Source organism: Stylophora pistillata, chromosome 3 (assembly GCF_964205215.1).
Source record: "Stylophora pistillata chromosome 3, jaStyPist1.2, whole genome shotgun sequence".
NCBI classification, from domain to species: domain Eukaryota; kingdom Metazoa; phylum Cnidaria; class Anthozoa; order Scleractinia; family Pocilloporidae; genus Stylophora; species Stylophora pistillata.
The window spans coordinates 35,238,923-35,309,033 of record NC_142521.1 but is presented as its reverse complement, the minus strand read 5'-3'; the positions used below and the strand labels follow the sequence as shown (position 1 = coordinate 35,309,033).

General features: G+C 38.4%; 6 protein-coding genes, 2 long non-coding RNA genes and 2 pseudogenes across 15 annotated transcripts in view; 6 read left to right on the top strand and 4 right to left on the bottom strand.

The window, feature by feature from the left end:
* LOC111341651 (tRNA wybutosine-synthesizing protein 2 homolog) overlaps positions 1-128 on the bottom strand; it is a 2,660-nt gene extending 2,532 nt beyond the window's left edge. Inside the window, exon 1 of the mRNA XM_022948624.2 lies at positions 1-128. This exon is cut by the window's left edge and continues 22 nt beyond it. Within this exon, the coding sequence (XP_022804359.2) occupies positions 1-25 (25 nt within the window). The 5' untranslated portion in view covers positions 26-128.
* Positions 129-204: 76 nt separating this feature from the next.
* On the top strand, positions 205-14,147 carry LOC111341660 (2-hydroxyacyl-CoA lyase 2). Its single transcript, XM_088755653.1, has 19 exons — positions 205-338; positions 929-982; positions 1,865-1,969; positions 2,187-2,265; positions 2,447-2,538; positions 3,452-3,528; positions 4,655-4,716; positions 5,111-5,184; positions 5,829-5,866; positions 6,466-6,566; positions 7,121-7,230; positions 8,057-8,180; positions 9,061-9,155; positions 9,353-9,392; positions 10,139-10,253; positions 10,696-10,833; positions 11,420-11,594; positions 12,074-12,172; positions 12,890-14,147. The coding sequence occupies exons 1-19, from the start codon at positions 225-227 to the stop codon at positions 13,073-13,075; spliced, it is 1,878 nt and encodes a 625-aa protein (XP_088611779.1). The 5' UTR covers positions 205-224; the 3' UTR covers positions 13,076-14,147.
* LOC148735828 (40S small subunit processome assembly factor 1-like) lies at positions 13,925-19,716 on the bottom strand (annotated as a pseudogene). The gene is made up of 6 exons (XR_015999486.1): positions 19,565-19,716; positions 18,770-18,930; positions 18,249-18,319; positions 17,273-17,359; positions 15,905-15,963; positions 13,925-15,154 (listed from the first exon to the last, which is right to left on the bottom strand). The product of XR_015999486.1 is annotated as a 40S small subunit processome assembly factor 1-like (transcript).
* Positions 19,717-19,805: 89 nt separating this feature from the next.
* Positions 19,806-30,880, top strand: LOC111341650 (death domain-containing ATP nucleosidase). Of its 2 annotated transcripts, XM_088755659.1 has the most exons (5): positions 19,806-19,920; positions 25,180-25,922; positions 26,595-26,780; positions 27,809-27,910; positions 29,749-30,880. In XM_088755659.1, exons 2-5 carry the CDS (start codon positions 25,193-25,195, stop codon positions 29,781-29,783), a joined length of 1,053 nt encoding a protein of 350 aa, XP_088611785.1. In that variant the 5' UTR covers positions 19,806-19,920; positions 25,180-25,192; the 3' UTR covers positions 29,784-30,880. The 2 variants fall into 2 exon arrangements, with proteins under 2 accessions (XP_088611785.1, XP_022804358.2); XM_022948623.2 differs by lacking the exon at positions 27,809-27,910.
* A 3,463-nt stretch (positions 30,881-34,343) lies between these two features.
* LOC111341914 (40S small subunit processome assembly factor 1) lies at positions 34,344-46,164 on the bottom strand. Of its 3 annotated transcripts, none has more exons than XM_088755661.1 (10): positions 46,010-46,164; positions 44,097-44,167; positions 43,321-43,411; positions 42,589-42,686; positions 41,825-41,865; positions 41,617-41,672; positions 39,104-39,174; positions 38,725-38,811; positions 37,353-37,411; positions 34,344-36,538 (listed from the first exon to the last, which is right to left on the bottom strand). In XM_088755661.1, exons 2-10 carry the CDS (start codon positions 44,157-44,159, stop codon positions 36,409-36,411), a joined length of 696 nt encoding a protein of 231 aa, XP_088611787.1. In that variant the 5' UTR covers positions 44,160-44,167; positions 46,010-46,164; the 3' UTR covers positions 34,344-36,408. The 3 variants fall into 3 exon arrangements, with proteins under 3 accessions (XP_088611787.1, XP_088611788.1, XP_088611789.1); XM_088755662.1 differs by having other exon boundaries at positions 46,005-46,160; XM_088755663.1 differs by lacking the exon at positions 46,010-46,164 and adding an exon at positions 44,615-44,767.
* On the top strand, positions 44,823-62,620 carry LOC148735825 (death domain-containing ATP nucleosidase-like). 4 transcript variants are annotated; one of them, XM_088755656.1, is made up of 6 exons: positions 44,823-44,982; positions 45,257-45,323; positions 55,253-55,958; positions 56,902-57,087; positions 58,684-58,785; positions 61,283-62,620. In XM_088755656.1, exons 3-6 carry the CDS (start codon positions 55,259-55,261, stop codon positions 61,591-61,593), a joined length of 1,299 nt encoding a protein of 432 aa, XP_088611782.1. In that variant the 5' UTR covers positions 44,823-44,982; positions 45,257-45,323; positions 55,253-55,258; the 3' UTR covers positions 61,594-62,620. The 4 variants fall into 4 exon arrangements, with proteins under 4 accessions (XP_088611782.1, XP_088611781.1, XP_088611783.1 ...); XM_088755655.1 differs by having other exon boundaries at positions 55,247-55,958; XM_088755657.1 differs by lacking the exon at positions 45,257-45,323 and having other exon boundaries at positions 44,831-44,982; positions 55,247-55,958.
* LOC148735827 (uncharacterized) lies at positions 48,890-50,644 on the bottom strand. The gene is made up of 2 exons (XR_015999487.1): positions 49,847-50,644; positions 48,890-49,733 (listed from the first exon to the last, which is right to left on the bottom strand). It is a non-coding gene; the product is annotated as an uncharacterized LOC148735827 (long non-coding RNA).
* LOC148735826 (uncharacterized) lies at positions 51,079-54,414 on the top strand. The gene is made up of 2 exons (XM_088755654.1): positions 51,079-51,692; positions 51,760-54,414. Exon 2 carries the CDS (start codon positions 51,983-51,985, stop codon positions 53,336-53,338), a length of 1,356 nt encoding a protein of 451 aa, XP_088611780.1. The 5' UTR covers positions 51,079-51,692; positions 51,760-51,982; the 3' UTR covers positions 53,339-54,414.
* A 2,919-nt stretch (positions 62,621-65,539) lies between the features above and the next one.
* LOC148735824 (uncharacterized) lies at positions 65,540-67,843 on the top strand. The gene is made up of 3 exons (XR_015999366.1): positions 65,540-65,788; positions 66,252-66,349; positions 67,706-67,843. It is a non-coding gene; the product is annotated as an uncharacterized LOC148735824 (long non-coding RNA).
* Positions 67,844-68,902: 1,059 nt separating this feature from the next.
* LOC148735823 (uncharacterized) lies at positions 68,903-69,518 on the top strand (annotated as a pseudogene).
* The last annotated feature ends 593 nt before the right edge of the window (positions 69,519-70,111 follow it).

The window sequence follows — 70,111 nt, the reverse complement described above, 5'->3', positions numbered from 1 at the left end:
TAGACGTCACAAAAACCCAGGACATTTTCAAACTATTGCCGCTAAAAATCCTTAACAAACACCATAGAGCTCCACGAATATGTCGTGAAAACTCTATCCATCCCTTCGAAGTCTTAATGCCGCCATGTTGGCCGTATATGGACTGGACACTAGGAAGGTGCATTAGTATTCAGTCAGCGAGATACTCCATTAGTTTCAGTTCTACTCGTGCAGATATATTGAACATGGCGGAGTCGAACGTTTTTCTCGCGGGACTTTTCAGTGTTGTTGCAGTCGCTCTCGTCGGGATTATTTTCTTCGTGTATAAATTAAGAATCTTGCATAGATACATTTATAAGGTAAAACAATTTACTGTCTTTTATTGTGTAAATATAAAAATCATGCTTAAGATCCCCTACATGGACGTGTCACATGACTTCCAGAATTTTGCAAGTAGCTTTTTCTATACGTTCAAAAATTTGGGTTTATAAGCAAGAAATTCTTATACTGAGTTTTAAGAAGATCCTTCTCCCTCTGAGTCGGTAGGATTTCTGCACAGCACCGTTCTCCATTATGCATACAGCTTTTGGAAGAAAGAAAAAAATAGCGGAAACGATAGATTACCTTTGAGATTTCGCTTTTGTTTCAAAATAGTGTGAGGCTGAGTGGAAATCGTACCCCTGAGTCTCTTACCTGAGTCATCACACAAATCTGAGAATCGTGTTAATTAAAGAACTGGCTCTAGATAGTTAAGGGAACTTGATAAGAAAGAATGGTTCTGAAATCATTTATGAAATTTCCGCGTTTTTCTTCCCTCGCTCCAAATAATCCTGAAAATGAGAAATTTTGCACATTCTAATTTGTTTTATTTTTTTAAACAAGAAGCTGAGGTATTAAAAAGGCAATTAAAGGTATGAAATGCAGATCATTTTTGTTTTTATCCATGTAGCTGGATGAAAACAGCAACAGACATGGTGGAGAATTAGTCGGTGAAGTTTTAAAGGTTAGAGTTGATAAGTCTAGTGGGATATAATGATCACAAACCTTTGTGGTGTTGTACTTCACAATTATCAGGGTATATACATGATGATTTGTGGAAAAGTCAACTTTTAAGATACTTGGAAAGAAAAGGTAACAACATTGCTGACACTTTGGGCAAGGGTTATATATAGACTGTGAGTGGTCCCTCCTTTTTAGCCGAAAAAAAAAATCTGAAAAAAATCAGTGAAGATGTGACAGTTGTGGTTTGCCTGCTGAATGGAACTTGCTCTAACATCAATTTTTTTGGCTGAATTTTATTTACTTGAACATTGGACGAGATGTTACAAGTGTAGGGTTATTGTCTGAAGATCACCACCATGGTATCTTGTTTTGCATAATAAAGTTGTAGAAGTGTGTAATACCTAGGGGCATGTCATACCCAGGGGTATATAGTACCCAGGGGTAAATAATGCCCAGGGGTATATAAAATATACCTAGGGGCATGTAATACTCAGGATATGTAATACCAAGAGGAGTTGAATACCCAGAGGTGTTGAAAACCCAGGGGTGTGTAACACTCAGGGTAGTATGAAATAACCTAGAGTGATTTGCAGATAATAATCTATACTCTGAGACACTACTTTAATTTGATAGTCCATATCTGAGGTTGTGGGAAACAGGACTTAAGTATGTAACAACACAAGATTTTATTTAATTTGATAACTGTCAGAATAAATAACATTTTGGATATTTTTTGGAACCATCCACTACATCTTGTGTTACAGGTAGATAAGTTACTAAAATCCATGAGGTAGTTGATGATGTTCAGCTAATGAAAGCTGCTTTTTTATGTATTATTTAGGATTAATAATATTGTGTATTATTTTGCCTCTTTTTTTTACAGGCTCATGGTGTCAAATATGTTTTTACACTCTGTGGCGGCCACATATCCCCAATTTTAGTGTCATGTCAAAATCTAGGAATCAGAGTTATTGACACACGACATGAGGTAATGTGGTTCAAAGGTAATAATTATTTTCAGCTGAAGAAATATTTTTTCATTGAAAGCAAATACTAAGCTTAAAAAAAATTTTTGTGATATTCTTTAGATGATCATTACACCAGGAAACATGGCAGGTTTAACTTTAAATATGATGCTACGACAGCCTTCAAACTCATGCAATGAAAGATGACAAGTAATACTTTTGCTTTCTTTCTGTAATCAGGTGACAGCTGTATTTGCCGCAGACGCAGTTGCCAGGTTATCAGGAGTTGTTGGTGTGGCAGCTGTTACTGCTGGTCCAGGCAAGTAGATACTGAATGGAATGCCAGATGTCTCTCCCTTTTTTTATTTTGGATCCTTCTTTCTCTGTTTTGGATCATATGGTGTTTTCAATGGCTTTTGAGTTGAGGCCAAACTTGACCCATATTTCAGTCAAAATGTATATGTTTTAGCAAGTAGATTTATATTTCGTCTTCATTTCAGGTCTAACAAATACAGTGACAGCTGTGAAGAATGCACAAATGGCAGAGTCTCCTGTGCTGTTGTTAGGTGGAGCTGCTGCTACACTCCTGAAGGTCTGTACTTTGTTTGAATTGATAACTTTAGATTTCTGTCTTGTTCAAGAGAGCTCTGTATGCCAGAAGGCTAATCTTGTCAGAGTCTGTTTCAGCAGCCTGAAGTGACTAGGATTATTTGTTACCCCCTTTGCTGGATGGGATTGCAGTCATGTGGCTACCTCCATAAATTTTGTAAATGTGTATTTTGCTGTTACCCAATAGAGGCACTGTGAGAGTAAACTGTTGTGTATTCCGAATAAAAAGCCAGGAACACAGTAACCAGATCAAGATGGCGGAAGAACTGTTTTTAATCAAAGCAGAAAACCTCGTGTACAATACCAAATATGGAAAACAGGTCTCGTGACACTAGCTTCTACGTAGAACAAGGAAACCAAAAATTGGAAAAATCTTAACATAAACTGTCCTGTTAAAGAGCACTAGACAGTGACCTAATTAGAGTTTGAATCCAGACCTGTCAATCCACAGGCCAGGGACGGGTTGCTCAAAGATGGGTTAAGATAACCCAGGGTTAGTGTGACATCTTATTTTGCATCTGAAAGTTCTATGATCGGATGCTCTTAAAAAGAATGGAGAAAAATGGTCTAAAAAAGGCTTTAGAACAAGTGATTAAAAAAACCTGGCCAATGTAAATAAGAATAATAAACCAGCCCTCAAACAACTGGGCCCAGCTCATTAATCAATAAGGCACCTAGTCTCCTTAAGACTTCTCTGTTGGAGACAATATTGATCAGACATTAAAATAGTGATTGGAATCCTTTTCATGAGAACACCCTTCCTTGCAATACATGTCTCTTTTATCTAGAAATTAGATGCTTGGTTCTAATAAAGGGTTAAGTTAATTTGCTTCTGATTTAGTTCTTTGCAGTTACTAATTATTATTGGCTGTTATTATCTTGATGATTTCTTTTAGGGACGTGGAGCACTACAAGATATTGACCAGATGAGTTTGTTCAAGTCTTTGTGCAAGTACTGTGCTACAGTTACAAGGTAAGACTTCTACTTTTCAGCCCAGATAATTCAAAGAAGGGTAGACTGACGTGGAATCAATACAGAAACTGATCTTACATCTTGCTTTGACCAGATGAGTTGTTAGCCTCATAAATTTCTGTCAGTGCTTTTCATTTTTGATTACCACTGCCATTGAACAGTATTGTCTGTAATATTGAACAGTATTGTCTGTAGTATTGAACAGTATTGTCTGTAATATTGAACAGTATTGTCTGTAATATTGAACAGTATTGTCTGTAATATTGAACAGTATTGTCTGTAGTATTGAACAGTATTGTCTGTAGTACTGAACAGTATTGTCGGTAATATTGAACAGTATTGTCTGTAACATTGAACAGTATTGTCTGTAATATTGAACAGTATTGTCTGTAGTATTGAACAGTATTGTCGGTAATATTGAACAGTATTGTCTGTAATATTGAACAGTAATATTGAACAGTATTGTCTGTAATATTGAACAGTATTGTCTGTAATATTGAACAGTATTGTCTGTAATATTGAACAGTATTGTTGGTAATATTGAACAGTATTGTCTGTAATATTGAACAGTATTGTCTGTAATATTGAACAGTATTGTCGGTAATATTGAACAGTATTGTCGGTAATATTGAACAGTATTGTCTATAATATTGAACAGTATTGTCTGTAGTAATGAACAGTATTGTCTGTAGTACTGAACAGTATTGTCGGTAATATTGAACAGTATTGTCTGTAATATTGAACAGTATTGTCGGTAATATTGAACAGTATTGTCTGTAATATTGAACAGTATTGTCTATAATATTGAACAGTATTGTCTGTAGTATTGAACAGTATTGTCTGTAGTACTGAACAGTATTGTCGGTAATATTGAACAGTATTGTTGGTAATATTGAACAGTATTGTCTGTAATATTGAACAGTATTGTCGGTAATATTGAACAGTATTGTCTGTAATATTGAACAGTATTGTCGGTAATATTGAACAGTATTGTCGGTAATATTGAACAGTATTGTCGGTAATATTGAACAGTATTGTCGGTAATATTGAACAGTATTGTCTGTAATATTGAACGGTATTGTCTGTAATATTGAACAGTAGTGTCTGTAATATCATTTGCCAACAGGGTAGCGGACATTGTACCAATTCTACAAAAGGCCATTCAGATTGCACAGTCTGGAACTCCAGGTAAATGTTCTATTGAGAAAGACTGTTGACTATTATTATATAATAATAGTGAACAGCTGAAAAAGGTTTCTCTTAATAGCAGTGGTCTTCTATCACCTCTGACCTTGTATATCTCAAAATTCCAGTTTATATGAACTTGTGGCTGCAACCAAAGGTATGGAGAGATTCTATTTTGTATCCTTGGCATGGTTTTGCAAACCATTTTAAATTTAATTTCCAGCTGGTAGTCTGAAGTTTGGTCTTCAGTTGAACCTCATTTGTTCCTAATACCTCAAAAATTCCCACTGTTGTCATTTTGAAAGTAAGTTTCAATTCATAATTACCTGCCATTTGTATATTAATTACTTTTAAATTTATCACAAAATTTATGTGATACTATTCTCCTGGTTTGTAGGTCCTGTGTTTGTGGAGTTTCCCATCGACACCCTTTATCCCTATCCACTGGTCAAGAAAGAGTCTGGACTCAAGGTATTCTCTTCTAAACTTCAAATGACTTTCACCAATCAAAATTATGTTTCAGGGCTAAGTTGGTGCCATCCAACTGCTAAATGGCTATCCAGCAGACAAGTGTTCACCCTTTTACTCCCAAGATTGCATTAATTTTAATTAATAATTCTCCATACTGTCTGCTATACAGTCAATTCTTATGATGTTATAGGTTAGGAGAAGTTGGTATTGGATTAACTATTATTCTGCAATTGATCTTGAATCTCATAACTTGTCTGCTTGATATTGTACTGATATTGAAAGGAGAAATTCTATTTTCATCACTCATGGGAGTTAAAGGGTTTTTAACCAACACACTGCACCACTGACCAGATAGAGATTTGTCCAGTGGATAGACAAGTGTCATCCACCTTTCGAACAACCAGGTCCATGGCAATGAAATCAGTGGTGCTCAATAACTTGTTATTAATATCTATTAGCAGAGATTTTGAGATAGTGAAGTCATCTGTGAGCCCCCAGCAGTCATCTGTAATCAATTAATAGTATCTATCCACATGTCAATAAATTGCCAACTGAAGAGTATTTAACATGTGAAGTTAGTCTAAAATTTTTATTATTACTGTATGGTAACATGATAGCCAACCAAAATGTCTCACTACTTTCAGGATGATGCTCGTGGATTTTCTCAGCGATTAGTCAATTGGTGAGTTGCCTTCTAGTCACAAGGCCTGGGTCACACCCTCGGTCACACCCTCGGGTCACACCCTAGGGTGTCTCGGATATACTTTGTTCCCTGATCCTCCTGCAAGTTTACATGGCTTGGGGTGGTAACAAGAATTTTCCTCAGTCAGTAATCTAATACTGTAACAGTAACTGTGCCGAGGCTGTCAATAGATTTGAAGGTTTTTAAGAAACCATATATTAAATTTTATTAAAAACTGGATCATTGGATAATGCAATTCAAGACTTTTTATTGGCTTAGCCATTATGGTATAGAGCTAATATACCATAATCTACAAGTATGGTAAGCGTACATGTCAGCTTAAAATTAAAAGGGAGCTTAAAAAATTTAATAAAATTTACTAAATTAATTTAACGTTTTTAATAAAACAATTATTCCACTCGCGCTTGTTGGATATGAGATGATTATAGCCAACTCAGCGCTACGTGCCTCGTTGGCTATCTATCATCTCATATCCAACGTGCGCTCATTGAATAATTGTTAAATAGCAAGCTACCAGCATGTTGACAGTACTGTGTTGATGTCTAACTTTGTGTATGATTGTGTTCATTTTCCTACAGGTATATATCTAACCACCTTCATGGCTTGTTTGCGGGAGCCTGGGACCCACAACCAAAAGATCCATTGCCTGTTGATATACCAATGCCTATTCAGTCACAGGGTGAGTGCCTTTTTAGATTTTACTTGATTTTAGCCAGTGAATGTGTGACTGTCTCATAAGTAATGGTAATTGAACTGAGTGGAGTGCAGTTTGGGCTGAAATGATACGCGTGATTTCAAAATCGAATGAGCGCGCAGCGCGAGTTTGATTTGAAATCACAAGTATGATTTCAGACCAAAATTGCACGACACGAGGTTCAATTACCACTTTATTACATCCATTTTGAAATCGCCCAAATACAGGACTTGGTCAATTCAAATATTTTATTGATACAGTACTGAGCCAGTTTTCAAATAAAAAGTGGAACCGAAAATGCTTTTACACCTTATTTTGTATGTAAAACAGAAAGACTTTGACGTCATGTGTCAAAAACTCAGTCGAGCGCAAAATGATGCGATTAAGAGCAAAAAATGGTGCGATTCATGAATAAATCGCACCAATTAGAGCCAATCAGATTACAGGGACCACCAGTGATTTCAAAATGGATGTAATAAATCAGTAAATTAATACTGTACAATTCTTATCAAAAGATTCATGACTTTTCTTCTTTTTAGTTGATGAATGTGTCAGACTGGTTTCCAAGTCTACTAGGCCAGTGATTATCCTCGGAAGTCAGTCTACATTGCCTCCAGTGCCAGCCGACAAACTAAGGAAAGCTTTAGAGGTGAATCATAGATAAGGCCTGTGCTGTTTATTGCCTTTTCAATTTGTCAGCAGAGTATCATTAAATTCAGAGGAAGCAACCCAAATGGTAGCAATGAAATTTGACACTTGGTGACAAATTCCACATGGGGCCATCCCTTCAAAGTAATGATTCTCTGTAGGCTACAACCTAGGTTCGATTACCAGCCACTGTATGGGAACTGGAGCCTGTGCTCCTCAACACTGGACTAGAGAGAGCGGCAGAAATCAAGCCTAGCTACAACCTAAACTGTAGAAATGTTGCAGATGTAGGAAGCCTCTGTTTGCTTTTGGCCTTGAAGTTGTTTCCTCCCTTAAGAACCAACTTAAAGTTAAACCCTTTAGATTCAAAGAAACAATTAAAAGTCAAAAGGCTTACCAGTAACTCAAATGTAATTTCTGAGAACTTTTGGGCAAACCTCTTTTCTGCTCCAGGCTCCTACCAGTACATGTATTTTCTTGCAAATGAAAGTTTCCTCTGGGTAACTCTTACTTATCAGAAATACTCTAGACAAGAAGTTGAAATAAAAGCTTAACGTTTCTAATTAATTTTATTTTGCAAGAATTTTCACTTAGACCATAAATATAGTACGTAGCTCTCATGCAGTGTGTGAGAATTAATTGAAATCAATTCATAATTTGGCAGTAAAATAACAATGATGTGACAACTGATCCCAATTGCAAATTTATGATTTAGCCTCAGGCTAGTTAGCACAAATTGCCTTGCCTACATGTTTTCTGTTTTTGTCATTGTATTTGTAACAGTTGTTTGTTTATGTCTGTTGATATATTCTTATTTTTCCCAACAGGAATTAGGTATCCCATGTTTCTTGGGAGGCATGGCCCGTGGTCTGTTGGGAAGAAATAGCAATTTCCATATAAGGCAAAGGAGAAGAGATGCTCTAAAAGAGGCTGATCTTGTCATTTTAGCAGGTGAAGTAATTAAAACTGTATTCAATTGTATGGGGGAAAGATGCAAATATCTCATCAAAACCATCAGAATGTCCTTTGTGACATAAAACAAATAGTCTAATGTAGATAAAAGTTATTTACCGTATTGAAAAAATCAAGGCTAAAGATTGAAAGCAAGGTAAAGTGTGAATCTTTAATAGTCAGAGGAAGATTCTCTTCATCTTTTGTCACAAGTGTGGGACAAAGAAAAAAGTCCGAGTCCACATCAGGAGTTGAATGTTTACCTCAAACCTTCAGCTTTCATGCTCTGATGCTCTACCACTGAGCCACAGAGACTATATGGTGAGCAAGGCCCATTATAAAGTTCATAATTATATAACATGCACGCAGGACCTTCAGCTTTCATGCTCTGATGCTCTACCACTGAGCCAGAGACTCTATGGTGAGCAAGGCCCATTATAAAGTTCATAATTATATAACATGCACGCAGGACCTTCAGCTTTCATGCTCTGATGCTCTACCACTGAGCCAGAGACTCTATGGTGAGCAAGGCCCATTATAAAGTTCATAATTATATAACATGCACGCAGGACCTTCAGCTTTCATGCTCTGATGCTCTAACACTAAGCCACAGAGACTATAATTATGGTGAGCAAGGCTCATTATGAAGTTTATATAATTTATGACATGCACCCAGCATACTTCGAGGATTGGCAATGTGGATAGTTTCATGTTTTGTGAACAGTGTAAGAAAGATGGATTTGAGCTCAGTAAAGAAATAACAAAAAACATCTTTCTCTTAGACTAGTTCTTTACCAAGCTCGTTAAAAGTTAACATCTTTCTTAATCTTTTAATAGTCAGCTTTCAGAAACATGATGGTCCTCTTTCTTTTGACTACAGGAACAGTTTGTGACTTTAGGCTTTCATATGGGAGAGTTTTGAACAGGAAGTCCAAAATAATTGCGGTGAATAGGAACAAGAGTCAACTCTTCAAGGTGAGTCATTACCAAAATCCTAGTTTCATTTTTGTATTTGACTATATACTTTAGTTGAAACTTTTAAGAGGAACAATACAGTATATCTAAATGTTAACTGACTTTGGCTAAATTGCCTATTTATCATAATTATGATAATAATTAATGACAGGATGGTCTAAGTAATTAATTGACTTCAAATCTTTATCTACTTTTAGAATTCAGACATGTTTTGGAGGCCCTCAGTTGCTGTTCAAGGTGGGGATTCAGAACAATAAAAAAACTTACTAGACACTAACTTGTAATGGGATGTGAAGCTAGTTAAAAGCTGTCTTGAGTGGTATCAAAAAGGTTGTGATAACTATTCACAATTAACCTGCCTTATATTAAATAAAAAGTTACGTAACGGTTAAGTCTGCATACTCCCACTTTACAAGTGAGATTTAACATTTTTTGTGCGTTTATATATTTTTGTTTGTTTTGATTTGGTTGAGGTGCTGTGGCCTCATTGTTAGTGCCCTCAACTTTGGATCAAGTGGTCCGCGTTTGAGCCCTGGCTGGGGACATTGTGTTGTGTTCTTAGACAAGACACTTTACTCTCACAGTGCCTCTCTTCACCCAGGTGTATAAATGGGTACTGGCAAATTTAATGCTAGGGGTAACTTTGTGATGGATTAGCATTCCATCCAGGAGAGAGTAAAAAAAAAAAATACTCCCAGAAGCTTCATGCTACAGAAACCAGAGTTAAGTACTGGCTCAATGGGCCACTTGGCTCGTAAGCAGGCTTTACTCTCTACCTACCTTAATTTTGATTAGTCAGTAGACAATAAGTAATAATTATTATCTTAATAATCTTTCCCCACCCTACCCCACCTCAGAATGTACAAGAGAAGCATTCATAACAAGTTAGAAGACTATTTTTTTGTGACAAATGATAATTCATGGTTCCCATTAAGCTTCAAGGTATTGGCATCATAGCCTCATGATGATTCCCTTGGTTTCAGGTGATCCTGCTACCTTGATGATTGAACTTTCTAAGGGTCTCAAAGGCTACACCTGTCCAACTGACTGGGTGGACAAACTGAAAGAAAGAGATATTGATAAAGAGAAAGTAAACAGGTACCTCTCTGTTATACCAGAGTCTAAATTACAAAAAAGTTTTTTACAAGCATGCAATGTATGCTCTTAAGATATTTACAGAACACTGGAAATGTTTTCACAGCAACTGCTTTCCTTCAGCTCATGTTTTCAGACTCACCTTGTGTTTTTCCAATGGTAGACTTACAATTGATAGTATTCACTCTCATTGGTAAATCAAAAGAAAATTCAGTCTCTGAGTTCTTGTGCATAGAAACTTTGCACAACTAACAAGATTGCTGTTTTTTTTTTAGTTCCTTTTCACCTTCATCAAGTAAATTTTAATTGATGAAGAAGTTGATAAGGACCTCTGATTCAACTCTATATCACAATTTCATTCCTTTTTTTAGAGTCTTTACTGCGATGCTTTTTTTTTAATGTTTTTCTTGCCAAATCAAGTGTTTATCTTTTTCAACCTTAACAGTCTGAAGTCACAGGAATCTTTAAAACAGCATCTGAACCCACTGAAGCTTTTATTCAATCTGGAGAACATTATGTCCAATGACAGTATCATTGTAGCTGATGGAGGAGACTTTGTAGGCACTGCAGCATACATCCTGAGGTAAAATGTGATGAACTGTTTTGTTTAGGAATGTTTGTTTTATTTTACCTCATGTACAAGGGAAATGGCTTTCAGATAGTTAGCAGCTGACCATTTGAAAAAATATTGAATGGCTCCAGGGAAAAGCCTTCTTTACTCAATGTTTCACTCATGTTAAAGTGCTCCAGAGTTACCAAGGACATTTGCATATCCCTTTTGAGGTAGTGGACAAATATGCAGGTTTAAAAATTTTTCACTGGTTTGCACTAAATTTTAACAGCTCTCCATATTTCATGTTACAGTTTGTAGTGTTTCATCAAACTCATTTCATGCATCACAAGCAAAAGAGAAACCCTTTTTTTCTAAAAATTCTACTACAGGTCAGAATAATCAGTAACCCAATAGGGGAATGTATCTACTTTTTACAGTACAATAGGTTATTTACTGCAAATGATCGAATACAAGTTTACCCATAATTATATTGATCTCACAAACAGCTGTTTTTAGGACAGGTGATTTGGTAAAGTGAAGAAAAACAGATTTAAGCATCCCTCCTAGCTTTGAGTAATAACGCTAGTGAAACAGTAACCTTGCTTCCTTATTTCAGGCCACGAGGTCCATTGACATGGCTGGATCCAGGTGCATTTGGGACCCTTGGGGTGGGTGGTGGCTTTGCCCTGGGGGCCAAGCTCTGCCGCCCAGAATCAGAGGTCTGGATTATTTATGGAGATGGTTCCTTGGGTTACAGTGTAGCAGAGTTTGATACTTTTACAAGGCACAAGGTTAGTTTGTTTTGTTCATTTGTTTTGGTAGAATTTATCAGCTATACACCTGTATGCTGATGCAGACCTGGTGAAACACAAGTTACAACAGGTCCACAAAACTGATTGCTTTTATGTGTCACAGTTTCTCTGAGAAGTGCATGTTGGTTCTTTCACCTCTCGTGCTGACTAAGACAAATGCTTCAGGAGAATTCTAATGACACAATGTCCTTAGACAAGAAAATGTAACTATTTTCAAATGTGATTTCAGTAGCTCACAATCTCCTTTAAGATGAGTATTTTAAAGCTCTAAGTGAAGGCACAGGCAGTCTACTAAAGGAGCTAACCAGATGGTAGTGAATACATAATAAAAGCAGTTCCACCGTTAGTTAGTAGTCATTATAATCATACTTAAATTGTTTTGTTTCTTGTTTTTTTTTTTTTTTTCACATAATTAACCCTGGCTTATGATAAATGTTGATCTCATGTTGAATTCTCAGACTCCTGTCATTGCCCTGGTTGGTAATGATGCATGTTGGTCCCAGATTGCTCGGGAGCAAGTACCAATGTTCGGCTCAAGTATAGGATGTGACCTGGAGGTAGGAAAGAGCTTGAGTTCACTGTCAAAGTGTTGAGAAATACCATGATGTCAAGTCAAGAACAATAAAATGTTTATTAGTAGAAGCCAGGAGAGTACTATTTCCTGGAACAGTGGTATATATATCTTATTAACCAAGTGCAAGGGCCATACTGGGAGAATATCGGCCCGAGGTCTTGGCAGTACGGACCTCGCTGCGCTCAGTCCATACAAAAAAGACTGAGAGCCCATATTCTTCCAGTATGGTCCCGAGCAAGCTTGGTTAATTAATAAGAGATTTATTATACGACTGAAGTTCAAAGGGACACAAGTGCGGTATCATTTGGGACCATGCAGGACAGTGCCCGGTCCAATACTGAGAGAATAATGACCGGCAATAGAGCATTTTGATTGGTTGATTTTAGTTATTGGCCCGCTTACTGCCCGAGTCGTGTAATAAAATTGCTTAAAGTTCAAGGCCTAATCTTCCTTTTCTGTATTGTGTTAATCCTTTCATCCCCCTTGGAGTGACCAGCATTCCTTTCAGTTTCACGACTAAATCCGACGTCAAAGTCATGAGAGTAGGTAACAGATTGAAATGGTGCTCAACCAAAAAAGACTCTCAATTGTTCAGCAAATTCTCCTTGCCAGTACCAGGGGAAACTAAGTGAGAACAGTATGGAGAATATGCATATTGTCTATAAGCCAAGGTAAATGTTTTATTCTGATGCCTCAACAGTTCACAGACTATCACAAAGTGGCTGAGGGGTATGGAGGAAAAGGGTTTCTTCTCAGGGATTCATCCACTGGAGAGATTGACAAAACACTCTCACAAGCACAAGAAGTCGCCAGGGATGGCACTGCTGTGCTGATTAATGCTCTGATTGGGAAAACTGACTTCAGACAGGGATCCATTTCAGTATGACAAATTTCACTATGAATTCGGGACAATTTTACATCAAATTAACCAACTATGAGAAGTAATTAACATCTAATTAAAGTCAAGAAGTAAATGATTGTTGAGCCTTAGATTACACTTTCTAGTGTTTTTACAGGTTTCATAACACACGCGAGATTTTGGAAGGACAAGAGAATACAGTCAAACCTCCACTAATGGCAACCTCTCTATAATGGCAACTTCTCCATCGTGGCTATTTTTTTGGTCTTGGCAGGCTGTCCATACATTCATTTAAACCTCTCTACAAAGGCCACCTCTCCGCGACAACTACTTTCTTCTGTCCTCAAGGTGGCCATTGTGGAAAGGTTCAACTCTCCAAGTTCAACTTGCCAAAGACAAGTGATTTACAAAATATTCCAAAGTTTCACCAACATCTCAATTAGATTATTAGATGCATTAGCTGACAGAAAGTGTGATCTATTGCAACTCATAATATAGCTATTAATAATAGGTTTATTAGCACATTGAATGATAGTTTTCGACAATAAGAGCATGCATATTGTCTCATCCACTTTATAATGATAAATGACAGTGAAAGGTTGCAGAAACATTCACAAATAAATGCCTGAAATTTGGTTAGCATGGTGGTCACTTGCGGTAATTTCTTTACGATCAAGGTGATATTTTTTTCAGTTTGGCGGGTTTTATGTGTAATTTGAGTCATACTGTTTTCCAGACTCAACTGATTGAGAAATAATTTACAGTTCACAATTTTAATTACCTTCAGCTTGGGAAAAGGGAGCAATTTATTTTTATTTTATGAAAATAGGCTATTTTTCTCTATTTTAAAGAGAAAAAAGGCTCTGCTAGAGCACCCTGAGTAACTAGTTTCAGTTTAATTTTAAAATGGTAATACAATCACTACAGGAGGGGAAAATAGCAAATCTGTGCATTTATCCTAAATAAATATTAAGTTGATCAAAATATGGATGAAAAACATACAGTTACATAATTGAACATTGTGAATATACCTTTAAGAAATACCAGGTACCATTTAAAAGACAAACTATACAAATAAAGGAAACCTTTGAGTGTTTAACCCAAGTACATTTCCTACATGTTCTGTGAAGAAAACTCTGACTGTGGATTATGCTTGATTCTACTTGCAAAGTGATGCTGCACTCACATGTTATGCTAACAGGGAGATCTGGCATTGTTAGGGAAAATAAAAATATTGTGCTCAAAATGTGCTACTTGTGAAATAAAAAAAGGGGAATTAAAAGACAATTGTTTTTATTGCCATTTCCCGGTTATTGCTGCTGTGCCATCTTCAACTTCCTAAATACCTTGCACTATTCCCACTTAAAAATGTGCATACTGGTACTCTCAATTGTCTGAGTAATCAGCTTTCTGAGGTGAACATTACATGTTCTTTCCTTGATCCAATCAGTCTGAATCTGCTATAATTCTCAGCCTGTTACCACAAGTCCTCGTTAACTAATTGCAGTCAACAATGATGACTGTGTACTAAACATTAGCATCTTCCTGGAGAGAACTGTTCATTAAAGTAAAAGCTTCAGATTTCCATCAGGGCTTGACACTAACTTTTCAACTTACTAGCCAAGTGGCTGGTGACATCTTGGATGCTGCGACAATGTCAGCTTGTTTACTAGCCACACTGGCCAGTGGAACCAAAATCCACTAGCCAAAACTCAATTTATACTACTCTGTGGCTAGTGGGCTACCGTTAGTGTAGAGCCCTGTCCATGATTCTGACAAAACTGCAAAGTGATGTTGTCTTTTTCAACATTTTCCTTGCAGTTTTGTTTGGACTTGCCTATCACCTAGGGTTTTGAAGGTGTCTCACAGTCTTCCAACAAACTTGACCTTGCAAACATGGAATACTTAATCCACATTGTCCTACCAGACTGTACCTTGGGCTATCATTAAAGTTGCATTATCTAACTTCACTACTGCTATCTTTTCTTTTTGGAAGTAATTTTATGCAGATCAGCTTTAGACAGGCACTGGACACCAGCTTTGAACTTTCCAACTGAAGCCTGCAGGCCTTTAGAGGATTTATCCACCCACCAACCCATTGGAGCCCTGAGATACAAAACAAAAATAAATTTTAAAATGATATTACACATCAATTTTGTCTCCAGAATGGAATAAAGAAAAACCTAAGATCAGGTGACACCTAAACCTTTACCAGTTCAGATTTTACTATAAGTTGCCCTCTGCCAACTGAAAGAATTTTCCATTAGCTTATAATATAATAACCCTTTCACTCATAAGATCTCATTAGCAATTCTCCTTACTGTCTGCCACACAATTCTTATGATATTAGTTCAGAGAATTTGGTACTGGATCAGTTCATAATCCCCTATTGAGTAAGTGAAATTTGTCCTTTATTCTCACCACTTGTCAGTTTGATATTGTATTGAGATTGTAAGGAGAAATTCTGTCTTAGTCACTCATGATAGTCAAAGAGTTAAGGCCTCTGACTAGAATGAGATTCTGGTAGTAATTCATCAAGTCATTGCAAACATTGTAGGTAGCCTCTACGGAAAATTTCCCAGGAGACAGTTTTGATTATGGCCTTCAAGATTGGCATCACACTGGTTCTTTCACAATGACAACATACTTTTTTTCGTGCTAGGCAACAGTACTCCAAAGCACTTTCTAGAAGATTCAAAGTACCAGTAATTACTAAATATAACACATTCTAAACATCTACAATCAATATGGTGCCACATGTCTCCCCTACCTCCCACCCTCCTTTCCCAGCCCCCCCCCCCCCCACCTTGCTAAATTATGGTACATGTACAGGTAAATCATAGATTGTTAACAAACCTTGTAGAGGCACTTGACTTTTTATCTGGTTTCTTTTTGAAAATACCCATGGCATGTTCCTTGACAAGAAGAAAAACACAATAAGGACAGTCACTTCTTATTACTAATAATTGTGAAGCAACAGTTTGATTTTTCTCAAATCAGTGTCAAATGAAACCTTTCATGAACAAGAGAAAGAATATTTAAAGCAGTTAACTATTTACTTCAACATAAGTTACAAATGTACTGGTACACTTGTCAAACATGTACCTCCACACCTGTTTGTCTTAAATTTTGCAAAGTGATGAATAAATGCCCAGCACAAATTGCTGAGCCTAGCAGTATACACATGAATTTGAAGTTGATCTAACTCCCCAAAGAGTTGTCTGTGGTACAGTGGTAAAGCATTGGTACAGTGGAACCCCTCTAAACCGGATCCTCATTAAACCATAGACCTCTCTTTACCGGACCATTTTTTTAGTCCCAAAATCTGTCACACATTTTCTCTTTTTTAACCTCAGTAAACCAGAACCCCTCACTTCCGGAAACTGGACTCTTTTTTCAGTCTGTAATCACATACTGACAAAGAAATTGACCTTGTTAAACTGGACGTGAAAGTTTTAGGCTTGCTGCCAAAATCAAATCACACATTTTGAAACATGATTAAAATTAAAATTGTAATCATGCAGCTGTGAAATCCCAATCAGAAGCGAGAAATGTGTATCGGCTAATTACTCATTGTTCTATCGGTTCTGAAGCAAAAAATCCAAAGTTGACAATCGTGCCGCTGTTGTTGGGTTGAATGAATGACAAAAATAGGGGTCAGGTTAATTGTTTGTTCCTTTATTACTAATGTGCTTTATTGATGCTCGTGTATCATGTACTGGTAATTACAGTCAGACAATACAATATACAGCGTAAAATTGCCTTATGGGTAAAACCTCAGTATACTGGACACCCCTCTAAACTGGACATTTTTTCCGGTCCTAAGGGTGTCCAGTTTAAAGGGGTTTCACTGTACATGCAATTCTAAATTGTGGGGTTTGTAACCTCATGGGGAAATGAATCTTTTTGATATCCCACACTTGTGGCAAGAAGCATGAATATTTCTTTGTTGAACTTCCCTTACTAATAATTATTAATAATAGTTTTTATACTTGATTGTGACTGTCCATACTTGTGCAGTTGAAACTTTTGATTCTTAATTGATTGAAGGGGGGATCTCGTATTTCTTTGGATTTTTCCAAGCATGGTTGGAAAGAGCTAAAGATTTGCTGATGGATTATGGCAGCACTCCATGCATGCACAATTTGCACAGAAAGCTGCCATCTTGAACACATTTTATGTGCACTTAGGTGCTGCTATTCCTGTGGCTGGTACTGTACATACCCTTTCCCTTTGTTCCTGCTCTCGTTACTTTCTCCTTTTTATCTGGCGCATTAACATTGGATATGGCATTTTCTGACCCTTTGGTGCCTACAGATATTGTATACACTGATTTAAGTAAATCAGATAATCATACAGTTGTTCAATGCAAAGGCTTTTTTTTTTTTTTAACAGCAGGCAAACCTCCAACTGAGTGCTTCTGAGTATCCAATCAGGAATCTAATGTTCTCATATTATTATGATCATTTGTTTAGTGGAACATGCTCAAGGATAGGAAACTAGGATAGGAACGTACAGGCCTGAAATTCTTTTCAGGTCTGATTTTCACTATTGCTCAAATAGTGCTTTACTGCAAAGGATCATTCTCATATACGTCTCATAACCGCAGTTCACACATATGTTTCATATGTTTGTTGTTGTTTGATTTATCATCCACGGGTTTATATTGAATTAATTTGATGGCCTGCTCCCAGTTGGCTTGTTAGCTCAATTGGTAGAGCGCTGCACTAGTATCGCAGAGGTCAGTGGTTCGAATCCCGTACAGGCCTGAAATTTTTTTCAGGTCTGATTTTCACTATTGCTCAAATAGTGCTTTACTGTGAAGGATCATTCTCATATACGTCTCATAACCGCAGTTCACACATATGTTTCATATGTTTGTTGTTGTTTGATTTATCATCCACGGGTTTATATCGAATTAATTTGATGGCCTGCTCCCAGTTGGCTTGTTAGCTCAATTGGTAGAGCGCTGCACTAGTATCGCAGAGGTCAGTGGTTCGAATCCCGTACAGGCCTGAAATTTTTTTTCAGGTCTGATTTTCACTATTGCTCAAATAGTGCTTTACTGCGAAGGATCATTCTCATATACGATAGGAAACTATGTTGAACATTTCCTTGCAATTGACCTTAATGGGGCCTGCCACTAATGGAAAGAATTTTGTTGTTAAATGAAAATCATTAGAAAGATTTTTACACCTACTTTCCTACCAAGTGACTGAGCTTTCCAGTCTTCATATTTCCTTCTGTCTTTTCTACTAAGACCTGTCACACCTACAACAAACATTTTATGAAAGAGCACATTAAAAAGAGAAAACCTGCCCCAATGAAGATAATAAAAAAAGTATTTTTGAGGCCCACACAGCTTTCCATACTTGTCCTTTTCTCTTGTTGACATTTTTTTTTTTTTTGGCTGACAATTTTCAAAAAAATGAAATTTCTGTGATGCATTCAGGTTGAAAATGGGCCTCTGAGTGTCCCATGAAAGTACATGGTTCACACAATAAATTACCAATAAATCCCTAAGAGTGACTAGCATCTAATTTCTCCCAACAATATCACCCCTGAATCACATATTAAGATCAGAAGGAAATGATCACCAACTAATTCCAGATTGTGGAATTACACCACCCCAGTCCATGAAGTATAGGAAGAAGTTCCTAAAATAATTGCTCTGCAAGCAACAACATGTTCTCTGATGAAATTCATGACTCCATAGCTTACCACAAGCTGACCTCAAAATTCTATACGACCATGTGAACATGATCTAGGATTGCTGCTTGACCACTAAGTGTAGAGCTTTTGTTGAACCACCCTGTTCCATAATCCAGATATATCTTATTTCCTGAGCTTCCAATCTGGATCTTTGCCTAGCATTCGATTACCTGATAACAAAATCACAGTTAATAATTAATAGCCAAAGGACTTATTTTCATTAAATTGATTAACTACCAGGGCTCAACACCAACGGTAGCCAACTAGCCACAGACTAGTAGAAATTCAGTTTTGGCTAGTGGTTTTCAATTTCCACAGGCCAGTTTGGCAAGTAAACAAACTGAAATTGTTGTAACATCTAAAACCATCTAAGATGTCACTTGCCACTTGGTTCGTAAGTTGAAAAGTTAGTGTCGAGCCCTGACTACCACTAATTGTATCACTGGCTTCCCCCATGGGTAATATAAAGCAAATCCTATTTTCTGATTGGCAAAATGAGTGGGCAAGGTGGGCTTGTGATTTCCCAATTTGATCCTGAGCGAGAAATTGCACTTACAAACACTTACAAAGTTTGAAATTTTTGGACAATGACAAAAAAAAAAAGAAAACCAACCAATTTCATGCCTTCAATGTGCTACAAACACAGTAAACTGTTGGCTTCCTTTCTCAGCACTTAAGAAATATACAAGTTGTTTAAAGGAAACATCTATTTGCTGTAAGATAAATTTCTTATTGACCATGCTTGTTCAGTCATAATCGTCGGATATTAGCCTCATTCCTCTAGTGCGTTTTTGTGGACCTCACCTTTTCATTATTGATAAACTCTGTCTCCACCTAGAAGAGTGAAACCCTTTTCCTATAAAATAAATCCTTTATTGACCATTATTGACCATGCTTGGTTGGCCATCATAGCTAGATACAGCCTCATTCTTTTCAGAATTTCTATGGACCTTGAACTCAATATCCAGCTGTCTCAACACCTCGTCATGACAAACACGTGTTGATCACCCATGGTTACAGTATTTATTCATGTTTATAATTCATGTTTATTCATTTTTCCAATGTTCGGGAAGCATCATCGTGCCCATATAAATAGCAAGTTTGATGCCCTTGAAACTTGTTGATCTATTTGTAAGCTTTGGCACAAGCAAGACTGATAGGTAAGTTGCAATTCTTCTATCTTGTTAAGGTTTTTTTCTTTGATTTGACATAATCAAGGAGAAAATCAGGCTTCATGCTTACAGAGCAAATGTGACCTCTCACAGGAAAACGTTCCGAACGGTCAGCCATTTTAAACGGATAGCTGTTCACCAGCCGTTCATCGGCCGTTCGACTGGATTGGCATGCCGTTTGAACGCCTCAAACTATCTGTTCTTGAATATTCATCATCCGTTCGAGCTATCCGTTTAAGAAACTTCATCATCCATTCGAACACCTCTAGCTATCCATTCTTGAATATTCATAATCTGTTTGAATGCCTCCAGCTATCTGTTCTTCAATATTCATCATCCGTTCCAATGGTTCGACCTATCTGCTGGGGAAAATTCATCAGCCGTTCACTTGGCACTTTGCCAACAATGGTAGGAACATTTTTGGTTTGATTGCAATCCATATCTTCTGTCGTTGAATTCTCCATTTTGTGATTGTGTAAAATGAAAGTTGTTAGCAGTTACCAAGGCAAGACATTTTTGATGGAGTGACAAGGAAGCTGGGATTATGGAAATTTAAACCCGAATTGAAGTTGAGAAGTATTGAATTGTATGCTTTTCGCATGCAAGTTCCTTGGTTGTACCTTATATTAATTGGTCGAATTCAATAATAAAAATATTAATCATAATCCACTTGAATGCGCCGAAAGCGAAGTCAAGTTATTCAAACGATTGAGTTTCGACTCGTTTCAAGTGATCTTTTCACAGATTGTGTCAAATACCTCGTATAACTTAACACCGCGTCACCCACGCTTTCATGAAATAATCCTTTGCTTTAGCTCAAGACGAGAGCTTGGGATGCCTGAATACTGTGTCAGCATTCATTTTGACGAAAACATCTGTTCAAATAATTTCTACAGGCGATCACTTGTTCGACCGCTTAGCCGTTTATCCATTCGATCTCATGTGTGAGGCTCATTTCAGTGTTCGAAAAATTAGCCGTTCAACCATTCGATAATTTTCATTAGCCGTTCATCCATTCAACCCAATCCATTCGAAAATTTTAATTGGCCGTTCATCCCTTCAACCTCATCTGTTCGAAAATTTTAATTAGCCGTTCATCCATTCCACCTTGTCCAATCGAAAATTTTCACTAGCCGTTCATCCGTTTGACCTCATCCATTCGAAAATTTTAATTAGCCGTTCATCCGTTCACAGTATCCGTTTCCAACAGCTTTCCTAGCCGTTCGTCACCCGTTTGCTTGCCGTTCTGTTCACTGTTCCAACGGCTACAGTTAGGAATGTTTTCACATGAGAGGTCACAACTGTCCACCATTTACCTTTGAGAATGCTAGGACATTGATCTCTTTTAAATATCTATCTGTGCTCTTCATTGTTAGAGTGCATTATTGAATTGATATATGTTTGTTACACACTTTTTGATCGGAAATTACACAAGTGTTCGCCTAAATTGATAGAAATTTGTCGCATTGTCGTTTCAGATGACGGTCACATCTTAGCTTCGTCAAGTCTTTGTTGTATCTCTGTTAAATCTGGGTAGAATGTTAGTTTTAGATGTTCTCCAGTTCCCATTAATTGCCTCTCTGGTGTCGGTGATTTTGCGACCCCTAAACTATTCCAAACACCTTGTTAGTGGCTGTGATAGCACTACAGAGTTGAATCACAATTAAGGTATCTCCAATCAGCTTTCACTAATTCTCAAGAGCAAACCCAAAAACATATTTTCAAAGATCACAGCCAACAAGAATGTAATTGACACCATGAAGCAATAGACTTCAAACACCTAAAGTGCATTTTTAAGCATCTATAAAAGTAGGATTTATCTCAAGGTTTATCTAAAGCTTGTCAGTTGAGCCAATCATGTGCTTGCACAAATATCATTATTACCCAGATATTTTGATGTTTGCGCAAAAGTTTTGCCCCTGAGAAGTATTCATTTATCCTATCAAGCAGGAACCAAGTCTGAAATCTATTGTGCGATATCACAGACATCACAGTCCCCTGGTCGATCGTTGCGCAACGTGTATATCATTATAGTATTTTAACACAACTCGTTCCGCCGGTTTAAAAACAAACAAAACATACGAAGCCTTATGAGACGACGCGAACGTGCGTTTGCTATGGCCCTCCGAAAAATTAAAAAGCAACGAGGACGAGAGCAATTTGAGTTTGATCAGCCATGGCGATATCTAAATTTATGGAAAAGAAGAGTCAATTATAATGTACTTTGCGAAAGAAAAGCGATCATGTGCGTTGTGATGACGGCTCTGACATGACAGGCTTTCCTGTCTCCTTTTACAGCTTGCTAAATCGCGATTTTTAATAGCCCTACCTTAAATCATGATTAATCAAACTTAATCACGACTGCGATCTCCAGCGCGACCACAGCTAGTGACACGCGGAAAGCGACGACTCGCTTCAAATTGCTTTTCGTCGCTACAAGCGTTAATAATCGCCGGTCGAACTCGCTGAACACGCAAGGTTGAAAGAGGGTCTTCAAGTTACGCCATGAAGCGTGACTCGTAGTTTGATGATTAAAGTTTAACGACAGAGATTTTCATAATCCTAGATCGGAAAAATAAAAGGGACGAATAGAATTCTTCGTTTACACCAAATATGTTCTGTTGGTAGTTACCTTATCTCCAAACTCCTGTGAACGTACGACGCAACTTTAACGGCAGCCATATTGGACGGGAAGTAAGGAACGTTGCGCCAAAAGATCGTTTCCACTTCCCACGCGGTTAGACGATCTTAGACTTATGGCAAACCGAGTTACGAAAGCTCGAAGCGTAAATTCGCCACCGCAATCATGAAATAAGTGGTTACCCTTTTTTTGTACCCAGGAATTCAAAATAACCATCTTAACATGAATTAAATAGAAACTGGAAATCTGTCATATACGAAAAACAAACACTTACACGCACTTGAGACAAGAACAAAGAAGTGACCTTATCAACAATAGATCATTTCAAATATACCCAGTTGCTGCTTCCGTTATGTTTCCTTTCAGTGGTTTTGTGCCAAAGATAACAATTGAACAGTCTTGAAATTATTCTATTCACTATTGTTATTTTTCATCATAAGCATATTGTAGGCCAAAAAAAAAACGATGATATGTCTGCATTTCTAATATTTAGAGATTCAGACCGTGACAGCCTGGGGCTATTCACTCCTAATCAGCATAGTAGCTTATAGACTGTCTAAAGTGGGAAAGCAGTTTACAGAGTATATGGATCCTAAACTTAGCAATAGCCTGACAGCCTATCGAAAGAACGATGGATGTGAAACCACATTACTGAGACTAGTTGAGAAATGGAAGCTGGATCTAGATAGTAGAAAAGTTGTAGGAGTATTATCCTCTGACATGAGTTAGGCATTTGACTCTGTTAGTCCACCACTGCTCATTAAGAAAATGGAATCATACAAATTTTAAGGATCAGCCCTCAACCTTCTGCGTGCGTATTTCTCTCACAGACGGAACAGGGTGAAGTTGGGTCCTGTGACGAGTCAGTGGAAAGATACAATAAGAGTTTGTACTCAAGTGTCCTCCTTTGGTCCCCTCTTGTGGAACTCATTTCAAAATGATCGCACTTATATAACTGAGGAGGGAATCTCCATGTATGCAGACGATCATCAAATTTTTGCATCAGGCTCGTCTGTTAGTATTGTTGGAGAGAAACTGCTGAGTGAAGGTAGCAAAATTACTGAATGGTACAAAGAAAACCTGCTACAAGTGAATTCATGCTTATGGGTTCTGGAACTGAGGCCTGTCGAAAACGTGCAAAAGCTAGCGTACTCACGATTTATTTTCTTGGTTCGATTTTCCTATTACACTCCAATTAACTCCCTCTCACAACTCTCACGAAAACACACACCACGTCTCATTGTAAGCACGTGGAACAGCACCATATATGGGGCGATAAGACACGTGCTGCATACATGCGGTTTGGTAATGTAATAGATAAACGAAATCACTTATGTTTAAGATTAATAAATGTAACGTACAGTTTCCAACAGGCCAAAAATAGTATAAACCTGCATATAGATGGGGCTGACATTGAACAATCAAAATCTATCAAACTGTTGGGGGTACTCCTGGACTCTGAACTAAATTTTAGTGAGCATATTACTTTAGTCTGTAAAAAGGCAAGTCAACAGATAGGAGTTTTAAGTCGTCTAAGAAAACTAATACCCACTTACGCTAAACTACAACCCTATAAAGCCACCATTTTACCTCACTTGACCTACTGCAGTATCATCTGGCATTTCTGCAGAGCCTCAGACAAACGTAAAGCTGAAAGACTACAGGAAAGGGCCTTGAGAGTAGTTTTCAACGATAAATCACTCTCTTATGACGGCCTGCTGAAGTAAAGTCTGTTTACGAGCCTAGTGGCCCATTAGGCCGGTGCTTAACTCCGGTTTCTGTAGCATGAAGCGACTATGAGTATTTCTACTCCCTCCTGGATGGGATGCTAGTCCATCGCAGGGTTACCCCCAGCATTAAATTGCCGGTACCCATTTAAACACCTGGGTGAAGAGAGGCACTGTGAGAGCAAAGTGTCTTGCCTAAGAACACAACACGATGTCCCGGCCGGGGTTCGAGCCCGGACCACTCGATCCGGAGTCGAGCGCACCAACCATGAGGCCACCGCGCCTCCACATGACGGCCTGCTGAAGCTGGCTGAAATTCCATCACTGGTGAACAGAAGGCTCCAGGACATGGCAATCCTTATGTTCAAGGCAAAAAGGAACTTACTTCCTTGTCAAATACAGGAACTATTTATGTCAGAAGTTAACTGCGATAGAAGATATTCTCTAAGAAATGCAGATTTTAGAATCCCTCGCTTTAATACAGTAAAATATGGTAAACACTCTATAAGATACTATGGCCCTCTCCTCTGGTCGAAACTTACAAAAGAGTTACACAGTGAAGACAGCCTGCACGGATTTAAGAGCCAAATCAGGAGAACGGACATGACTGTCATGATTGATGATGAATGCAAAAAATGTGCGCTCTGTAATAGTTGATTTTTAACTCTAGGACATTGATAAATAATTTTAACTGCTAATAGGTTGGGTAAATAATTCTGTAAATAGGTTCCGGATTTCTTATTTTTAAAGCTTTTACCCTGTGTCCCCAATTAGTGCTATGCGCTAGGTTTTCACGACACATAAATAAAGTTCACTACTACTACTACTACTACTACTACTACTACTACTACTACTACTACTACTTCTATTTCCTCCTAGGAAAAGGTAAACTATGGCAGACACTAACACTAATGGAAATAGAAATCCCACAACAAGCAATCAAGTGAATCCACCAAAGTTAGATCCGGAACTTAAAGTTCTAAAAGATGAAGATCTCCCGACGGAGACAAAGCTTTGGAAAGACACCAAAAAAGACATCCTACCGGTCGATTTTCTTTTGTTGACGGTGAGGGACTTTGAATTCCTTGGCTGTCTGACTTTTCTTAAAGATCTTGAGAAGAGTTATCACATATCTCTTGGCTTTATATACTTCGGAGATATTGGCGACGGCGAGAAGAAAATGAAGGTCGCAGTGATGAAAAGCCAGATGGGCGCCAGCGGTGTAGGTGCTGCGGTGATTACCGTCCGGAACGCGGTCCCAATTTTAAGGCCCAGAGCAGTCTTTTATGTAGGTATCTGTGCCAGTTTGAAGAAGGAGAAACTAAAGTTAGGTGATGTGGTCGTATGCCGAAAATTAGCAACCTACTCCTCCATAAAAAGGACGGAAAAAGGGATCGAAAATCGAAACGTCGTGGTTCCTATTAGTAAGAATCTGTTGAACTTCATCAAAAATATTACAGATGGATGGAAACCACCTTTAGAGAACCCAGCCAGTCAGGATGTGAAGGTTTGCAAAGAAGGCGTGTTTCTGAGTGGGCCTGAGGTGGTAGATGACAAACATCGACGTGCTGAACTGATCGAACTTGTTAATGAAGCGATAGCTATCGAGTGTGAAGGGGAAGGTAATGAACAGTATAACTATTTTAGATTATTCAGATCTATACAGGGCCTTATTTGGCAGTCAGTCTGTCTGTATTGTCGGTATGTCTGTCTGTCTGTCAGTCTGTCTGCCTGTGGTGTCTGTCAGTCTCTATTTTCCATCTTTTACAAATGCTAGGATACGTTTGACAGCGAAATTAGGTTTAGATTCACCATTAATTCACGTTGATTTAGTAACTCGACTTTCATTCTGGATCATTCATGATCAATGTCTATCAGGAATATTTTCAATTGCACTGTGCTCAAAAATCGTTACTTTTTCACCCGCTTTCCGCTCACTTTTTTCCCTTGCTTGCTCCCCTTCCTCTTAAGCAGTTGTCTTATTCAATTCTTACCGTCTCTTAGTATATTTACCTTTCCGTGTATCTGGCTGTCTGTGTACGTGTGTCTGAATACGTGGCCGAGTCTCTTTCTGTCTCTTTCTGCCTCTCTAACTGTGTGCCTGCATGTCTCCCATTATAGGGTGATGTCCAATTTCAATTAATTTCTTTCTTTAAGTGTTGTTCAACTGCGAGGATAACTTCATTTCTTCGCCACTTGTACTTACTGATTTATTCATCAATTTGCTTATTTGAAGAGCACAATTGAAAACTATTTCTCTGGTGTTTCTTAAATACCAAATGCTTCTATTTTAGGTCTTTTTGCAGCCGCCTACGACCTCGACATTGAATGGTGTGTCATTAAGGGCGTTTCAGACTATGCAGATGGAAAAAAATCCGAAACTGACTCTTGGAGACAATTCGCCAGTATTATGGCAGCCTCTCTCGTCACGCACGCTGTGAAGGATGTCAATGTTTTTGAGTCCTGGCCTCACTTTGAAGGTAAGTGTACAGTGTGCAGCAATTGTATGACAGATATAGAAGGAAAAGGAAAGTCCTTGTCCACACTCTAAAATTGTTGGCATTCAGATTTTGATGATGTATATTGGTACACACCAATACAGTGGATAGCTTTGAAGCTGCGCTCTGCACTCGATTCAACTTTTTGTGGTCAATTTCAACTTTCGGCAGTGTTTAGGATTAATCGATGTGTTCACGGCCAATGAGCATGCTGAAATTTTTTGCACATATATCATGTTAGATCTGAAATCATACGCGCGATTTCAAAATTGAGCGGGCGCGCAGCGCAAGTTTGATTCGAAATCACAAGTATAATTTCCGACCAAAACTACACGAAAAGCAGTTCAATTACCACTTGATTCCATCCATTTTTAAACTGCAAAATTATGTCGCTCAAATATAGGAGTTTTTTAGTCTCTACAAATATCTTATTGATCCAGAACTGATTTGTTTGTTCAAAATTATAAAAGTTGTCTTTCATTTCCTTGCAATGTGATTGGTTACTTTAAACAAGCCTAGGCCTTGAAAGCTGATTGGTCGTTTTGCTTTGTAAAGGTTTCTCATTTGCTGGGAAAAAGATCCAATTAAGGCAGTCCGTTTGTGACTAAATTTCACCGATGAGCGCCAATCAGATTGCAAGGACCAAAATTGATCTAATAAATTGAGTAATCAATCAGACAAGTAATTAGTTAACCAAAGAAATGCTCGTAATTAAAAATTTGGTTTTATCAATTAAATTGATAATGTAAATTAGACGCCGTAGAGAGATTCTAAGACAGACAGAGTGACTGACAAATTAAGTAATATATGTAAAGTTACTCGAGGAAAACTGTTGCCGGGTACAAAGGGGATTTCTGTCATTTTTAATCCAAACCTAGGTGCCCTGTTAAATTATTTTATGTTCAAGGATAACTGAAAGCGTCAGTTGTAACCTCTCCGTTAGTAAATCATCCACTGAAATACGAATTACAATATGTTTTTCTGAAGTGATGATTTCTTGTCGATATCAGTGAAAGATGATTCGGATGATGAAGACAGTTCTCCCCGAAAGAGACGACGGTCCTCATCTCGTTCTTCCAGCTCAGACTCTAAGAGAAACAAAGGGACAGCAGGTGGTAATGTTTTTGAATGATTAGAACTTTAAACCTTTGAGATCTTTTGAGTACAATGCCGAAGAGTTAAAAATGTAAATTGATTGCTCGAGGGTTTTGTTGTGGAAATATTTCCCCTAGATTTTGATAAAATTCCTTAATTCCAATCATTGGGGCGATGGGGCAGGTGGGAAGGGGGAGGCAGGGAGACCGAGGGGAGCCGTAACCCCTCCAATAACAGATTTGGGGTAAATTTGGGGTATACCTCCTCCACCCTCCCCTCCCCCCCCCCCCCCCCCCACGTTGTAGTGCTGAAAATATTCAAAATATTCAATTTTCTCATCTTTACTTTTCACAAATCCTTTTAACAACATCGTGATTGGCGAAGTAATATGTTGTAAAAAAATTTTTTGAACGGTTCCGGCCTGTGTTCGAGGACTTTTTCAACTTCAGCAATTCTCCATTTACTAGACAGCGTGTCTAGGAAACAAGACATGATTTAATTTTGTCTCTGGAAACCCATTCGAATGCTAATTTGAAAGATTTTAGACTGTATCGGGAAAAATGAAAGGAAATCAGAAATCGATTACAGACACACTCGACACGAATCCTACAATGAGGAATCTTTAAAATTGGGAAACTTTAAAATGAGCAATCTTTAAAATAGCGAGTCTTTAAAATGAGGAATCTTTAAAATGGTAGTCCTTAAAATGGTAAATCTTTAAAATAAGGAATCTCTAAAATGGTGAATCTTTAAGATAGGGAATCTATAAAATAGGGAATCTTTAAAATAGGGAATCTTTAAAATAGGGAATCTTTGAAAGCGGGAATCTTTAAAACGTGGAATCTTTTACAGCGTACAATTGAATAGATTAAATGTATGAGCGGTCTGTGGAAAAGTTGCTCTTTTTTACGCGAGTGAATCCAGTGAAATTCACGACTGTTGACACTAGTAAAGTAGACGACAGTGGAAATTCCACCACCAGGTTATAGTTTGCCTCCCAGTTAGCTCAATGAATAGAGCGCTGGACTGTTGTGCGGGAGATCGAGGGTTCGAGCCCCGGCCGGACCAACACTCAGGGTCTTAAAATAATTGAGAAGAATTTGCTGCCTTTCTATAACATCAAGAAATGGTTAGATATTCTAGTCTTCTCGGATAGGGACGAATAAATGGAGGTCCCGTCTCCTGCAGGGTTGGGGGTAGGAGACGTTAATTTCCCACACACGAGATTACTGTGTGATGGATGTCCTCCACTGGGGTGGGATGGGTGGGATATTGGGCGCACTTAATTTGGAGCCTCGCTCTGTTGTGCGACCCTCACCATACTCTGGTGAAAGTGATTAAATGAAACAATTTTGTTTTTGGCTTATTGCAGTGGCACTTGACAATTATCATTTGTTTCTTATTAGTCTGGACGGTAATTAAGTCAATTATCTGCCCTTTTAGCAATTATGACTGAATACTCTGATCTACACCGTTTCCGATATTATCCTGCGGCGTTCTTTTTTTGGGCAACAAGTGGAAGGGAAAAGAACAACGCCTAATACAAATACTACGAGAGTCGTCTGTCCGTAGTCCAGAATTTGGCATTTTGTTGTAAACATTGACGGATTATACTGAAACATTTCCCCTTCCCTAAAAAGTAAACATGAGCATTGCCCATTTTAAAGATTCCCGGGTCATATATATGTTAAAACTTTTTTTTTTCACTTAACTGTGAAGATGTTACGTTTTCGTGCGAAAGCTCATCAGGTATTTCATTGGTTTTTATATAAGAAATCACCTTTCGCCATGGATGTTCGTTATTTGCCTTACAGCACCCCTTTTCTAATATTTTCTTCCCCATTATTATCCGCAGCTTTTTCGATTCAAGACTGGTGCACCATATTTTGACGAGTTAGACGCTCTGTCCCGGAAACTTAGCAAAAAATGGGAGAACCTATCAGAACGACTGGGATTCGACCCAAGCGGCGAAATAGATGCCTTTAAAAAACATAAAGGGCTGGCAAATAAGGCTTACGGTATGTTAAGGGCTCGGAAACAAAGGAAAGGCAAAGATGCCACTTACACAGAGTTGTACAATGCCTTGTCATCATTTGGTGGGATTGATGTAAACTTCAAGCAGAAGAGTTTTGTTGCAATTGGAGTGCAGGGAATGACTCTGTAGCCCTCTATTGCAAAAGATGGAGGCTTTTCAAAATTGCTTCCTCTGCCTTTTTAAGTTTATTTTCCATCAATCTAGTACTTTGTGGAGCAACTGTGTCAACAAATATTCGTGCTTAGAAAGTCATTAATTTTTCTTGCGCTCGAAGACAGGGAAAAACATTACCTCAAAGAATAGATAAGTATTCCTTTTTTTGATAGAAAAATCGTTGTTTTAACGAAAATAACATTGATGTTAGAAATCAGTCAGATGTGCTAAGAACAATCCAGGCCTGAAGCGTCTTTATACCTCACACCCCGACATTAGGGTGCGCTTTCTCTTAATTTTTTTCTACGCATTTCCTGCAGAACTGACAAAGAGAATACGTCTAACAATCAAGAGCTTTTTAAGTTGATGATCATTTCCTTTATTCTCGTGACCTTAATTTTTCATTCAGGAGTGATACTATATGGAGAAAATAAATTCTGGCACTGTTTGGGTTAAAGGATTAATCATTGTGGCGAGCGGAAAATAGTTTATGAAGGTTTCACCTCATTGCACATTCATCCCTTACAACTCTTGCGAGTTCGCCGCCAGAAATAAAACATTTTCGCTCACGCCTATGCCAGTTCGCCCCCACCGATACCTTTGATCATTTCACTCCAAATGTAGAACACATTCTTTTTCGGTCGAAATCATGACAGATTTCGATCAACGTGCAATTAATTTTACAGCAGTTTTACATAGAGAATAATACATGGGTCGGTGCACGTAGATGGGGAATTTCTCTTCAAGTGTTTCACTCGATATTCCACGAGTGTGCAAATAAAATCATGTTATAGTTCGATCGTGCAGCATTGTAACTCAAGTGTTAGCGGTTTTAATCAGTAAAGGAGTGAACAATTCAGTAAACAAAGTGTGTGTTCCCAAAGGAGATCCGTAACTTTTCAGTCAGATTGAAAAAAAGTTCATGCCCATTCGACCAGTAAGATACATAGCCACATTCATGTTTGCATCTATCGGGAGCCTTAATCGCTTAGTCACATTACTCCGTCATAAATGTGATCCTCCGATTGTTTACAAAAGAACAACAGAAGCTTAAAACTTACTTTTACTATTGCGTTTTGGTCTTTGTTCGCCATCCCTGCTGATTTCGGCAGAAGAGAGCTCAAATAAATGCATTTGAAACTGTCCTCGAAGGTTACCATTGCATTTCTCCTATTTTTCTATTTTTGTTTTATTTGTTTCCTTCGGTTTAGCAAAGTTTTATTTTCGGCAGAGTCACTTCATTGTCTCCGACTTATTTATCTCTCTATGTTTTGGAGCTGGACTTAGAACCGTTGCTTTCTTTCTGAGAGAAAATTCTTTTGTTGATTGACATGTTGACCAAAAAAAGTATGAATATGGAATTATAACTGGACAGTGCTCGGAGGTGGACCACAGCGCACAGATCCTCAATCTTGTCCTCAATCATGTCTCTGCGCGTGCGCAGCCTTGACACCGTGAGTAGAAAATGTCGTCTTCGCCTTTGCCTTGACGATTGCCTTTTGGATAAAATATATGCTTTTAGAGAGTCTCTTTAGGTGAAAGAAAGGTTCATTCAAATACGAATTATTCAGTCTCGGGAGGCGTATTATCTTAAAGACGAAAATTACGCATAAGTAATTAAACTTTATATTAACGGTTCACACAGCAACCAGGTGGACAATCAGACATGGTTTGATGCTATCCTGGTATAAAGATTTAATGAACGTAAACGAAATTACAAATCATCGACCTAACGTTTCGACACTCTTGTCTAGTGCCTTCATCGGGGGTGATCTGATCGTTGCAAAAAGAGGCTCTTTTTATATGCTCGCTTATTAGCTGTCATGTTTTCTGACGAGGCGTAAATAGGTGTCAAGTAGTAAGCCGCCATCATCACGATTTAAAGGAGCGTGGACGGAGTTGATGTACCCAGTTTCCAAACAAAAGTGGTGGTGGTAGCAGGAAGTAGTGGTGATAATTTTAGAATGATCCCATCCAATTGTATGGTTGGTTAGGCATTTGTGCTCCGACAAAGCTGAATTTTCTTTTCTGCAAAAAAAGAGACCGCTTTCTGATGCTCTCTCAAACGTGTACCAAACTGACGTTTGGTCTGTCCGATATACTCATCATCACAGTAATTACTTGGAATAGAATAATTAGCATCGGTTCGTTAGATAGATAGATAGATAGATAGATAGATAAATAGTTTATTAATAACCGATTTGTAACCAAAAGTTGAATTATACGATTATTTACAAGTTTCAAACATTGATAATTAGGTTAAATAGACTAAATGTATTAAAACAGGAATAAGGACACTAAATATATGTTCTAAAGAAAAAAGGCTGTATAAAACCGTTCAAGCCTTAAGGGCATTGAAGGTAATAAAACTATTACGAAACCTGTTCGTCTTAAAAACTGGCTTAAACTTCCGCATATTTCTTAGGTTAAAGGTACATGTGTTGCGAGTAGGAAGAAGTTCATGGAGCTTATTCTGTTCATTCTGTAAAACATTCTTAAATAGTTTATCAACTAGTTTCTGGCGGCGATCTGAAAGTTTAGTCAGACCTGTTTCAGCCAAGGCCTCATTATATGAGCAAAGAGGAAAAATAATGCGCGTAGCCCTCTTTTGTATCTCTTCAAGTTCGTTGGAAAGGTACACGGGGAGGCCGTCATGGAAGACAGGACATGCATACTCTGTAATCGGACGAATACAAGTGCAGAAAAACTGGACTAACTCACGGGTACCAAGACGGTGTAAGCTGAGATAAGCAATACAAGCGCCTTTTAGCTTTCTTAATAATGGAATTAATGTGACAATTCCATTTCAAATCATTAGGGATGTTAAGGCCTTGTATTTTGGCACTAGTAGTTAGGTCAATGGGCTTGCCATTAACAACAGCTGGATCGAAAGAAGTAGGGTTGTTAGTGTTGAAGTTTATGAGCAGTTCTTTGCATTTCGTCTCGTTTAGTTGAAACTTATCCTCGGTCGCACGGCTTGCTAGGGTGTCAACAGCAGCTTGAATGTAACTGTTTTGGTTCTTGCTTATCGTCTCCGAAATAGTGGTATCGTCAACATACTTCCAGAGATCGATGCCAGGAACATCCAGCTCGTTGATTATGATGGTAAACAGCCACGGCCCCAGTTTTGTACCTTGAGGGACCCCCGCTGGGACCGCGCCCCATTCTGAGAAGCAGTCGTGGCCGAGTTTAACACGCTGTTTGCGCGAGGCGTTCGTTGTTCTTTCATAACAGGATCCTTGGGTTTGAAAAAAATATGCCCCAAAGTCTGAAAAGGTTTTTGAGCAACTTTAACGATGAAGCTAAAAAGTTCTCTCGATGGGCTCCGTAACACCCCGGAAGTAAGGAATAACAGCAAAACCAGTCGCTGTTTCCTTCTCATCAGGAGTGTTACTAGTCGTAACTGGTTTCTGACAGTTACGCAGAAATGTTTTGGTAAAGCTATTTGCGTTTAAGACATCGGAAACATTTGTTCTCCTCAATCCTAGAATCAAGTGAAGATCAAGTGGAACCGTCTGTTCAACTCATCCTCGAACGTGAAAAGGATAGACACTTGCCATTTCTTGACTGAAATGTTTGTAAAGCGGAACAGGATAAATTAGAGACAACTGTTTATCATAAATCGACCCACACCGACAAATATCCCGCTTTTGACTCTCACCATCCGAATTGCCATGAAAAAATCCGTGGCCCAAACTTTATTCAGGATGGCTGTCTACCGACTTCACTTGATTCGAGTCAAAGAAACACTTGATTGTTAAGCAAATCCTCATCGTCAGTATCATAGGAAACCTACTGAGAACAGTATGGAGAATATGTACACTGATATAGGCCAAGGTATATGTGTTCATTGGGATGCCTCAACAGTTCACAGACTATCACAAAACGGCTGAGCCGGACATGGAGGGAAAGGGTTTCTTCTCAGGGATCTTGGAGTGATTAACTGGAGAGATTGACAAAACACTCTCACAAGCGCTAGCAGTCGCCAGGGATGGCACTCCTTTGCCGATTAGTGCTCTGATTGGGAAAACTGACTTCAGACAGGGATCCATTTCAGTATGACAAATTTCACTATGAATTCGGGGCAATTTTGTCGTCATTATGCATATTATGTTTGCCGTTGTTATTTTAAATTTGAAATATTTCACAGGAATAGTTAATTTGATCTATGATTGGTCCAGGTGTGTCTTTTCCTTTTGTTATTCAAACTTTCTTTTTTAGGAATTAGCATATATATAATAGTGTATTTTGTTTTCTCTCTCTGTTGTTGTAACCGTTTATTTGGACATGATCGGAAAAAAGAAGCAGAAGTTTGTTATAAACGTGCAAAATCGTTAAATTTTACATCATATTAACCTACTATGAGAAGAAATTAACATCTAATTAAAGTCAAGAAGTAATGATTGTTGAGCCTTAGATTACACTTTCTAGCATTTTTACAGGTTTCATAACACACGCAAGCTGTTGGAAGGACAAGAGAATACAGTCAAACCTCCACTACTGGCAACCTCTCTATAATGACAACTTCTCCACCGTAACTATTTTTTTGGTCTTGGCAGGCTGTCCATACGTTCATTTAAACCTCTCTACAATCGCCACCTCTCCACAAAAACTACTTTCTTCTGTCCTCAAGGTGGCCATTGTGGAAAGGTTCAACTCTCCAAGTTCAACTTGCCAAAGACAAGTGATTTACAAAATATTCCAAAGTTTCACCAACATCTCTATTAAATTATTAGATGCATTAACTGACAGAAAGTGTGATCTATTGCAACTCATAATATAGCTATTAATAATAGGTTTATTAGCACATTGAACGATAGTTTTTGACAATAAGAGCATGCATATTGTCTCACCACTTTATAATGATAAATGACAGTTAAAGGTAGCAGAAACATTCACAAATAAATGCTTGAAATTTTATTTGGCTGCAAAAAATGGACTGAAGTTACTGAATTTTAAGTTTATTCAGGGCATACACAACTGGTTTTGCTTGGTTAGCACGGTGGTCATCTGAGGTAATTCCTATACGATCAAGGTGAAATTTTTTCAGTTTAGTGGGTTTTATGTGTAATTTGAGTGATACTGTTTTCCAGACTCAACTGATTGAGAAATAATTCACAGTTCACAATTTTACCTTCGGCTTGGGAAAAGGGAGGAATTTATTTTTATTTTATGAAAATAGTAGGCTATTTTTCTCTATTTTAAAGAGCAAAAAGGCTCTGCTAGAGCACCCTGTGTAACTAGTTTCAGTTCAATTTTAAAATTGTAATACAATCACTACAGGAGGGGAAAATAGCAAATCTGTGCATTTATCCTAAATAAATAGTAAGTTGATTAAAATATGGATGAAAAACATACAGTGACATAATTGAACACTGTGAATATACTTTTAAGAAATACCAGGTACCATTTAAAAGACAAACTATACAATAAAAGGAAACCTTTGAGTGTTTAACCCAAGTACATTTCCTACACGTTCTGTGAAGAAAACGCTGACTGTGGATTAGGCTTGATTCTACTTGTAAAGTGATGCAGCACTCGCCTGTTATGCCAACAGGGAGATCTGGCATTGTTAGGGAAGATAAAAATATTGTGCTCAAAATGTGCTGCTTGAAAAATTAAAAAAGGGGAAATAAAAGACAATTGTTTTTATTGCCATTTCCCAGTTATTGCTGCTGTGCCATCCTCAACTTCCTAAATACCTTGCACTACTTCCCATTTAAAAATGTGCATACTCTCAATTGTCTGAGTAATCAGCTTTTTGAGGTGAACATTACGAGTTCTTGCCTTGATCCAACCAGTCTGAATCTGCCATAACTCTCAGCCTATTACCGCAAGTCCTCATTAACTAATTGCAGTCAACAATGATGACTGTGTACTAAACATTAGCATCCTCCTGGAGAGAACTGTTCATGAAAGTAAAAGCTTCAGATTTCCATCAGGGCTTGACACTAACTTTTCAACTTACTAGCCAAGTGGCTGGTGACATCTTGGATGCTGTGACAATGTCAGTTTGTTTACTAGCCACACTGGCCAGTGGAACCAAAATCCACTAGCCAAAACTCATTTTATACTACTCTGTAGCTAGTGGGCTACCGTTAGTGTAGAGCCCTGTCCATGATTCTGACAAAACTGCAAAGTGATGTTGTCTTTTTCAACATTTTCCTTGCAGTTTTGTTTGAACTTGCCTATCACCTAGGGTTTTGAAGGTGTCTCACAGTCTTCCAACAAACTTGACCTTGCAAACATGGAATACTTAATCCACATTGTCCTACCAGACTGTACCTTGGGCTATCATTAAAGTTGCATTATGTAACTTCACTACTGCTATCTTTTCTTTTTGGAAGTAATTTTATGCAGATCAGCTTTAGACAGGCACTGGACACCAGCTTTGAACTTTCCAACTGAAGCCTGCAGGCCTTTAGAGGAATTATCCACCCACCAACCCATTGGAGCCCTGAGAAACAAAACAAAAATAAATTTTAAAATGATATTACGCATCAATTTTGTCTCCAGAATGGAATAAAGAAAAACCTAAGATCAGGTGACACCTAAACCTTTACCAGTTCAGATTTTACTATAAGTCACCCTCTGCCAACTGAAAGAATTTTCCGTTAGGAGCTTATAATATAATAACCCTTTCACTGACAAGATCTCATTAGTAATTCTCCTTCCTGTCTGCCACACAATTCTTATGATATTAGTTCCGAGAATTTGGTACTGGATCAGTTCATAATCCCCTATTGAGTAAGTGATATTTGTTCTTTATTCTCACCACTTGTCAGCTTGATATTGTATTGAGATTGTAAGGAGAAATTCTGTCTTAGTCACTCATGATAGTCAAAGAGTTAAGGCCTCTGACTAGAATGAGATTCTGGTAGTAATTCATCAAGTCATTGCAAACATTGTAGGTAGCCTCTACAGAAAATTTCCCAGGAGGCAGTTTTGATTATGGCCTTCACGATTGGCATCACACTGGTTCTTTCACAATGACAACATACTTTTTTTCGTGCTAGGCAACAGTACTCCAAAGCACTTTTAAAACAAGTCCTATATTCAATAATTCCATTCTTAGTGCTTGGAAATAGGAAAATTGGAACATGTGCTAGAAGATTCAAAGTACCAGTAATTACTAAATATAACACAATCTAAACATCTACAATCAATATGGTGCCATATGTCTCCCCTACCTCCCACCCTCCTTTCCCAGCCCCCCCCCCCCTTGCCAAATTATGGTACATATACAGGTAAATCATAGATTGTTAACAAACCTTGTAGAAGCACTTGACTTTTTATCTGGTTTCTTTTTGAAAATACCCATGGCATGTTCCTTGACAAGAAGAAAAACACAATACTGACAGTCACTTCTTATTCATAATAATTGTGAAGCAACAGTTTGATTTTTCTCAAATCAGTGTCAAGTGAAACCTTTCATGAACAAGAGAAAGATTATTTAAAGCAGTTAACTATTTACTTCAACATAAGTTACAAATGTACTGGTACACTTGTCAAACATGTACCTCCACACCTGTTTGTCTTAAATTTTGCAAAGTGATCAATAAATGCCCAGCACAAATTGCTGAGCCTAGCAGTATACACATGAATTTGATCTTGATCTAACTCCCCAAAGAGCTCTCTGTGGTACAGTGGTAAAGCATTGGTACAGTGGAACCCCTCTAAACCGGACCCTCATTAAACCATAATCCTCTCTTTACCAGACCATTTTTTTAGTCCCAAAATCTGTCACACATTTTCTCTTTTTTTAACCTCAGTAAACCAGAACCCCTCACTTCTGGAAACTGGACTCTTTTTTCAGCCTGTAATCACATACTGACAAAGAAATTGACCTTTATGAAACCAGACGTGAAAGTTTTAGGCTTGACGCCAAAATCAAATCACACATTTTTTAACATGATTAAAATTAAAATTGCAATCATGCAGCTGTGAAATCCCAATCAGAAGCGAGAAATGTGTATCGGCTAATTACTCATTGTTCTATTGGTACTGAAGCAAAAAATCCAAAGTTGACAATCATGCCGCTGTTGTTGGGTTGAATGAATGACAAAAATAGGGGTCAGGTTAATTGTTTGTTCCTTTATTACTAATGTGCTTTATTGATGCTCGTGTATCATGTACTGGTAATTACAGTCAGACAATACATTATACAGCATAAAATTGCCTTATGGGTAAAACCTCAGTATACCCAACACCCCTCTAAACTGGACATTTTTTCCGGTCCTAAGGGTGTCCAGTTCAAAGGGGTTTCACTGTACATGCAATTCTAAATTGTAGGGTTTGTAACCTCATGGGGAAATGAATCTTTTTTGATATCCCACACTTGTGGCAAGAAGAATGAATATTTCTTTGTTGAACTTCCCTTACCTAATAATTATTAATAATAGTTTTTATACTTGATTGTGACTGTCTATACTTGTGCAGTTGAAACTTTTGATTCTTAATTGATTGAATGGGGGATCTCGTATTTCTTTGGATTTTTCCAAGCGTGGTTGGAAAGAGCAAAAGATTTGCTGATGGATTATGGCAGCACTCCATGCATGCACAATTTGCACAGAAAGCTGCCATCTTGAACACATTTTATGTGCACTTAGGTGCTGCTATTCCTGTGGCTGGTACTGTACATACCCTTTCCCTTTGTTCTTGCTCTCGTTCCTTTCTCCTTTTAATCTGGCGCATTAACATTGGATATGGCATTTTCTGACCCTTTGGTGCCTACAGATATTGTATACACTGATTTAAGTAAATCAGATAATCATACAGTTGTTCCATGCAAAGGTTTTTTTTTTTTTTTTAACAGCAGGCAAACCTCCAACTGAGTGCTTCTGAGTATACAATCAGGAATCTAATGTTCTCATAATTATTATGATCATTTGTTTAGTGGAACATGCTCAAGGATAGGAAACTGTGTTGAACATTTGCTTGTAATTGACCTTAATGGGGCCTGCCACTAATGGAAAGAATTATGTTGTTAAATGAAAATCATTAGAAAGATTTTTACACCTACTTTCCCGCCAAGTGACTGAGCTTTCCAGTCTTCATATTTCCTTCTGTCTTTTCTACTAAGACCTGTCACACCTACAACAAACATTTTATGAAAGAGCACATTAAAAAAGAAGAAAACCTGCCCCAATGAAGATAATAAAAAAAGTATTTTTGAGGCCAACACAGCTTTCCATACTTGTCCTTTACTCTTGTTGACATGTTTTTTTTTTTTTTTTTTTTTGGTTGACAATTTTCAAAAAAATGAAATTTCTGTGATGCATTTAGGTTGAAAATGGGCCTCTGAGTGTCCCATGAAAATACATAGTTGACACAATAAATTACCAATAAATCCCTAAGAGTGACTAACATCTAATTTCTCCCAACAATATCACCCCTGAATCACATATTAAGATCAGAAGAAGGAAATGATCACCAACTAAAGAAGCTCTTGACTGTTAAACAAATTCTCCTTGTCAGCACCAAAGGAAAATGTATAGAGAACAGTAAAGAGAATATGCATACTGATATTAGGGTGTAAAGGATTAACATATTAAGTTGTTTGACACCCAAATCACAAATGGAGGTCAGGTGCTCAAGGGGCCTAAGGGCTGCAACTGCAGTTGCACTCAAGGCACTAGAACACCTGGCTGGCCATAAACAAGCGTAGGTAAACCACCTGAAACCATCTGAAACCCCCAGGGAAACCATCTGAAATTACCTGAAAACATCTCGCAACAATTTGGAAACAACATGAAAGCACCTAAAAAATTATGGGTAACATCAGAAAATAAGTGTTAACAATCGAGTTTATCCACAGGGAGCCCAGCTTACGGATATCGTTTATAATGCCCTACAGTACAGAATAGGCACCACAAACAGGTCTTCAAAGAAACATTCCATTGTTCTTGTTGAAAACACACTCAGTTAGCTCTCCGAATGGCTGGGAGTTGCACAGGAATATGCGAATTCATTTCTTGACAAAGCACTTGCGTGACAATAACAACATGTGATCACGAATGCAAAGAAGAAACTCTTTTAAATCGAAAGAAATTCGTGAAGTTTTTTCAACGGGATCATGCAAATTATATATGAAAAAGCCCAGGAAGGCCTGAAGACTTTCAAACTTCCTAAGGAAATTTTGAACATTGTGTTTCTTTTTAATCAGAGACGAATTTATAGCGTAACCTAGAATTTCACTGACTTTGTTTTTGCAAAAGAGAAATATATGTGGATTTTTTGCAAGGTATTTTACTGCAAATGACAGAATATAGCTGATGAATGGTGGCTTTATTTTCCACTGCCTAAGTAAATTGACTAGATAGTTGAGATTTTGAGAAAAAAAAGCCTAAAGCCCAGTTTGTGGTGCCTATTCTGTACTGTAGGGCATTATATACGATATCCGTAAGCTGGGCTCCCTGTGGATAAATGCGATTGTTAACACTTATTTTCTGATGTTACCCTTACTTTTTTAGGTGCTTTCATGTTGTTTTAAATTGTTTCGAGATATTTTCAGGTAATTTCAGATGGTTTCCTTGGGGGTTTCAGATGGTTTCAGGTGGTTTCATCTGTGGTTTCAGATGGTTTCAGATGGTTTCAGATGGTTTCAGGTGGTTTCAGATGGTTTCAAGTGGTTTCAGGTGGTTTCAGGTGGTTTCAGGTGATTCCAACTTTTAGTACCTACGCCTGGCTGGCCTGCTCAACCTGCAACCCAACCACAAGCCCCCCACACTGAGCCCCAACAAGCACCCATCACACTAGAGCCAGAAGGCTTGGTGGAAGAGAAAATAGGGAGACAAATAACTAAATAGATAAATAAATATGTGAACAAATAGAACCCACTAAAACCCCTTTACTAAATCAAAATGGGAAGGGAGGGAGGGAACATTAAGAAGCTATCCTCATGGATGACAATGCTATGCCAACGTACAGCCAACACAATGCAAGTACATGGGCAAATCAACACATGCACAGATAAAGGTAACTGCTGGACACAGCCCACCCCAAGCCAGCAACAGCTACAAAGTAGCTACAATGCTACAGAACGCACACAAACGCCAGGCAAATGCTAACAGAGTGCTAATATGCTAACAGTACACCAGCAAAATGCAACAGACCAGATTTGCTCCTAGTCGTTAACTATGTTAAATTCCATCAATCAGTAACAATATTTTAAATAAATGCTAGTGGTAGGTACACTTAAGTACTAAACCAGCAAAGTGCAGCTTTGAAGTTGGACACAGTATTACTGAGATGCAAAATCCAATTATTTTCAATAAGTTGCAGAGTGAGGGAGTTAAGATTACAACCCTTTGATTTTAACTATTGGGCTGCTTCACTGAATGACCCTGCTTCAGCAACAAAGTCTGGAACACAATCGAGACACCTATAACCAAACATTTCCAAAGAAAGGACTCAGAAACAACTGGGGTAACTACAATTTTTTCTCAGTCTGAGAATAAAAAAATTCATGAAAATACAGTCCCGATATCATTGACAAGCTTGAAAGAATATGTTGATAGTAAAAAAGAGTCTCACCAAATTCTTTGACTTCCCTTGCAATGGATTTAAATTCAAGGTCACTGAGGTCTTCCCTAGATTCGAAAATGATCCAAAATAAAAATAATTTCACTTGAAGTCCTTATCAAAGACCTACCTGTATAAATTATTATGTAACTTGGCTGGTCTACCATAAAAATGCAACCACCAATTCTTTGCACAAAGAACTGTCACCATTCACATTTACCTTGTTGACCTTCTTTTAATTTCCACCTGTTTTCTTTTCCCCTACAAGAAAAAAAAAAAAAATTAGAGACTGAGCTTGCTAGGAATAATAACATAAAAAAAGACTTAAAACAAAAAAGGGAATTTTCATCCCAAGTAAAAAAGATACCAATGACAAATAAGAGCCTTTTTTTTTCTGCTTTCAGCATAATGCACCCTTTGGCTAGTAATTGCACATCAGAGATTGATCAAAGGATAATAGGATTTGTAAATTGAGCAGCTGGTGTGGGTGGGTAGGGGAAGATTTGTAGGTGTGTTACGTAATATACTGTCAGGGTGGGGAGGGGGAGTTTTGCAGCTATGTCATGCATTACAGTGTGAGGGTGGGAAAGGGGAGTTCTGTGTGGGTGTGTGTGTGTGTTGTGTTTAGTAATAAAGTGCAGGGGTGAGGGGGTAAGAGCTCTGTAAGTGTGTTATGTAATACAGTGTTGTTGTCACTAAGTAGCAACCTGGATGACTAATGAAATGATCTTTGCAGACATAAACACAGCAAAATTTAAACTGCAGAAAATGAAGCCAAAACCCGAATCTAGACTTTGAAAAGGCTTGAGGCCATTGAAGCCAATAAGCTATAAAGATGTGAACTAGGTACTGTAATGAAGGAGCCATTGACAAATCGAAAGAACCTAGTTAGAAAAAAATCATTTAGAATTTCCTCTGTCAGCTATACTAGCACCATTCCATGACACTTTTTAATTAGTAATTCATGATACTCTTAACACATACTGGTTGTAAAAGTTTCTTCTTTTTTAACTGCTTCCCTGGTTCAACAAACTCAATCTCTTTTGGAGGAGGACGATTGGCCTTCTTTTCAGCCAAGGAACCTTGCAAAGGAAAATATATTCACAAATTTACACTTGGAGCTTAGAGGAATTCCCCCTTAAAAGGGGCCAAGGACTAAATTCAAGCATGGAGACTTTGATCACAACTTTTTATAATCCCTATTAAAAACTGACTTGTGTACAATATAACATAGAAGTTATGGAGTTTCGAGTGAAAAGAGTAAACTGTTGCAGAGATTGTCAAAACTGAAGATGATTTGGGAGTTTTGAGGAATTACCTTCCCTAATTTTTTCTTAGTAGAAATTAACCCTTTTTTTCAGAAGTTTCTACAATAAACATATTTTTTATGATAGTCTTTTCATATGTGATATAGATTCAATTATTTTTCTTTCATCAATCTTTTATCATCATTGTTATGATCAGGCCAAAAGATCCCTTATTGGGGAGTCCTAAAAAGACATAAATTACATATTGTTACATGTGAAATTCTATATAAGCTCATACATTTTTAAAATTTATTTTAATAATTAACTCCTACACGAAGGACAAATATTTCCATTTTGGGAGGCTTGGATTTTGTAAGTTAGAGAGAAGTTTGCATCACTAACTTTAAGTCTTGTGGTGAATAACTGGTGAAAAATATTAAGTATTGTTAAATGAGACCTGAGATCCTACCTAGTGACGTGGAGTTGTATGATTTCTCATGTTTCTGGGTACCAATTCTTTTCCTTTTCAGGGATTTCTTTTGGGAACATTGCCCAGGAATCTATAATTATATCATTATTAATATCAAGTAAAACCAAAAATTGCATCGTTATGATATTTGTACGCTTAAATAGCACAAAGACTGACAATTTGAATTACAAGCAATGTTTTTTCTTTTGTAACAAAACTGTGCAAGTACAGGGCTGGATGGCTCTTTCTGGACAAGCTTACATCAACCCCAGCTGGTCCTACATGCTTTAGCTTTCGGCACGACAAAACAAGCCATATGATAAATGCATGATGCTTTCCCGACTTCAGTACTATTAACCACAAACATAAGAGATTTTGGGTAAGTTACTGACTGAGATGAACAAATTGAGATGCCTCAAGTTTTCAGTCTGGTTCCTGAGCTCAAGTTTTCATATGCCAAATTTGCCTGAGCAACAACTAACATTAAATAATCAAGCCAGCTCACTTTCCTCTATGTAAAACACCAAATCCAAAACTTGAGAAAATTAGTACAAAGAAATGAAAGCTTATGGTCTTCAGATTGTGGAATTACACCAGTCCATGAAGTATAGGAAGAAGCTCCTAAAAAAATTGCTCTGCGAGCAACAGCACATTCTCTGGTGAAATTGACGACTCCATAGCTTGCCACAAGCTGACCTCAAAATTCTATACGACCATGTGAACATGATCTAGGATTGCTGCTTAACCACTAAGTATAAAGCTTTTGTTGAACCAACCTGTTCCATAATCCAGATATATCCTATTTCCTTGAACTTCCAATCTGAATCTTTGCCAAGCATTCAATTACCTGATAAAAAAACCACTGTTAATAATTATTAGCCAACGGACTTATTTTGATTAAACTGATTGACTACCCCTAACTATATCACTGGCAGTGTCCACGGGTAAAATAAAGCAAATCCTACTTTCAGATTGGCAAAATGAGTAGGTAAGATGGGCTTGTGATTTCCCAATTTGATCCTGGCGAGAAATTGCACTTACAGACAATTACAAAGTTTGAAATTTTTGGACAATGACAAAACCAAGAAAACCAACCAATTTCATGCCTTCAATGTGCTAAGAACACAGTAACCTGTTCACTTTCTTTCTCAGCACTTAAGAAATAGACTTGTCAGTTGTTTTTATTAAAGCAAAATCTTTTCGCTATAAGGTAAATCCCTTATTGACCATGCTTGTTCAGTCATAATGGCCGGATGTTAGCCTTACTCTTCTTGTGCATTTTTATGGACCTCACTTTTTTGTAATTGATAAAGTCTGTCTCCATCCAGAAGAGTGAAACCCTTTTGCTGTAAAATAAATCCTTTATTGACCATTACTGATCGAGCTTGCTCAGCCATCGTAGCGAGATACAGCCTTCTTCTTTTCAGAATTTCTATGGACTTTGAACTCAATATCCAGCCGTCTCGACAAACACGTGTTGACCACCCATGGTTACAGAATTTATTCATGGTTACTCATTTTTCAAATGTTTGCAAAGCATCATCCTGCCCACAAAAATGGCAAATTTGATGCCCTTCTTTGTCAGAAGTTCTGGTTCTTCTGAGTGGTCTACTTGCAACTCACTGATCTGGTTATAAGCTTTGGCACAAGCAGGACTGATAGGTAAGTGCAAATCTTCTACCTTGTTAAGGTTTTTTGTTTGATGAGACATAATGATCGCAAAATGGCACATTTTCTAATTTATTTAAAATCAAGGAGAAAATCAGGCTTCATGCATACAGAGCACTATGCCATTGATCTCTTTTAAAATATTTATCTGTGTTTATCATCGTTAGAGTGTATGGTTGAAGTGATATATGTTTGTTACACCCTTTTGATCCGAAATTACACAGGTATTCGCCTAAATTTATAGAGATTTGTCGTATTGTTATTTCAGATGACGGTCACGTCTTAGCTTGGTCGAGTCTTTGGTCGAGTCTTCGTTGTATCTTTGTCGAATTTAGGTACAGTTTTAGTTGTTGTTGTTCTCCAGTTTCCGTTAACCGCCCCTCTGGTTTACGTGATTTTCCCCTGATCGATCGTTGCGCAACGTCTATATTATAAATAGTATTTTAACACAACTCGTTCCGCTGGTGTTAAAATAATGAAAGCATACGAACCCTTGTGAGACGACGCGAATGTGCTTTTGCAATGGCTCTCCGAAAAATTAAAAAGCAACGAGGATGAGGACGATTTAAGTTTGATCAGCCACGACGATGTCTAAAAAAGAGTCAATAATAATGCACTTTGCGAAAGAAAAGCGATCATGTGTGTTGTGATGACGGCTCTGACATAACAGGCTTCCCTGTCTCCTTTTGCAGCTTGCTAAATCGCAACATTTAATAGCCCTATCTTAAACCACAATTAATCGGACTTAACGACTGGCGGCCACAGCTGGTGACACGCGGAAAGCAATGACTCACTTCGAATTGCCTTTCGTCACTTCTAGCGTTACCAATCATCGGTCGAACTCGCTCAACACCCAAGCTGGAAAGAGTCTAGTCTTCAAGATACGTTATGAAACGCGACTTGTAGTTTGATGATTAAAGTTTAGCGACAGAGATTTTCATAATCCTAGATCGGAAAAAATAAAGGGAACGAATAGAATTCTTCGTTAAAACCAAAGACTTTTTGTTGGTAGTTACCTCACCTCCAAATCCCGTGAATCGACGAGACAATCATTCACCGCCGCCATCATGGATGGGAAGTAAGGAACCTGGGGCTCGTTTCTCAAAAGTCCTGCTGGTAACTTAACGGGCCCAAAACGGGCCCATAAAGCTGTTCTGTTTTCATTCAAGATGGGATTTCAAAACTTTTGAAAATGATACAATAAAACTATCAGCTAAAGAAACAAAAAGGATTGGTTTGGGTGCCAGAACCTGCTTTCCTATCAAATTTTGATTTTAAAAGATGGCTTCGGGTCCGTTAAATCACCGGGACTTTCGAGAAACGGGCTCCTCGCGGGGTGTGAACAAAACCTGGCCTAGGCCATGGCCTACCCCAGCCCTGTGGCCTACCCGGTATACCCTATGGCCTACCCTATGGCCTACCGGTGGTCAGATTTTTAAAAGCATAGCATTGCTACAAACCTTTCGACGTTGTCCTGGGGACTATCTTACCAACGACTTTCTTCTGCTGTTCTTGCGGACAAATAAATATCCGATAAATATCAGTTGTATTGTATATCTGCCAGTGGACTGGGCAGATATACAGGCTTACAGGATGTCTGGGGAGGATTCGGACGCGAGGTCTGTAAAGTAATAAATATTTTCATTTTAAGAAGTGCCAAATAATCTAGTCTGGCAAATCCGGCAGTATTCTACGGTGGCCCATAGGGGACATGACACATTTTTTTTATCGCGCGATAAATAGAAATTATCGCGCGATAAATGAAAAATTATCGCGCGATAAATGAAGATTATCGCGCGATAAATGGAAATTATCGCGCGATAATTTATCATTTATCGCGTGATAAATGGAAACTTGTCAGGTCACGTAATCGGCTGTCATGCATGTTGTTTCCGTGGACGACAATGACTGCCACAGTTGAGGAGCTATATTTTGAGGTCAATAGTTCGTTTTATTCATGTAAAAAGATCATTTAGCAGTAAGTTGCAATACTTCGACATATAGCTCTGAGAATCATTATAGTTAACCTTGATTTTGTGAAGTCCGAGCCCGTGGAAATTTTGTATTATTTATTTATATTTTGTGATAACTTTTTGATGATTGCATGACTTACACTGTTGTGTTACACTAAAACCTTGAAATAAACTTTCATCAATTTGCTCATCTTCCAGTCTATACTATATGCCCTCTAAATTTATTTGTCATTGCTCAAATATTCTGGAAGTTACGGAGGTGAAGGGGGCGGAATTCGCTTCCCTCCCCGGTCTGAAAAGATTGAAAATAGCTCGGGCCGAATAGGGTCAAATTACTTCGTGCACACGAGTAGTTACACAATGCTCATAGGCTTTTAAAGTATCCTCAATTTCGCACAGAAATGCAAACACAGTAACTTTGACACATATGTCACCAGAACTGTCGGTCCTCTTTTGCCAGAAAGGCCTTGTACACAAAGAGAGGGTGGCATTAGGGACACATGAGGCTAGGTCTTCAGGTGTAATTTATTTCCCTTCGAAAAGAACATCATACAAGAACTGAACTAACTGTTGTCGATGAGATAAACCAGATCCACGAAAAGGTTACGGGCTTCTAGAGCAGTTGAAGGTACTTGCAACTGTTGCTCTTACATAATTATATCAATCAATTCTCTGCATTCCTCCAAACAATTTGTGGGGCTTGTCCAGTCGCAGCATTCGCTAACAATCACATCAACGTCATCTAGGTCAACTTCTGTCCGGTAATCCGTTGCATTTGTACATGCAGGAACAGTATTGGTTATCACCAAATGCACCAGCGATTAAGAATTGACTACAGTCTTGTTGTCCAGAAGGAGACCGTACGAGTCATACTTAAAGAATTGGATCCTGCTGGCGTACAGTCACGATCATAATGTGTTTTTTGTTTGGAGGAATGCAGAGAATTGATTGATATAATATTTGATAGAATATTTGAGCAATGACAATGAAATTTGAAGGGCATATAGTATAGACTGAAAGATGAGCAAACTGATGAAAGTTTATTTCAAGGTTTTAGTGTAACACAACAGTGTAAGTCATGCAATCATCAAAAAGTTATCACAAAATATAAATAGATAATACAAAATCTCCACGGGCACGGACTTCGCAAAATCAAGGTTTACTATACTGATTCACAGAGCTATATGTCGTAGTATTGCAACGTACTGCTAAATGATCTTTTTACATGAATAAAACGAACAATTGACCTCAAAACATAGCTCCTCAACTGTGGCAGTCATTAGAGAGCTTTAGATTCGAGTACGAGAACGAGTACGAGTACGAGTTTACTAGCGTGCTCACATTGCGCATGCGTAGCTCTGCGTGACACTGTCACGGAAGCGGGAAACTCGTCGTCCGCCGCTCGTCGACAACGAGATTTTGACCAGAAGTCGTCCTCTAGAGAACGAGTTTCGAAAGGTGAGTATTTTGTATTTTAAACTTATCCTAGTCTTTTTCTAAGTCAGCAAAAGCAAACTTAAAGCCGTATACAGAGGTTTTATCGAATTGAATGTTATTACAAACCCTGATTTCATTCGTATTTGATACTTTTTGGTCGACCTATTTTCACGAAATTCTGAGGTCTACACACGTAAACAACATATCGCCAGTCGAATAAATTTAAATTGAAAAATGAGAGCCTTACAAAGCACTTTCACCCTTTGAATTTTAACCATACACGAGGGATATAAACAGTGAATTGTTGTGATGTGGTTGACACTTTCCCGACTTTCTTCAATTCGTAGCGATAGCGAAACGAGAACTTTTTATTTGGAAAGGAAACACGAAACTATGCTTCTCAGAGAAGTACAAGTTGAAGAGCCTCACAAGTACTGACCAGATTCAAAAGAGAGAGGTATATCTTGGACGAAAATCGCCGAACACTATAATAAAACCTTGAACACTGAAACATTTTATTAGCTTCTCATAATTATTGTCATATTAATACCATTATATTTATGAAATGAAAACTAAGGAAGAGTTTGTATGGTAAAATATCTGAATACATTGTTTTTACATCTTTTTTAGTTGTATCATATAAATGTACTGTATTATTATTACAAAGTCAGTTCAGCTGTTTTGAAATTAAAAATTATACATATTTACAATTTTGATTTTCTCAAGTAAATTAATTTAGATTTGAAAATTCTCCATAAAGGAAAAAAAATTGATGGCCATGGATCCACATCCCATATTCATCAATTACTCCTTTCATTGCTAACTATACATAGAAATTTACAAGCAGAAAATATAATTACAATTATAATTTGGTTCACTACTTCTCTTTTATCTTCTCATCACTTTGCCAAATTGCATTGCTTAAATGTAGCCATGGTTGGTACTAACTATGATGTAGCAAATCAAGAACTTTAAACCTGAAAATAATCATCTAATGTAGGAGGTTGAACATCAAAATAGGTGCTTGTAGTTGATCCATATAAGCAGGTACGTGCATTCCAAAGCAGAGCACACACTGAATACATTACACCCACTGGACTTAATCCAATCTTTAAGTTTTTCTTAAAATCTAGGAAAGTGAAGTATGTGACTATCTTGCTTAACACCCACTCCACAGCTTCCCTGACTTTACTTCATCCTTTAAGATGAATCTGAGTGGATAGGCGAGGTCGCCATATATACACAGTGGTTGTCCACTGGTATCAAATGAATGCTGCTGAAGGTTATGAAGGAGGCCAAACATTCTTAACATACCAGCATCATGCCTTTTACACTCTGAAATGAAAATTTATAGAGTAAACATACTTGGATTTATATCAGTAGCTAGTGTTATAACACTCTTGTAGCTGCATTACAGCAGAACGATGCAAATAATCGTATTAGCTTACCAACTGGTCCATACAAATTGGCTATTAAACCATTTGGCGCAAAAAATGATTGAAACTTTAGGGCATGTACCCTTTTGTGACCACTGGGTACACGCTGGTTCTCTCCTCTGGGCGACAAATTGGGCGAACTATCAGGTCTACAAATCCCTAGCAATTCTCAAGAGCTGTTCCCTTTCCATGGACAGCAAGAGCAAAGTCTTCCAGATGTTGGCTACTCAGCCAGGGTTGATCGAGATCTCTGAGCAAGTATCCATGGTTTGTGTAAGTAAAGCTGATCACCTCGTTGAAGATTAAGCTCAGCTCAGGCACTGAACAAAGCGAGGAATCATATCCGAGAGACGACATGGGTAAGAAAAAAGTTTCAATAAAATCAACAGTCCTTTCGTTCCTGAACATACCGTGCCATTGGCACAAGTAAACATTTCTGGAATTGCTAATGCCCGAAGAAGGAGAGGCAATCCTGTGATGACAAACCTGAGCTCGGCTGCAAACTCTTCAGGAGAAATGGCGTCAAAAACATCGTCAATTCTTTCATACTGCTTGTAAGGATGTTGCCTCCCATCGTTGTGATTTCATAAATCGCAAAGGAGGTAAACGGATGCTAATAGGATAGTTATTTTGGCTAAACATGGCGAGATTGTTACAGTAAAACCCTCGCACTCGGATCGATACATTTGTTTAGAATCTAAAGTTACAATTTTCGTCAGCACGACTACGAGTACGAGATAGTAGTGCCAGATCTCGCGCGGTTAAAACTCGTACTCGTACTCGTTCTCGCACTCGAATCTAAAGCTCTCTATTGTCGTCCACGGAAACAACATGCATGAAAGCCGATTACGTGACCTGACAAGTTTCAGTTATCACGCGATAAATGATAAATTATCGCGCGATAATAAATATTGAGATACAATGAAATATATGAAGTTCATATATTTTGTACTGCGGTATTAGATACATATGATGCACGATCCTCGCAGTAGATAGCGCTATCTAAGCAATAGCGAAAATCAGACCTGAAAAAAATCAGGCCTGTACGGGATTCGAACCACTGACCTCTGCGATACTACGGCAGCGCTCTACCAATTGAGCTAACAAGCCAACTGGGACCAGGCCGTTAAGTTGGTTCGAAACCCGTACAGGCCTGATTTTTTTCAGGTCTGATTTTCGCTATTGCTTAGATAGCGCTATCTACTGCGAGGATCGTGCATCATATCTTTCTAATACCGCAGTACAAAATATATGAACCTCATATATTTCATTGTATCTCATTTATCACTTTCACTGGTTTATTACGCATCAACTTAACGGCCTGGTCCCAGTTGGCTTGTTAGCTCAATTGGTAGAGCGCTGCACTAGTATCGCAGAGGTCAGGGGTTCGAATCCCGTACAGGCCTGATTTTTTTTCAGGTCTGATTTTCGCTATTGCTTAGATAGCGCTATCTACTGCGAGGATCGTGCATCATACGTATCTAATACCGCAGTTCAAAATATATGAACTTCATATATTTCATTGTATCTGATTTATCACTTTCACGGGTTTATTACGAATCAACTTAACGGCCTGCTCCCAGTTGGCTTGTTAGCTCAATTGGTAGAGCGCTGCACTAGTATCGCAGAGGTCAGTGGTTCGAATCCCGTACAGGCCTGATTTTTTTCAGGTCTGATTTTCGCTATTGCTTAAATAGCGCTATCTACTGCGAGGATCGTGCATCATACGTAAAGCCACCTATGTTACGTTATTCTAGAAGATAACAGCTAAGATGCCCGGATTGAAAGTCTTTCTACAAGCATATTGCAGTGATGTAGAAAAGCCACTACGCCAAGCTTTGGCGCAAGAGTTCGAAAGGTCTGTTGTCTTTCTTTGTAAGAACCACGTCAAGCAAAACATTCAAGATAAATGTTTCAAATTACAGGTTTCCCAGGTAGTCACCAACTTCATTGTTAATGACATCTTTGGCTCTGAAGGCCTTGTGAACGCTTCCAACGAACGTCTCTACATAAGCAAACTGGATGAACTGAAACAGAAGTGGGACGACTTAGAACTGGCATATACGAGAAGAGAGCCGCGATTTTCATCATATTTTCTCAAGCGCAAAGCAGACGAAATTTGGAACCACGTGAGTGCGAAAGTGTCAAATGATGCAGGATTTGGCGACGAGGTGCAGTGTAAAAATTGTCTCCGAATCTGGCAATGCAGTAATAAAGCGCTGGCAAAATTTTGAATCAAAGGACATGAGTACTTTTGTCGACGATGTTAAGGAGTTGGTTGCCAAACAACGAAGTGACGTACAGAGAGCTTTCGTGGGCCTCCATCACTGTCCTTACATCGTGCGACCAGAATTTCAAGATCACGTGCAATCATGCGAGGTCCTGGATACCACTTCAGAGGAGCGTGGAAACATCATCAATTCAGTGAAGGTTGTTGTTGACCCAGTGAGGTATAATCAGGTGATTAACTATCACACAACCCCAATGTTGCCCCTTGGTGTATTCGCGGAAGGAGAAGAAACTGGTGAAGAAAGTGAAGGAGACAGTCTCCCATGTATGATGCAAACTACCCCCTCAAGTTGTCGAGACGAGGAAGGACAGGTATTGAAACCCATGCCGTTAAAACAGCCAGAAAAAAAGGCAGATGGATTTTCCGTAACAGATTGCGTTGAGAATCTCCTTGATACTTTCACTGGGAAAGATATCAAAGCACTTGCAGACAAGGCAAGCAAGCTTCAAAGTGATGATGCAATTCGGAAAGGTTTTGACGATGACACATACTTTGTCAAGAGTACTTCTACATCTCAGCCACATGTTGTCAAAAGGGTGCCAGGATCTCGAGATGGTGCTGGTTACTCATGCGACAAAGAGTGCCTTGGATTTGTTTCGCGTAAAACATGTGCACACACCGTAGCTGTGGCTCATTACAGCAGCAACTTAAAGCAATTTGCTTATTGGTTCAAGAGCACAAGACGTAATCAAGACAATCTCACGGCGTTGACAACATTTTCCGTTAACAAAGCAGCAGGAAAGAAAAATCCCAATCATCAGACCAGACAACGCAAGAAGTCGCCTGATGTGATGAAAACAATGGCATCGTGCACTAACACGCTCCGTGATGCTCTGGCTAACACTGTCACTACACAAGAATACTCAGCTGTTGCCACATCAGATTTGCGCATGACCATAAGGAAGAGCATACCTCCAAAGCCCTCTGTCAGTCCCACAACAACCACGCCCTTCAAGTTAATTGAAATCAAAGGGAAAGTACGCAAGTGTGCAGGCTGTGGAGGAGATTTGAAGAATGGTCCTGCTGAGTACACCAAGGATGACTTGGACGAGCTGTTCTGTGTTCGCCACAAAGAGCATGATTATGTTTGGATTGTGAAGCATCAACTCTATAAAAAGACATTTGAGAACAAGCATTTTCATGTGTATCGCAATTGCTTAGTGGGACGGAATCCTGGCTTTGACTTCACACATGTTCAGATGTGTATTTCTTAAAGTCTCTCTGCCCCTCAACTCAGTTTCATTAAGGATAGGTTGAGTAGCCTGTCATCTTAATACTTAAAATGTTCGTACCGTAGTACTGTGTTTATTTATCTCAAACGAACGTCGAAAACTCGAGCTCATACATTGGCCGCACGGCCTCGGTCAATGAAAGTGAAAGTAAGGTTTTCTGAAAATAACAAACAAAGAAGGCATCAAACTCTAAATACCTGCCTGAGCGACAAAAAAAACAAATATTAACTCACCGAACTGTTCGCTTAAGCCAACGAAAGACACAATAACGCCCTTTCTAAAACTCTCTTCAATGGATAAAAAAACTAAACAAACATCCGCAAACCCGAGCACATGGCGATTCCAGCCAAAAGTCATGTGACCGGCAAAACCTCGGACTCCCAAGGTAGTCGGGAGTGACATAAAAGCATAGACTTTCATGGGGTGACAAGAGTTGCAACTCTCTCATTTATTGTGTAACCGTTCCACTTGATTGCACAGTTCAAACTAGTATAAATAATGTAAGACAAAAGTTTTGAAACCTTGTGAGCCCTATTTTTAATGGAGCTCATTTACAAGGCAAGTTTCCATTTTCAATTTCATAATAATTATTATTAAATCAAGAGTGGAAATGCTCAAAAGCTAAAAGTACTCGTAGTGATGGAATCTAGTTTCCCCAATAATGGTTGTGGTACATATAGATATTTTCATATTCCCAGAAGTTCGTAGATTTTCTTGATATTTCACCAAAGCATGAAGAACTTAACCCCTCCCTCCCCTCAAGTCCAATCATCAATACAATACAATCAATAAAGGAGTTAAACAGTGTTAAGAAGTCACCTATGTCACCTGTTTTCGAGACAAGCTATTACAAAGGTAAATTGCTTAAACGACTCAAAATTTGCGTTTGTCTGTGTTAATATTTTTTGCATAAGTAAGGATGCTCTAGTTACAGTTAAGAAAGATTATTATTATCTTTTTCGAGGAAAAAGCCAATAATTAATCATTAACTAACCTTGGGACGTTTATTTTGCAATTTAAAAAAAAGAAGAAAAATATTAAACAGATTGTTAAATTTATCAATTAGTATGTGTGTTTTATCTTTTTGAAACAATGTCATGCAATAATTATAATATAGTATCCCAAATGAACTTCCTGTCGCACAGAGAACAGCTAATACACCACTTGAATTGTTTTGCTACCATGCACACTTCATTAGGAAAAGCAAGTAAAGTTTGTCCAATGGTTATGACGGCGATGCATGCGTGTCCCGGGGTGCTTGTTGCGAAATCAATACTCTACAGCAGTAAAGAGGCAATTAAAAAATTGGCCTGGCTCGTACTGTTTGCGTTTTCTTGCCTGAACATTTTGTCCCATATAACACCGTTCTTTACATTTTTACACTTGCGCTCCACTATATGTTATCAAACTGACAGCCTGTATCGTAAGGCCGCCATATTGGATATCCTAAGTGACCACGCAATATTGGCCCCTCCTCTCCCCTCCCCCTTAACCTACCATTATGGTTGAGTGCCTAGGTGGGGAGGACAGAGTTAGGATGTTTCGAGGCTGAGTGCTGTATTATTTGTTCTTTGTCGTTCCCTTGAACGTTGAAAATCGTGTTAGTGACTTTTTAGTATACCCTTTTAGTTGCATAGAATTGTACGCCAGCGTACTCATTCAACTCCTACTGATTTTATTTTTTATGTTTTTAAAAATCTGACCACCGGTAGGCCACAGGGTAGGCCACAGGGTAGGCCACAGGGTAGGTAGGCCATAGGGTAGGCCACAGGGTAGGCCATGGCCTAGGCCAGGTTTTGTCCACACCCCCCCTGGCGCCTAAATATCGTTTCGATTATGGGTATAAATAAAGTAGCTTATAGATTGCCTAAAGTGATAATTTACTCCTAGGAACAGTTAACCATGGCAAACACAAGCACTCAATTGCAACCACCAGAGTTAGATGCGGGAGTTAAAGTCCTAAAGAAAGAAGATCTCTCGCTGGAGACAAAGCCTTGGAAAGACATCAAAAAAAAAATTCTACCAGTCGATTTTCTTTTAATGACGGTAAAGGACTTTGAATTCCTAGGCTGTTTGTCTTTTCTTAGTGATCTTGAGAAGAGTTATCAAAAAAATCTTGGCTACGTACACTTCGGAGCTGTCGGTAATGGCGAGAAGAAAATGAAGGTTGCAGTGCTGCAAAGCGAAATGGGCTCCAGCACTACAGGGGGTTCACTGGTTAGCGTCCAGAACGCGGTCCCAATCTTAAAGCCAAAAGCTGTCTTTTATGTAGGTATCTGTGCCAGTTTGAATGAGAGGAAAGCTAAGTTAGGTGATGTGGTCGTAAGCCGAGAGTTAGCGACCTACTCCTCCATAGAACAGACGGAAAAAGGGATTGAGGATCGAAACCAGAAGGTTCCTATAAGAAGGAATCTGTTGAAACTCATCCAACATATTGGAAATGGTTGGAAACCACCTTTAAAGAAACCAACTGATCTGGAAGTGGAGGTACGCAAAGATTCCGTATTTCTGAGTGGGCCTGAGGTGGTTGATAGCAAAAAACGACGTGATGAACTAATCAGACGTACATCTGTAGCTACAGCTATTGAGTGTGAAGGGGAAGGTAATGAACGGTATAGCTACTTTTATTAGATCATTCATATCTGTACAAGGCCTCGTTTGGCAATCTGTCTGTCTGTATTGTCTGTTTGTCCATCTGCCCGTCAATCTGTTTTCTGTCTGTCGCACATGCTAGGATATGTTTCAAAGCGGAATTAGGTGTGGATTTACCACTATTTCACACTGATTCTGTAACTCGAGTTTTAATCAGGACCATTGATGGTCAATTGTAGCCTGCTGTGCTGGTGTATTTTGGGCGCACGAGTGCACATTTTCGTATTAGGCCGCCATCTTACATTTAGTAACTATGGAGGATTGGGGCGAGGAAATATTTGCCGAGGGAGGAGGTGTTAAGTGGAAAAATGGCCAATGGGGGAGAGGGAGGGGAAGGAAAAACTATTTTTTCCTTCCCCTCCCTCTCCCCCGTTGGCCATTTTTCCACTTAACACCTACTCCCTCGGCAAATATTTCCTCGCCCCAATCCTCCACAGTTACCAAATCTAAGATGGCGGCCTAATACGAAACTGTGCGCTCGTGCGCCCAAAATACGCCGGCACTGCAGGCTTGGTCAATTGCCATCAGGAGTATTTTCAATTGCACTGTGCTCAAAAATCGTTACTTTTCACCTGCGTTCCGCTGTCTTTTTTCCTTGCTTGCTTCCCACCCTTTTAATTCAAGCAGTTGTCTCATCCAATTCCGTTACCTTCTGTGTATCTGCCTGTCTGTGTGTGTCTGTCTGTGTGTGTGCCTGCCTCACGGTGTGTGTCTGTTTATATGTCTGTCTGTTTATGCCTTTCTGTCTGCCTGATGTACAACTTAGCATAATCTATTTCTTTCAGTGTAGCTTAACTGCAAGGATAACTTATTTTCCATTGGCTGATTTGAAGTGCCGAACTAAAAACCGCTGTCTCTCCAGTGTTTCTTAAATACCAATGCTTCTCCTTTAGGACTTCTCGCAGCCGCCCATGACCTCGACATTGAATGGATCATCATTAAGGGCGTTTCAGACTACGCGGATGGAAAAAAATCCCAAACTGACTCTTGGAGACCATTTGCCAGTATCATGGCAGCCTCTGTCGTTGCACATACTCTGAAGGATGTCCATGTTTTTAAGTCCTGGCGTAACTATGAAGGTGAGTGTACAGTTATAATTGGATGACACAGTAAAGGGAAAGGGAAAGTCCGTGACCAAACTCTATGGATGTTTGTATTGAGACTTTACATGCCAAAACAGGGGATAGCGTTGAAGGTGCGCTCTGATTGGCAACTGAACCTCCGAATATCCTTTGCTATTCACCTCCGAGCAACGCGCGTGGAATTTGCGCCCGAAATTGTTGAAATCGTTGGAGGAATAAAGGAGTTTTTTTCGTGCTATGTTATCTCACTGTTTTAAGATATACTAGAAAAACTAATCAGTTATTAGGTTTGTGGAAAATCCACGCGCAAGTTATTATCACCATGACAAGGTTCTGCTGTTTAAAATCTTTTAAAACTATGCAGCCTTTCTAGCTATGACTTTGGTAGTATTGGAGGTTACTATGGCAAGCGATCCTCATCACCAAACTTCCCCATAGGCGTGAACAAACATTTACCCAGATCCACAAATAGCAAATAGAACTTTCTTCTGGGCCTCCTTTATATAATTTTATAGCCCTTTTCGGAAGCCTACAACCTCCAGACTTTTAGCCAGTTGTTTGTGCTTTGTTAGATATATCTTTTTGCTTTAGCACTCCACCTAAAACTCGATATCAAAACGTTGTTACTTTCTCTTAACCGGTCGCCATTTTGTTGTGTCCGTGACGTAACTGTCGATCGATTTAATGTCAACGTTCTGCACTCAATTTTGACTTTTTGCACTCAATTTCAACTATTGACACTGTTTGGGATAAACTGATGCGTTCTCGGCCAATGAGCATGCTAACATTTTTGTACAGATCCAGGGTCTGAAATCAAACACGGGATTTCAAAATTAAGCGAGAGCGCAGCGCAAGTTTGATCATGGAAATCACAAGTATGATTTCAGACCAAAACTGCACGAGGAGAAGTTCAATTACCACTTCACTACATCCATTTTAAATTGCAATTTCAGACCAAAACTGCACGAGAAGTTCAATTACCACTTTACTACATCCATTTTAAATCGGAAAATTCAGTCGCTCGAATAGAGGAATATTTTAGTCTGTACAAATATAATTTTGTTCCAGTATTGAACTTGTTTGCAGAAAGTGGACAATTATTTTGTCTTTCATTTCACTGCACTGCAATCCAATCGGTTACTTTAAACAAGCCTTGAAATCTGATTGGTCGTTGTGCTAAAGGTTTCTCATTGGCTGGGAAAAAGATCCAGTTTAGGGCAAAAAGTGGTGCGATTCGTGAATAAATGGCGCCGATGAGCAATGGATTTAATAAATTAAGTAATCAATTAAGTAATTATTTAACCAAAAAATGCTCGTTTTATCCCTTGAGTTGATAACGTAAATTAGCCACCATAGAGAGAGACTGACAGAGTCACTGACAAATTAAGTAACATAAAGGTACTCTAGGAAAACTGTTGCTGGATACAAAGGTGATTTCTGTCATTTTTAACCCAAACCTAGGTGCCCTGTTAAATTATTTTATTTTCAAGGATAATTGAAAGCGTCACATTTAACGTCTCCGTTAGTAAATCATCCACTGAAATACGAATTACAATATGTTTTTCTGAAGTGATGATTTCTTGTCGATATCAGATGAAGATGATTCGGATGATGAAGACAGTTCTCCCCGAAAGAGACGACGGTCGCCATCTCCTTCTTCCAGCTCAGACTCTAAAAGAAACAAAGGGACAGCAGGTGGTAATGTTTTTTAACCATTAAAAGTTTAAACCTTTAAGATCTTTTGAGTACAATGTCGAAGAGTTAAAAATGTAAATTGATTGCTCAGAAGTTTTGTAGTGGAAAGATCTCCCCTACATTTTGTATTTGTGCCCGTAGTACCAAACATTACGGCAAAAAAAAAAAAAAAACACCAATTTGCCAGAATATGACGTGTCTAGGAAATTAGACATGATTCAATTTTGTCTATGGAAACCCAATCGAATGCTAATTCGAAAGATTTTAGACTGTACCGGAAAAAATGAAAGTAATTCACAAATCAAAACTTTTTAAAATTGCAAAGGGGTTTGTTTGTGCCAACGAACAACGCAAGGGAGCATCTTGGAGAAATTTTAGTAGGGGGTATGCGCATGCCTGGGAGAAAGATAAGTCCCCCGCGTATCAAAAACGCTCCGCCGCCTCTGTGACTGAGGAAACGTAAGAGGGAACAAGTGAGGAAGAAAGAAAGTGAAAGGAGAGAAGGGAGAGAAGAAAGGAGGAAAATACAAAATAGAGATTAAGGGGTTCAAGATGAGTTTTTCGTTTTGGCTATCTTTAAAATTAGGAACGGGGAACGGGGGAACGGGTACGGGGAACGGGGAACGGAGAAACAGGGAATGAGGAACGGAGAATGGGGAATCTTTAAAATAAGGAATCTTTAAAATCGAGAATCTTTAAAATGGGCATAAAAGCGGTAATGTTAAGAATGAGAATTCTTTAAAAGGGAGAACTTTAAAATAGGCTTTAAAAGTGGGAGACTTTGAAAGCGGAAATCTTTAAAATGAGGAATCTTTAAAATGGAGGAATCTTTAAAATGGGGGAATCTTTAAGGTAGGGAATCTTTAAAATGAGGAATCTTTAAAATGGGGATTTTTTAAAATTGGGAATCTTTAAAATGAGGAATCTTTAAAATGAGGAATCTTTAAAATGAGGTATCTTTAAAATGGCAAATCTTTATAATGGCGAATCTTTAAAATGTCGAATCCGAGTTAAAATAGTGAATCCGAGTTAAAATGGCCAATCATTGAAATACGGAATCTCTAAAAGGAGGAATCTTTAAGATAGGGAATCTATAAAATAGGAAATATTTAAAACAGGGATCTTTAAAAAGGGGAATCTTTAAAATAGGGCATCTTTGAAAGCGGGAATCTTTAAAACGTGGAATCTTTTACAGCGTGCAATGAAATAGGTCAAGTGTATGAGCGGTCTGTGGAAAATTTGCTCTTTTTTTTACGAGTGAATCCAGTAAAATTCATGACTGTTGACAGTAGTAAACTACACGACAGTGGAAATTCCACTTCCAGGTGATAGTTTGCTCGGCGAAACAATTTTGTTTTCAGCTTATTGCAGTGGCACTTGACAATTATTTTTGTTTTAATAGTCTGAACAGTAAGTCAGGCATGGGCCTTTTAAGCAATTATGACCGAATACTCTGATCTACATCGTTTTCCGATATCATCCTGCGGCGTTCCTTTTTTGGGCGACCGGTGGAAGGGAAAAAGAGAACGCCTAATACAAATCCTACACGAGTCGTCTGCCCGTATTCCAGAATTTGGCATTTTGTTGTAAACATTAAGGGATTAAACAGAGACATTTCAACTTACTATTCCCCTTCCCTAAAAAGTAAATATGACCACTGACCATTTTAAAAATTCAAAATTTTAAAGAATCCCTATTTTAAAGATTCCACATTTTAAAGATTCCCGCTTTTAAAGATTCTTTGTTTTAAAGATTCCCCATTTCCCAGTCTCCATTCCTCCGTTCCCCGTTCGCCGTTCCCAGTTCGCCGTTCCTCGTTCTCCGTTCCCCGTTCCTCGTTCCTCGTTTCCCGTTCCCCGTTCCCCGTTCCCCGTTCCTCATTCTCCATTCCCCGTTCTTTATTTTAAAGATACTTTTGTTTCTATTTTTTTTCCAGCGCAGCGAGGTCCTTGCGTCGTCGTGAACGAGAGCCTTATATTTTCCCGTACGGCCTGACCTTACTCAGTCAATAAACATTTTATCACATGATCACTGATCAAGTTATGAAAATTCGAAAAGTTTTTTTCAACTTAAGTAGGACGCAATTGACTGACACGCGCGGGAAAACTACGAAAAATATTCTACGATCAACCCCCCCTTTATTTTTTCGACTCAGAACAAGAAACTCACAATTAATCGAGAAACATCACCTATTTTATCATTCTTGTTCACTGTTGTTACCCGCTTTTTACGGCAAAAGCGAACAATGTCGCCATGGAAGTACACTGCGGTCAGACAGCTTTTTCCGGACCGGTAATGCGCGAGCGGGTCCGGACGGGTCATATACATGATAAAACAATTTTTTTTTTTTCACGTGTAAAGATGTCACGTTTTCGTGCGAAAGCTCACCTCGTATTTCATTGCTGTTTATGTAAGAAATCACCTTTCGCCGTGGATGTTTGTTATTTACCCTACAGCACCCCTTTTCTAATTAATTCTTTCCCATTATTATCCTTAGCTTTGCCGATTAAGACTGGTGAACCATCTAAATACGAGTTAGAGACTCTGTCCCAGAAACTTGGTAACAAATGGGAAAACCTAGCACGACGACTGGGATTCGACCCAGACGGCCAAATAGATGCTTTCAAAGAAGACAATAAAGGGCTGGCAAATACGGCTTTTAGTATGTTAAGGGCTTGGAAACAAACAAAAGGCAAAGATGCTACTTACACAGAGTTGCACCATGCCTTGTGTCACCCTTTGGTAGGATGTAAACTTCTAGCAGAAGAGTTTTGTTGCGATAAGAATGCAGGGAATGGCTCTGTTTAGTCTTCTACTGCAAAAAAATGGAGGCTCTTTTAAATGGCTTCATCAACCTTTTAACGTTTGTTTTCCATCAATCTAGTACTTTATCGAGCATCTCTGTCAACAAATATTCGTGCATACACAGTAATTCATTTTTCTTGCGCTTGAATACAGGGGAAAACATGTACTCTTGTTTCTTTTTCTATTCAAGAATCATTCTTTTAATAAAAACAAAATTAGTGTTAGAATTCGGTCCTATGTTCAGAACATGTTTAGAGCAATCCCAGCCTGAAGCTTCTTTGCTCCTCACACCCTGACATCAGAGTGCATTTTCTCTTTACCTTTCTCTACGAATTTCCTGTAGAACTGACAAAGAGAATATTTTAAACAATCAAGAGCTTTTCAGTCCACCTACATGACCTTAATTTTTCATTTAGGAGTGATGCTATAAGGAGAAAATAAATGTTGGCACTGTTTTTGTTAAAGGATTAATCGTTGGTAGCGAGCGAAGAATAGTTTATGAAGGTTTCACCTCATTGCAAAGTCCTCCCTTGCAACCTTTGCGAGGTCGTCGCCAGAAGTAAAACATATCAAAGATTGGAACAGAAGTTTATCCTAATGTATAAAACTTTACATGGCATGACACCTGATTATCTGAGATCAAGATTTGAAAATCGTGACAGTGTAAGTGCTTGTCGTTTAAGGAATACCGAAAACAAATTAGTTCTTCCACAACCTCGAACTGACTATCTCAAGAAAAGTTTTTTTGTACAGCGTAGCCCAGTTGTGGAACAACTTACCTGTAGACCTAAGACAAGCGTCTTCGCTGACTGATTTCAAATCGAAATTAAATCGCCCCAGTTTAAAGTAAGATCTTAATTCTAAGTAAATGTTAGACACGGCCTCCATGAAAAGCAGAATTTTTATTTATTTCTTTTATTTGAATTGTTATTAAATGTTATTGTAGTTAGATAGATAGGTTTACTAGTATGGATAATTAACTAAATCAACTGATGGAAAAACCGTGTATAAATAAAGTTATCCTATCCTATCCTATCCTATCCATATTCGCTCACGCCTATGCCAGTTCGCCCCCACCGGTACCTTTGATCAGTTCACCCCAAATGTAAAACACATTCTTTTTCGGTCGAAATCATAACATTTTTCGATCAACATGCAATTTTACAGCTGTTTTACATAGAGAATAATACTTGGGTGCGCGTAGACGAGGAATTTCTCTTCGAGTGTTTAGCTCTAATTTCCACACGAGTGAGTGCAAATATAATCATTTTATAGTTCGATTGTGCAGCGTTGTAACTCACGTGTTCGCGATTTTAATCAGTAAAGGAGTGCAGAATTCAGTTAAAAAAAGTGTGCGTTCCCAATGGAAATCTAACTTTTCACTCAGATTAAAAAAAGCTCATGTCCATTTAACCAGTCAGATACATGGCCACTTCCATTTGTAGCATCTACTAGGAGCCGTAATCATTTAGTCACTGTACACCGTCATAGATGTGATCCTCTGATTCTGTGCAGAGTACCGACCAGAAGCTTTAAAGTTACTTTTACTGTTACGTTTTGGTCTTTGTTTGGTATCCCTGCTGATTTCGGTGGATGAGAGCTCAAATTGCTGCATTTTAAATTGTCCTTGAAGGTCACCATCGCATTTTTCCCCTCATTTTTCTATTTTTGTTTTATTTTCAGTTCTTCCTTGTTGGGATTTAGCAAGTTTTGTTTTCGGCAGAGTAACATGGTCTCCGACTTTATTAACTCCCTATGTTTTGAAGTGACTTACAACCGTTGGTTTCTTTCTCTTTTTTTTTTTTTTTTTTTTTTAATTTTTTTTTCTTGTTTTTTTCTTTTCTCTTCCGTTGCTTTCTTTTTTTTTTTTCTCGTTTCATTTCTTTCTCTGAGGAAACTCTTCTGTTGATTCACAAGTTGACCGAAAAAGTACAGTCTTTTTTATACGAACTATACAAAGACAACAAAATTGAAACTCAACGGGCTAATTTTCTCTTCAAATAATAGAAATAGTAATAACGAAAAAATAATGTAAACTGAAATAAATGTTTTGTTAGGCCTTAGTTACCAAGTGAGGCACAAGCAACACAGATTTGCATACTTATCCTTTCTGTTTGTTGAATACGGTCGAATCCCAAAAACTCGAAACCTCGCTGACTCGAACCCAAATCGATATTCCCTGGATTCCCGTCGTACATTTGCTGCAATTTTACCGTCGGTAACTCGAAACGTCGATAACTCGAACCTCCAGCTAATTAACTGGAAACAATGTTTGTTCCTCTTCAGACTGAGAGACTAATTCAAACCTTTTACAATCTCACTTGAAGATTCAAGTTATCGGGAAACTTCTCATTACAAAACCCCCCGTTATCTCCTGAGAAGAAACATCTGTCCTTGCTTCTCATGGCTATCCTTCCTCTTTGTGCAGAGGGTACTAAAAACCAAGACACCGACTGCTAGCGCTAAACCTCCCACCGAGTTCAGATCCAAGAGATACAGTCTACAACAACAACTGAGGGATACGCTCTCTTTTCAAGTCCTAGGCTTCGTTACGATCACACTTAGTATGCCCGAAAGAAGCTGTCGACACGGCCGGTTTAACAGTATGGCGTAGGCTACAGGATTCCTTGTGAGTGCGGGAAGGTTAACATCGGCAAAACTGTAAGACCTATGCAGGAGAGAATCAAGGAACACAACAGGGATATTCGACTCGCATTCATATTTACCAAGCTTCCAATCGTTCTTGTTTCTCCCTGTGGTGAAAAGAAGAATCTGGGCTCATAGTATATAGGCATGCTACCCATGCAAGAGCTATTTTGTGACACACTCGGCTGCATCTCGTGTGATAATTTTTGTTCTTACCGCATTTCGAGGTCATCTGTGATCTGTTACTGAGCAAACGCTCTTCAACATGGAATCTATTACTTCAGCTGAGAGTGGCTTTTCTTTTAATAAAATCTAAAGATATCAGAAATAATTTTAAGTGTCTTCTGTTGGAACACAAGAAAAAAAACAAAAACTGCCACCTGCCAGTTACGGCATGTCACAAGGAACTCAAGTTATAAAACTGAAAAAAAAAAAACAATTTGTTGTCCCAGCAAGAAATGTCTTCGAGTAACAATTTCGTTTGGTGTGCAAGGATAAAAGAAGAATGTGCATAAAATACGTTATTCAAGAATATCGACGGATCCATAGCAAAAGTTTCAGGCATAACTGCCTTTCTACCTAGCCGTACTCCTTGCACAAAAATCCTCAAGGCAGTGCAAGTTTTCATAAATGTTATAACATGTTTTGGTTTTCATAAATGCTATAACATGTTTTGGTTTGGCACAGCAAGGTTTCAAAGTGAAAAGCATTTTGATGGTAGACATAGTGGAACTTGCCGCTGAGAATGCAAAACTATATAGCGCAACTTATTCAAATTGTTATTTATTTATTTTTTTTACGATGACGATGACGTTGTGTCGAAAACTTTTTTTGGGCTTATTCAAATATTTTAGCCTTGTGAATGACTCAGTTACAACTAATTTTGATTCTGAAGTTAGAATTAAGACTGAGCAGTGTTGAAAGAATCTTCGAACATGTCTTTGCGCACACTCAAACCTCGATACCGTGGGTAAAACACAAGAGAAAAGTAATTTTCAAAAAATCTCTTGTTGAAAAAAGTATCCTTAAGTTTACAATGCAAATCATTCAGTCTTAGGGAGCATTCCATCCATGAAATAAAAATTACGTAAGTAATAGAAAGTTGTTTATGGAATACCCACCTGCGTTGATGAGGTTGCAATAAAGATCATACTTCGGAAAAAGTTTGTTTATAAAAAACATTTCAGTGTTGAAAAGGTGATTCTTTTGAAAGTTTTCTATAACTTTATTAAAAAACATGAATAGAAAAAGAAAATCAAATTAATCTTTTATTACTTTTAAATTATTAACGCATGACCTTGTTGATAAATGGATCGTAAGCAAACATCTACACAAGTCCTACAAACAGCCCATAAGTCTTGTCTGGCAGTAAAATTGGTTCGAGATTTTTGACTAAAATGTTCTGAAAAAGTACCACTCTTCTTTTCCTTTCTCTTCTCATACTATTGCTTTGGCGACGATGTTTACCGCCTCCCGGTTAGCTCAATGGATAGAGCGCTGGACTGTTGTGCGGGAGGTCGAGAGTTCAATACCGGCCGGACCAACACTCAAGGTCTTAAAATAACTGAGAAGAATATGCTTCCTTTCTGTAACATCAAGAAATGGTTAGATATTTTAGTCTTCTCGGATAGGGACGAATAAATGGAGTTCCCGTCTCCTGCAGGGTTAGGGGTAGGAGACGTTAATTTCCCACGCACGAGTATACTGTGTGATGGATGTCCTCCCCTGGGGTGGGTTGGGTGGTTGCTTACAGGGCCGTTCTGAAAACCACTTCTGTGAGAACGCACCCTGTCTAAAGATTATTATCTATCTATCTATCTATCTATCTATCTATCTATCTATCTATCTATCTATCTACCGTGGAAGTTTCCTGGAGTCTTTTGATTCCCTTTTATACGACCGGGTCCTGATCGGCCACGTTGTGAAGTCGTTGTTCACTCGTGGAGGAATTTTCTCTTGTGCTCACAGATGTTTGTCTCTCCCATCATGTTCGTCATACAACTACCGGATATCAGAGTTCGGCCATGGCGTCTGTGAGTTAAACGGTGGAAAAGAAGGCGAACAGGAAACCTTTAAAGAAAGAGCTGGGTTTGTTTTTGCACGACGAAGAAAGGTAACTCCTTTGTTTTTTTTTTCTTTTTTTTTTCCGTTAGTGTATCCTTTCTAAATTACTTTCAAAATGTCAACATTTTGTCAAGTTAAGTACCAACAATGGAGACAACGAAACGTAGAGGGAACGATATGCAGGAAACCTTGCGACAAAACAATACAAGCTTAGGTATACAAGCACAAAAGGTTTGCCCTTTGAATAAGAAAGATTGTAAGTTTTGAACACGGTATTGAATTAAAAAAGCATGTTTTCTGGTCTTGTCACCAGATTTAGACCGTCACGAAACTTGAAATTTGCCATCAATTTTTGTGCCCGTTGTGATTTATGGACTTCGGGTCGAATTGTCATGTGTATTCTTCTACACAGCCTCATTTTTGTTGCTCATTTACGAAAAAGCAAGTAATGTCATAAGGCCCTAAGTTGACACAAATTAATTTGTTACGATCTCCAGTCACTGACTGACAATCAGTTATAGGCTTTGAAGACCGCGGCCTCTACATCATCGTATATCGGCCGGGTCACTTTAACTGAGTGGTAACATTGTAAGAACTCGCTTCTTGTCCAGATTGAGACTTAATAAACAATAAACTACAATTTTTATATGGCACTTATTGCAAGCCTCTAAGCGCTTACAATGTGTATGAGAGAGTACTAAAGAATTTTAAATAAACATGAAGTGAGATACAATGAATATATGAAGTTCATATATTTTGAACTGCGGTATTAGATACGTATGATGCACGATCCTCGCAGTAGATATCGCTATCTCCTGCGAGGATCGTGCATCATACGTATCTAATACCGCAGTTCAAAATATATGAACTTCATATATTCATTGCATCTCATTTATCACTTTCACGGGTTTATTACGAATCAACTTAACGGCCTGCTCGCAGTTGGCTTGTTAGCTCAATTGGAAGAGCGCTGCACTAATATCGCAGAGGTCAGTGGTTCGAGTCCCGTACAGGCCTGATTTTTTTCAGGTCTGATTTTTCGCTATTGCATAAATAGCGCTATCTACTGCGAGGATCGTGCATCATACGTAAACATGAATTGTTTAATTTCAAAATCCCTACTGGCAGAAAGGAGGCAGACCAGTTGGCTATTAACAGAGCGCAGCCGAAGAGTTGAACTCGGGGCAACCGAGAACAAATCCAGTAAGTAGCAGGGTGGAGGATGTGAACCTGGGACACCAGATTACAAGTCCAGCACCCTGACAACTCGGCCACGCCGCCTCCCTAATGATAGTAGTGCTTTTTTATCACAACTCAACGAATGCTTTGCTATGCTTAAATTAAAGAAAGAAATGCAAGGACTCGTGGATGTTTCACCCTTTTGCATTATTTATTTTTCTCTCAGACGCCACGCAGCTCCAAGGAGGCAAGAGAGCTGACCATTAAGCCTGCCACCGCCAGAAATCGAGGACACAAAAACACAAAAACACAAAAAGGATCCTATCAATAACTTACAAATCATTCCATGGGCTCAATAATGATCTACTTAATAAACTAGTTACAAAAAGTGCCTAAGTGTATGGCCTTAGAAAATCCTTGAACATAAATGTAACAAGACCAAAAACTGAAACAGGACGATTGACCTTTAAACATAGGGCTGCCATTGCTTGGAATACCCTCCCGGACAGCATAAAGGAGGCGTCCAGCCTTGAAGCTTTCAAAGAAAAACTAAAGAAAAACAAACTGATCTTGAGCAGTATATCTTATTCAAAGGAATCTTCATCAATTACGAATAAGGACGATATTTATACATATTTTTGAACTAATTATTGTAATACTAGGAACTTCTATATATATGTACATATTTCTATTTCTCAATTAAGTGTAAAGTTTTAAATTAGTTAACAGGTTCACATCAGGACTTTAGTCTTGCCTACCTAGTAACCCGCTTTATCAAATAAACCATGTATGTATGTATGTATGTATGTATGTATGTATGTGGACATTATGCTCCCGCATTCATTGGTCAGCGGATTGGAGTCGGATGAAAACAAAGATAGTGGTTAAGACAAGTTCCATATTAAATATCGAGCGATTTAAGTTCTGTGGACCTTCTTTATGGAGAAAAAAGCAGAAAGAAAAAAACAGCTTTGAACATATCTCTTGGTATTTTTAAGGCAGAACGACTTATAGCAATTTGCTGTCTGATGTAATGCAAAGGACAATATGTACAAAGCTTCAGTGTCCATTCAAACTGGCTTTATTTCTAATCGTCTACGGATGTCAGACATTTTGGAAATTGTAGCTTAAACCACTTGCATTAAATAATGGGAAGATCCAGGCAAATATTACTTGAAAAGGGCTTTTTCTCCCAGTTGAAAACACGGTTCAACGAACGTACTATACAGATCTCTTTGATCTGCTTCCTAATTTTCGCGCGAGAAAATAAATTTGTTCAAGGCTCTACTTTAGTATGAGAGGGTCTGGATTGAGTTTATTTCCCGTCAACATTGCTAAATAAGAAAAACAAATATGGCGACAGATTAAAGGTTTCGCAGAGGGTTTTTCTTTTAAAGCTTTCCCTTCTGGTGCGTTCTCAAGGATGGTCTCAGATCACAGACTCCACAGAGCAAAAATAGCAATTTTCAAGCTCTTTTGGAAGTATCCTATTGTCAAGAAATGTTTCTTTTTATGGACGATTTGCTTACTTCGAACTTCCCTTTATTTAATGCGAGTCGGAGCTAGTTGACTTCTTGGAGGGTTGCTCAACTGGGAGGTTGAGGTTCCCAACTGGGAGGCGTACAGGCTTCAATTAGACTGCATGAAAGGGTTGAGATCTGAGTCAACACACTGGCGAATAACTTGCAGCTTCGATCCTACAAGTGTTGTCAACTATCGAGATTACGTTCGCGCAAGGTTTATAAAACTTCGACTTGTTAACTTATGATGGCGATGCAACTTGCGAACACGTGGATTACATTAACGTCCATGGACACAGCTGTGAAAGCTGCACCATGCTTTGGTATCAATCCAACGGGTCCATTTTAGTCCACCGAAGCTTTGATACCCGTTGCGACTTTGGTAGAGCACTATGGTCCATTGACTTCATTAGGGATAGCGAGCAAAACTTTGGTCGGTATGTAGTCTACAATCGTGACTTCCGGTGCACATCAAATGATTCTTCCATAACCAGCTATTGGTTCGGTTCAAGAATTTGAGTTCGTTGGAACAATCCGAGAACTGTGTAAAGTATGAAGATACTAAGGCTTCCGCAGTATATACTCCACCATAAAAATGCCTCTTGTAAAGGAGAGTAAAGAAAAGGAAGGAGTGAAATCGTTTTCTTTGTAGTTTCAGTCTCGAGAAACGTAAGGGTTTTGCTCGCACATGGAAGAACATCAAATGTTAGAGACTACAAAGATGTTTTTCCTGTATTTATTCTTCTCTGGATCTTTTTCTTTGATGGGTTAAAGCTTGAGTCATCAATCAACCCATCAAATAAAGGTTGTAAATTAAAGTTCACTTCTTTTATTAATGATCTATTCAAAATAATACTAAAAAAAAGTGATATATACAAACTGGATAGCTCTATCGCACATCCTGAGGACACCAATTTGCATATCACGTGATTGAGTGGAGCCTATCACAGATTTGTATATTTATGATTCATACTTTTTTTTAGTTCTTGAAAAGGGGAAAAATAGGACTTAAAATTGGAAATGCTTCTGAAACTTTTGCGAAACGCGAGTTTGCGCCCGCTATTTTGTTTTTCACATTATCCACTCGCTCGCAGGTGTACATTGTTGATTAG

Bases quoted from the DNA above. Each gene is read 5' to 3' on its own strand.
- LOC111341660 (XM_088755653.1), top strand. From the start codon at position 225: ATGGCGGAGTCGAACGTTTTTCTCGCGGGACTTTTCAGTGTTGTTGCA. The intron at 10,834-11,419 runs GTAAAATGTGAT...TCCTTATTTCAG, and splicing joins ACTGCAGCATACATCCTGAG to GCCACGAGGTCCATTGACAT. The intron at 12,173-12,889 runs GTAGGAAAGAGC...ATGCCTCAACAG, and splicing joins GTATAGGATGTGACCTGGAG to TTCACAGACTATCACAAAGT.
- LOC111341650 (XM_088755659.1), top strand. From the start codon at position 25,193: ATGGCAGACACTAACACTAATGGAAATAGAAATCCCACAACAAGCAAT. The intron at 25,923-26,594 runs GTAATGAACAGT...CTTCTATTTTAG, and splicing joins TATCGAGTGTGAAGGGGAAG to GTCTTTTTGCAGCCGCCTAC. The intron at 26,781-27,808 runs GTAAGTGTACAG...TGTCGATATCAG, and splicing joins GTCCTGGCCTCACTTTGAAG to TGAAAGATGATTCGGATGAT.
- LOC111341914 (XM_088755661.1), bottom strand. From the start codon at position 44,159: ATGCTTGGCAAAGATTCAGATTGGAAGTTCAAGGAAATAGGATATATC. The intron at 41,866-42,588 runs GTATGTGTTAAG...TTTTTCTTGTAG, and splicing joins AGAAGAAACTTTTACAACCA to GGGAAAAGAAAACAGGTGGA. The intron at 41,673-41,824 runs GTAAATGTGAAT...TTTCGAATCTAG, and splicing joins ATTAAAAGAAGGTCAACAAG to GGAAGACCTCAGTGACCTTG.
- LOC148735826 (XM_088755654.1), top strand. From the start codon at position 51,983: ATGATGCAGGATTTGGCGACGAGGTGCAGTGTAAAAATTGTCTCCGAA.
- LOC148735825 (XM_088755656.1), top strand. From the start codon at position 55,259: ATGGCAAACACAAGCACTCAATTGCAACCACCAGAGTTAGATGCGGGA. The intron at 55,959-56,901 runs GTAATGAACGGT...CTTCTCCTTTAG, and splicing joins TATTGAGTGTGAAGGGGAAG to GACTTCTCGCAGCCGCCCAT. The intron at 58,786-61,282 runs GTGGTAATGTTT...TATTATCCTTAG, and splicing joins AAGAAACAAAGGGACAGCAG to CTTTGCCGATTAAGACTGGT.